Here is a 60,948-nt window from a genome sequence, read left to right on the forward strand (position 1 = left end):
TTAAAAAATATATAAATGCAATTAAATTGTATTATTTATTATTATATTAATACATTATTTTAAATGTTTTGTGTTTAAAATACTTCCTGTAATATATTAATATTTAATAATAATAATAATTATTATTATTATTCATAACATGCATTTCTTTGATAAGACTATCAAAACCATGATGAAGATCAAAAGCCTAAATGACCTTAATTTAATTACAGATATTCTATTAAGCCTGGTACATTTTGAACCTGTTTTATGGAGAACGCTTCATTTTAATTTTAGATGTTTAAAGTGCAGTTCAAGCCATGATGAAAGTTGAAAAAATATGCATAAAATGATTTCAGTCTTTCCATAAATGCAACTACATTTTATTATTCATTATTATATTATATTATATTAATTTTATTCATAATTTTAAATATTTTAAATACTTCCCGTATAATAATAATATTATAATGTATAATACTAATACTACTACTAATAATAATAAATATTATTTATTGCATGCTTTTCTTTAATAGGGCACTTTAAAACAGGAGCCACAATTATCAAAATCATCAGGAAGATCAAAAGCCTGAATGGACACGATTTAATTACAGATATGCAATTAAACCAGGTAAAATATGAATCTGTTTTATGAAGAAGGCTCGATCTTTAATTTGGTGACAGAGGGGTGTGTTTCAAAACAAACACATCCGAGCACGAGAGAGAGGAAGAGGAGTAAACCCCTTATTCAGCTGCTCTGCTCACCAGTCACACCAAGGATCCCAATCAATCCTGGAAATTGGTTTGTTCCCTGACAAGGTTACGAAATGACAGGGTGGTAGAGAGAGAGAGAGAGACAGATGGGATGGGAGGAGAGAGAGAGAGAGAGTCTCCAGCAGGGATGAAGAGAGTCTGGGAATTTGTCTGAGTTTGGGATTACGCTGAACAGAACACATGTGGTCGATAAATGTGTAATAAGAAAGTGTGTAGGGGGGTTCGCTTTCCTCATTTACTGTTCCTCGGATCACTAATGCTTTCACAATTCTGTCACAGTGAAATGTGAGGCCCATTTTCCTCCCGATATTGCTGAACTCAATATATATGCTATATACAGTATGAGCCAGCATATTCTGGTTAACTCACTATCTGTGTATCTCTGTTACAGGAACATTTCACGCCTGAGTGTAAGTTTAAGGAGTGTGTATTTGAGAACTATTATGTGACATACTCCTCGATCTTGTACCGCCAAACGCAGTCGGGTCGGGCCTGGTACATTGGCATTAACCGGGACGGACAGGTCATGAAAGGAAATCGGGTCAAAAAGACCAAAGGAGCTGCTCACTTCCTGCCCAAGCTCATAGAGGGTACGTCTTTGTTTAAAATATTAAATTATTTGTCGTTTGTTGATACCATTCAAAAGTTTTAGGTCTGTAAGTACGTTTTTTTTTTTTTTCTATGCATTTATTTGATGAAAAATACAGTTAAAACATTGTAAAAATAGTGTGAAAAATGATTACAATCTAAAATAAATGTTTTCTATTTTAATCTATTTTAAAATGTATTTTATTCCTGTGATCAAAGATGAATTTTCAGCATCATTACTCCAGTCTTCAGTGTCACATGATCCTTCAGAAATCATTATAAAATGCTGATTTGCTGCTGATTTGCAAATTAAATCCAATTTTTTTTACTTTTTACTTGCCCTGCTAACATTTTGCCCACCACAAAAGTCATAAATAAATAACATTTTAATTGTTTTTAACCCATTACCTCAATAAATACGGTTGTGAAACCAAAAACTACTAGCCTAAATTTCAAATATTGTAAAAGACATGTAAACTGTCAGTTATGAAATAAGAACATATAATCAAATATGTTTATGTTAATTTAAGATATAACACACTATGTTTACAAGGATACTCACCGAGACCGGCATTTTTTTACCTTTCAAGTGCGTGAAGACGTGAAAGAGAGCTGGGCGCGTGCTTCGACTGTGTGCGCACACAAAACTTTTCACACTATTGAAATCGAGCTCTCTTTCGCGTCTTCTTGCGCTTGAATATTTAAATTGGCAAGGCTTAAAAACATATGCAAATGATAAACTTTCATATGCACGGTTGCTCCATTGCGCTTAAAGAAGATTAAGGAAAATAGTCCGAAGCCGTGGTATAGCGAGCACACTCGGGCCCTTAAGAAAGCAGCGTAGCTGAAAAAAACTAGAGGTATTTCGCATTTCGTGGAAGGAAAGTGTTATTGCATACAAAAAGGCCTTAAAAACTGCTAGATCTCTCAGTAAGAGACAGTGAGAGTTGCGTGAACTATCCCGAGGCTATCGGGCAGTCCTTATGGTTGAGCCCTGAACTAATTATGTTTTTTAATGACTGCGTCTGAAATCTCATACTCCCTTGAGTAGGTACTTATTTTGAATAAGTAATTACTGGTAATTCACAACAGCTAAAAAACATACGCTCTAGTATGAATGTTTGTAGTATGAATGTAATCTGGACGTACTAGATTTTCCATGTTGTCATTATCATGTGACCTACCAGTGTCAGTTGCGTCGCTTCACTGCCATTCACAAATCCTCTCCCGTGGCCTCATGGGACAGTAAAGTGCCCATCAAATACACACTTCAGAATCTCACCGAAGGGATAGGTCATCCGGGGACTTTTTGCCTGTGAATTCAGACATACATACATACTGTTTATCACCTACTATATAGTAGGGAACGCAAAAAGTTTCTCAGGGGAACACAAAACTTTGCATTGAAATATATGTTTTCCCTCCCATCCAATCCCATATTTTTCCATCACCATGTCCCTTAAGGGACTTGATTTGATTTGATTTGATACTGTTTATGTGCAATTTTTTTGTGCAAGTGTGATGAGTAAATGCCTGCTTACATTAGTCTACAGTAACCATTATGTTCACACACAACGCCTCTGCTCTTACTCATGATTTCTCTCAACACGAGGACAGGCGAGCTGTCAGTCAATTCCTGGAAAAACAAAGTAACTTATTTCAAAAAGTAACTCAGATATTTTGTTGTAAATGTAACAGTAATGTGTTACTTCACTTGTTACTTGAAAAAAGTAATCTGATTACTTAACTCACGTTACCTGTGGTTAAATGTTGACGGACTTTTCATTTCAGGATGAACTGTCCCTTTAAGACTCTCTCTTTTTCTCCTGTCTCTCCAGTTGCCATGTACAGGGAGCCATCGCTACATGAGGTTGCTGAGCAAAGCCCGCCTAGGAAAACAGCCAAAACCTCAGACTCGCCCGTCCATAAAAACGGCAAGAAAGAAAAAGTGCTTCCCGTCCCCACAGCATCCTAGCGGCAGGAGAAGAAACGCTTCATTTGCACGGACACACCATGATCGCCAACAGTGGCACGGGAGGTTTGGTACAAACAATGTTTTGTAGTCCCTCCACCGATCCTCAGAACTTTGACATTTCCAACAATGCATCAGGGCTCGAAAGACCCTTGCCGATAGGTCTAATGCCCACCGCACTTCCTTTTTGGTCTCTCCCGCTTCCCTAACCAAGGGAATACTGAGCAATAATAACCGTAATGGTCTGGGGTCAGAGTGTGGCAGTGCCGCTTTTGTAAGAACAGCAACACCTGAAAGAAAGGATCTTCGTCTTCCGTATTTCGAGAAGAAACACTTCCTCTTTGTGAAGCGATTCGTGCTTGACATTTAAACCCTTTCTTTTCCTTTGTTCAGGCATTTATAGATCCCCCAAATCTGTTTTCTTTTTTTCTACAGAGATCCCCCGCCATCTCTAAGCCTTGTTTGTAATCTCCTCTCCCTTCTCTACCTCTTCTGCACTTTGATTAGCTTGAGACAGAAGCCATTTTCCACTTCACAACACAGGAAAAGCCCCGCACACTCTCCCGGGGAACATTAAGGATGCAGCCACATGCACACACACACACACACACACACACACACACACACACACACACACACACACACACACACACACACACACACACACACACACACACCAAATAACTAACTAAATAAAAGTTCCCCTCCTCTTAGGATGATGATGCTCACTGGCTCCTGCGCTGATGAGTCTGTGGAGGGTGGACGTGTGTGTGTGTGTGTGTGTGTGTGTGTGTGTGTGTGTGTGTGTGTGTGTGTGTGTGTGTGTGTGTGTGTGTGTGTGTGTGTGTGTGTGTGTGTGTGTGTGTGTGTGTGTGTGAGTGTGTGCGTGAACAGTAATACAATATCATTTGTAAGATGACTCATATCAGAGGGAGTAGGGTGGCATTATTGTTTATTTTGTTATGATAAGTCGTTGTTTTCCTCATTGCAATATGCCCAGAGAGCAATATTGGTACAGCTGCACTCGCTCTCCTCCCTTCTTAGCATGTGTGTTGCTTTAGAGCAGGGTTTTTCAAAGTAGATGTGCTGACTACTGAGGCTGCAAGTTTCCCAAAGTTCATGTCCCTACATTCAGTTTTATTCTATTACATTTGCCTGAGAGCAAAGGCACTTCACCCAGCCAAATGAAACAACACAACTGCTGAAAAGCCCAATCCTGCTTTATTTTCTTCTGATAAAACCGGAGAATTGGACCCGGAGGAGCTCATAGGGAATCATTTCGGGAATCCTTGCACAAACAGAGCTGTAACGTCTGACCTCCAGTTGTTAATAATATCAGTATGTAAATGAAAATGTGTTTTGAGTGCTATTAGGGAACCTGGTGACACATTGCACTTCTTCCTTTGCAATAATAGTCCTGATTATATTTTCATGCATATCACCTACATTATAGAAATATGATTTAATAATACACGACCGTTCAAAAGTTTAGGGTTGGTAAGCTTTTTTTTTATTTATGTTTTTGAAAAAAGTCAAAGTTAATTTGATTAAATATAGAGTAAAAACAGTAATATTGTGAAATGTTATTACAATTTAAATTTTCAGCATTATTACTCCAGTCTTCAGTGTCACATGATCCTTCAGAAATCATTCTAATGTGATGATTTGCTGCCCAAGAAACATTTCTGATTATTATAAAGTTTGAAAACAGCAGTGCTGCCTCATATTTTTGAGGAAAATATGATTTTCAGGATTTTATGATGAAGAGAAAGTTTTGAAAGAATAGTTTATTTCAAATATATAAATATATATAATTTTTTTTGTGACGGAGTTGTTTACTTTTAAACGGTTGTGTATATAATGTAGCTATAATATAATTTTGGATGTAGAAAATTCCCTATTTAAATACATAATTATTAGGGTCCCTTACAGATAAACTTGCTGGTTATATCATCACTGTGGTATCAAGAGCAGAGCTTAAACAAAGTGCAAAAATCAAACTTTTCTTCTGCTGAGCTGAATAATTTCTCATAACGTGCACCTGGTGTTGAGGAAATTATGTCTGCGATAATTATAGGTTCAGTCCCCTGCAGCAATGCATTATTGGGAGAAACAAAGTTATTAAGACCGAAGTGGAAAAACTATAAAAATCTGGAATGTTTGCGAAATTCTTCAACATTTCGATCAGAATGTCAATCTTTCCCAGATTACAGTTCACAGCACCCGCAGGTCATGCACAATCCCCGTTCTAGAAGTTTGTGTTTGCGTTTAACGTCTCGAGCAGATTGGTTTTCAAATATTCTGCATCTCATTGCTTCTAGGTACACATCAATAAGACTATAAGGCATCTTGATTTTTCTTCATACTCTATAATCTGTTTGTAGTTTTGCAAGCAACATTGCTCATCTCAGACTCTAGCTTTTCCTAAAGGGAGACTTTACCGCTGGCAAAATGGGCTTTCAATAACATCCGGCTGCCTGTACAGTAGAAAGGTGCATAAAAATAAATCTGTGCTACCTGACTAGAGAAAATAGATGCTAAATAGGTAGGAAAACTTACCCATAATGCACCGGGCATGTTGCCATCCATGGCCAGTCCCACTATCTGCTGTGGAAAAGCTTACCAGAGTCGAATACTGCTTTGCTTTAGTAGGAAATACCTCTTAGCAAAACGTTTGCTGCATTCAAGTCCTCTTGGGAAGTTGGGAGTTGGGAAGTCGTGTTTACGGCAGGTGCGTTCAAGTCACTTTCGTCGGACCATCGTACCTTCTCTTAATGAACTACACAAAAATACAGCAAGGTTTTTAACTCTACTTCTAGAAAATGAAGACCAAAGAATGTGGATCAGGTGTGTCTTGCTTTTTAATGTTTTGAATTAATGTAGGAAGCCACTGTAAACTCTATCATATGGTTGTATTACAACGCTATCATATTTTGTGCAGGCACGTAGCTTATTTTCTTGTAAATAAAAAAAGCCTGACAATGTCACTGCTTGCTAAATACCTATAAATATTGTTGTATTGACAACACTGACACGCCACCAACTCGTACAGATCGTGGCTCAAAGAAAATCCTAAGCTTCCCACTGGTATTTATGACTTTGTGTTGCCCATTCAACTCGTAAATATGATCTTTCCAACATGACTTGAAAGCACCAAAATAGGTGTCGACTTGTGTTGATCGCGGGTGCAAGAGTTCAAAGAGTCAACGTTTATCAGGAGTGAGTTACTTTCGATTTCCAGTGAAGGATCCAGACCGTTGTAGGCAGTCGTGCCAGAAAATCGGATAACCTCCATGTTTGTAGTCAACATTTCAAACTATATGACTGCGAACAGTGTTCTAGGGCCAATTTTTCGGTCCAGGTAACATGTAGAACAAGTAAACATTGTTCTTTTACATATCCTACTGACACTATAACAATAAAAAGCGGATTGAAAATTGGCAAAGTTAATCTTTAAGTCTTGCATTGTCCACAGCTCATTCAGCTGCCACTGGTTCAGTAATATCTGAAGGGCTATTTACCTAAGGTTTTGCAGGTCCATGTGTTGTTGTAATCACAATCAAGGAAAAGTTGACCAAAGCACATAATTATGTAACAGCTGGATGCGACACAGAAACAAAATCCAGCAGGACAGACAGCAAAGGTTGAATAAATGACAAAGGCAATGTCGTATGAAGGCACAACTGTGCTTTGATTAGCATGGTTCATTCATTCAGTTTAATCACAATTAGACCATGAAATTGATAGTTACTTTCAAATGTCTCGCATCTCCAATCCCCACTCTTCTTTCAAACTTTGAAATGTCACGATGGGGCTTGTGCTAACTTGTAACCTGACTGAACGAAAAAGGCTCTTGTGTTTGTAAGGGCTTTCTAATCCAATGCTTGGGTACAAAAGAAGATGAAATGCCATAACTGCCACTTAAATTACCATTATAACATCTGCTTTGGGACACTTTGAGCTGATTGTGAATACAACATAATATTAGAGAAGAAAAAAAAGAACATTAGTACTTTTTTTGCTTTGATATATTTGGCGTGTGCATAAGGGCCAGATCGGGTGATTTAACAATTATTTTAATGAAACCACTCTCTGTGCACAGCTAAGTGCTTCTCTCTCAATCTCCCTGCTATTTTTCAGCCATAAACACAGAGGCCAGAAGATGAAAGCTAAGGGCTAATGCTTTTCAGAATAGCCAAGCCATTAAAACACTGTACGTGTGTACTTATAGATAGAGATGACCTTGTAAACTTCAATTTGATACATTTACTAAACTGACATTTTTGCACATCATATTTCTGTCTTTTTATGTTTCTTCTTTCTTTGAATGTCCTGGTCATGTTGTCAGTGTGTGTGTGTGTGTGTGTGTGTGTGTGTGTGTGTGTGTGTGTGTGTGTGTGTGTGTGTGTGTGTGTGTGTGTGTGTGTGTGTGTGTGTGTGTGTGTGTGTGTGTGTGTGTTGCCCATCAATGTTGTGCATATGTTTGCATTTAAGGTATTTAATTTAAGTTTAATCTATCTGTTCATTGTAATTTGCACGAGTTCCAGTCTTTCTAGAAAGATACAGGCACTTCAGCGGATGAGCATTGGGTCAGAAAGTCATTATGATGTTGGGTTATTGGTTAGGGTTAGTCTGTGTAATTGTAATCAGCTCTTAACAGATAATTAACAGACTGATCTTAATTCTACACTGATATATTAGCTAGCAACTTTCAGTGTTTATGTTACACATATTACACATTGAATTAATTACCAAGCAATAATATTAACAATCTGCAATTACAAAGCTTTTTGCAAATGATTATATTAAGTATGCATCGTTCATCAGTATTACTTAGTGCTTAATTAAATCATTTATTGTGACATGAACACTGTGATCCCCCCTTACACACACACACACACACACACACACACACACACACACACAATTAAAACGTTGTCTTCCTTTTCACTGATTGCCTTTTTCTGTGCTGCAGGATGGGGTTGATCCATATGCTCCATGTTCACTCCCTTTTATTGACTCATTGTCGATAAATGCTTTAAAAACAGATGTTATTTTTCTCTCCAGGTTATTTCAGATAGATTTATCAAATCTGACCTATTGGTTTTGTTCAGACCGACTGCAAAAAAATCAGATTTTTTCTTTTCTTTTTTGCAAAATAGCAAAAACATAAACAAATCAAAAAACAAACCACATCCATGTGGTTTGAAATCAATCAGATTTGTAATCTTCTGGAGTCATCTCTGGCTGAACAGTCAGATCGTCATTTTTGCTGTTGTTGTTGTTGTTGTTGTTAATCGGGATCCAGTATGTGTGTAACGTCATACAAAGTGCTCAAAATTATCTGGAGCTCTGTATTTAGACTCTTTTTCTCTATTTTTTTCTAACTGTCTGACATTCTCTATCTAGTACATTACAAGTAACACAAGTTATGTAATCAGATTACTTTGCCAAGTAACTAGTAAGGTAATGCATTACTTTTACATCTTTATTTACATCAAAATATCTGAGTTACTTTTTCAAATAAGTAATGCAAGTTACTTTTGTTTCCATGTATTGACTGACAGCTGTTGTTGAGAGAAATCAGGAGTAAGTGCAGAGGCGTTGTGTGTGAACATGATGGTTACTGTAGACTAATGCGAACAGGCATATATATCTCACTTGCACAAACAGATTCAGTATTCCTGAAAATGAATAAAAACAGTGAAATGCAAACTCAGAATATTACAAAAACCATCAAATAAATAACACAAATGTACTTTATGTATTTAATCTCACTTTATTAACCAATATCTTTGCTGCTGACCTTCGATGATCCAATTCAGCCACGCTAATAAGCAAAAATGACTTTAGATAAACTTTCATCAGCATCCTATTCTTCTGTGATCCAGAACAGCAGAAAGGTTTGTTTGAGCAGCGCCCTCTTCTGTACAGACGTGAATTTATTCACTTTTGGTGTGAAAAGGCCTTTATGTTAGCAAAAAAAAATTAAATTAAATTGTTATTAAAAACAAACAAGCAAGCCCAGGTGAGAAAGAGTAATGCAACAAATTACTTTCCATAAAAAGTAACTAAGTAATGTAATTAGTTGCTTTTTTAGGGAGTGATGGAATATTGTAACATTACTTTTAAAAGTAACTTTCACCATCACTGGTAGTCAGCATTTTTGACACACTTTATGCCTTAATGCATAAAATACCGCAAAATTTCCATCCCCCTTTCTAAATGACAGTGACTCGGTTGTTGTGAAGTCTCTTGGCATCATGCTGACACTTCACATCATTATATTCACTACAATATCTGAACAGACGGATCGGATCGCCTCATTTACAAAGTCATCATATTTGAAAACCAAATCAGATTTGTGTGCGGTGTGAACAAAGCCACTATCATTTGTGTGCAGTGTGTGTGCTGCTAATATACATTATTTTTATATGTGTGTTTGTGTCCATTTTTAGATAGAATCTATAAAACATCCAAGTTTGCTGTTCATGGCCTGTTTTAAAATTCATATTTTCCTCAGGTAATGTTTTAGTTGGCACTTAGTTTTGGTTGGATTTTTTTCACATATTGTTTGCAAGAATCCTTTGGGGTTTTAAAATGCAGCACATTTACTTTTCTTTCTTTTTTTTGGTTTGTTTCTCCAGAGTGATGTGGTTTGCTGTGGTTTGTGTCATATATAGCCTATATATAAAGTGTAACATATACATGTTATAATTTATTGCAGTCTGGGCTCTTAATAGACAATCAGACATGAGTTTATCATCATTACCAACAGCAGTTAAAGTGAACAACATCATTTTCCAGACATATTTGTTTGATGTGATTTTCTTCTTGCATTAAGTGGATTCTGAAGATATATTTTCAACATCAGTGGTGTGATAGATTATTTTACATAAGAGAATTGTTAAGCTGCAGAGACCCTGTATTTACTGATCGTCAGTGTCTGTAATTGCTTTGCGTGAGTGTGTGTGTTCATGTGTGCGTGACTTTGAGGAGTAGCCCCAACCCAGTATCTGCAATGCAGCAGAAAAGACAAAAACTCAACCCTCCTCCCATGTTTCGACCAAAGTCTCGTCCCCCAGGATACATCTCTTAGCCCTCACAACAGCGCTGTGCAAATGTACAACGCTTCCCCTCAGCTGAATGTCATTGCTTCCGTATGTGTGTGTGTGTGTGTGTGTGTGTGTGTGTGACCACGAGAGAGAAACTCTGCTGCATTTTAAACGCACATCTGCATTGCACACACAGCAGTGGGGTGTTAGTCTCTCAGCAGATGTGTGTTGCGAGAGTGACCTTTAGAAATCTGAGTTCTTTAGCTCCATCCCAGCTTTAGTATAATCACAAAGTTCTCCCACGGTCCCGTGGAGGTAACCTTTAGTTTAGGGTTTAACTACTGTTTGTGTGGCTGGAAAGAGATGACGTTGGACGAGTCTCCCCCGGCTCAATTTTACGTGAAATAATCTGAAAATACAGTTTTTATTTTGTCTTTTTTTGTAAAAAATTTAAAGTAGTATTATTACCTATTTTGAATGGAATATTAAGTATTTGAATGTAATTATAATTATAAAAATGTATTATTATTATTATCAGTTATTCTTTTGAACGGCCATCTCTCTTTAGACGTTTGCTGACACTTTTAAAAATATGAAACATGAACCAATGTAACAGTTTTTACTGTCTAATCTATAAAACTCAACAGAATCACTGGAACCTTGGCTTCCCCATCTCACAGGATGAAAAGCAGTTCAACTTTTATTTTTATAAAATAGGTAGGCCTATTATAACTTATTATTTTGAATTTAATATGTCATATTTTAAGAAAATCATTATAAATATTTTATTATAATTTTATAATATTACATATATATATATATATTATCAGTTATTTTTTTAAGTCCCTTCTTCGTTCCATCTGTCTGTGGTCCTAAACGTGTGACACTTTGAAACATATGAATCATGAACCAATATGTCAGTGTTTTTACTGTCTGTTTGTTCCTTCAGTTTTTGTGTCCCTGAAAACAAAAGGTCGTTGTCAGTTTTATTTGTGTTTGCTTGGTATAAATCAGTGAAACAGTGTGGATATGAGTTGTTGCCATTCAACCTTGTGATGCAAACAGTCCCATTTAAGCTCACTTCGGGAAGATCAAAAAGACAATTGGTGACCAATGGCGATGGGCCCGAACTCTTGGTCTGTGTGTTGAATGTTGATCCCTGATCTAAAGGTCAACAGAGGTCATGATCTTAAACCCTCAATGGACACTGTTTGGGATCTCCTGCAACAAAACTGACTGCTGGTTTGTTGCCGTCACCGTTGAAGCGTGTGCATATTAAAATGCCCACCTCATATCAGTTCAAGTCGGAGATGTGCTTATGGACAATGAGAGTCTGCTTTATATCGAAGGAATCCCATACATTTTGTATGTTCTGCATGGATTATCCAAGTTATTGTAAGGAAGTCTTCCAAAAGAAAGGAAAATAAACCATATTCGTTTTTCTCTTGTCTTCCAAACCAAGACAAAGCAAAGGTCTTCCAGTCAAAGCCACGATGACACTATTTTTAATTTTTATAGCTACAGAAACCAATAACCACCCGGACAGACTCAGCAGAATCGCTCGAACTTTGGCTTCGTGCAACTGGACCACTTGGACGGAAACAGCACATCTGTGGTATTTTGCAATATTGGAAGGAACAACCCAATACAGTCATGCATGTACCAATATTTACTGGACACATTAACAATTAAAATGAGAAGAAAAAAAAAAGATGAGGAGGATGATTCCTGTTTTAGTATTTAACTCACTGTTACTCTTAATACTCTATTCTGCATAAACTCTCAGCCCCGTATTTGCAATAGAATCTATATCTATTTCTATAAGTCTATGGGAGACGTATTATTAAACATTATTGAATAAAACTAATATATTTGTATGATTGTAAAACCAAAGTGTCGTTTGTTTTATTCTCTGCTTGTGAGTGTGTAAACGCTCTGTGACAACAGCCATTCAGATGAACGTATAATTCAATGCCCTCGTTTAAAGCAAAGCGTATTAATTGGCGCTCAGGTAAGTGCCAGCGTTCGTCATCTCAATAGAATTATACAGGCGAGTCAGCATTAGTTATGGGTTGTTAAGTTGACTTCTATAATGATTAAATTGGCAGAGGACCAAACAGTGAATATGGTGGGACGACGCCATTACGGCTGGACGGGAAGTGAGGATGAACGGGAGTCGGGTGGCATGTGTTCCAAGAGTCTTTCGCTTCGTTCCCATGCAAAAAGCAGGCTTTCCAAAAAGAGCTGTTTCCATCTTTTATCCGGCTAACTGCGGAGGAAAAACTTCAGCAATCCCCTGACCTCTGATTTCAAAAGGCCCATCAAAGTGTCAAAACTCGAGAGCAGCGGAATAAATCTCATCCTTTAATCTAATTGGTGGGATAAAGCGGCATAATTCTTTTTAACAACTCTGATGAATTACATAAAAGTACTGCACATTAATGCTACACCCCGCCTTGCGCCAAAAGCACCCCAGAACTGAATAAATATGCTGGCGTGGATTCAAACACATCAGTTTTCCTTATTTAAAGAGCACGTTTGGGGGAAGACTCATGACTACCTTAAGTAGGGTAGGTTACATGAGTGCTCTGCCTCTTTGTAAGGCAGGAAATAGTTTGAAATGATCATGATTTTTAATGTCACACACATAGAGTTAAACCATTCATGTGCTCTTTCAGTCTGTGGATATGGATTTGTATTAGAAAAACAGTAGCCTATACCTTTTGTGAATTCAGGCCTACCTTTTGTCATCTTTACACTGCAAAGACTGCACAGCTTATCAACATTTTAAGTGTCTAATTTTTACACAGATGCTACATCGATGAGGCATCAATAAATGCATTTACATTTATAGAAATCTTATTTGCAGAAGTAGCTAACGCCATGCAGTTTATACGTTTCAAATAAGAAAACAAAAATGTGAAATTATGATTAAAAATAAAATAAAATAAGTAACAAAAATAAGTTCTCTGAAATACTATTTTGTTAGCTGACGTTTGGTCTGGGCGCGTGCGCTCATGGTCCGTGAGTGCGCGCATACGGCCGCGCGCCTGTAACCCGAGCACAGTAACAGCGGTCTTGACTTGTGCTGGGAAAAACACGTATGGACCCTCACGTTGACTTTCTATGAAGATATCCCTGTGGTTTCATTTGGTGAATCGCCATGAAGGCCCAGGACTGGTTTATTGTCTCCTGCTGCCTCTGTGGCCTGAGCGCAATGGCAGGTAAGTTGAGTTGAAGTTTCCAAACTGAATGTGTGTGTTGTGTTTTCACACGTGTAAATGCCCATTTCCCAGTAAACTTAAAAAGTAACATCATAGTAAATCGAAGTTCTGAGGTCCTAAAACACCAGAGGGGTTTGAAAAATATCATTAAAACGTTACTTTTTTTTGGTTTGGTTCCGTTTTCCACATCATTTTAGTCATTTCTAACATTAACCTACATGTTTTTTTTAACTAACTAAATTCTCACAACGTCTACGTTTCCAATTATGAGATAAAGCCTGTAATTTGACCTGTTCTCGTTAATTGTACAGTTTAATCCGAATTATCTTAATGGTTATTTAACACATCATTTTATGTACATATGTCATGGTTTGGTCAAAGAGTACAGTATACCATAATATATAAATAAACAGACGTCTTACTACTGTATGACAGAGGCTGCCAAATTAATATAACACCAAGTGTGAAAAGGTCAACTGCAGTATCACGTCAGTCATTTGTCAGGAATGCAATATGTCTGCAGTCTATAGCGAACCATAATAGCATTATACTGTACAATTATTACGCCTTTAACAATTCTACTTTCAGAATTGGCACAAAACCTTGTGGTGGTCTCATATGTTCATTTGATAACACATCGCATAGAAATTACATAAGTGTATTTCTTGTATGTCTGTAGCAATAATATATACTCTATACAGTATTTTTCATCCAGAAACACCCTAAGGGTGATTTGACCTCGCATTGTTTCCTATTGGGTTGACTGGTCATTAAGATCCATAAATTGATGTTTTTGTGCTTAAACCAAATGTTAACAATGGCATGTCACAATAATTGTGTGTTTTGAAACAATGCTTGTGTGAAAGAAAACGTATACAACAGAAAGCATGAGAGTCAGGTAGGAGAATTTACAACTTGTGAAAATAGTACCAAAGTGATTAAAATAAAAGGGACATTTGTTCAAGATTACCAGTTTTATGAATACCCCTGGGAAAACTGTAAATTAACCTCGAGTCAGACTTTCACCAGGAACTCTTTAAATTAAAAGTTGATTTAAAGGTGTTTCGGAGAGGTTAATTGTGGTAATTATTGTAGGGAAGCTTTCAATGGGACTGCTGGGCAGCAGATGGCATATTCTCTGCAAGGCCTCATTTATTTCACAATATAAACGCTCGCACAAGAAAAGAAAAAAAGATTTCTCATTTCCATGCAGTTTCAGTACAGCGTTGGGGTTTCTTTTCTCAATAAAAGCCACTTGAAGTTATTACTCGCAGAGAAAGTCCGTCAGAATCATGTGAATGTGTGTGCATATGCTCCGAGCAGCAGCCGCTGGTAATGAAGGTGACGCGCGTCGTTTGTTACTGTCAGTTCGTGTTCTGGGGGGGCTCGAGCTGGCGACACTTGATGAATGTGGCGCCCCTAGAAGGCCCGCTTATAAATGCGCCCAACCTTCGAAAGCTGAGGGAAAAAAACAGCAGACATGATGCATATAAACCTCAGAGATGGCCGGGGCGCTGGAGTAAACAGTCACCCTCAAAACTGCGAAAACCCAAGGCTATTCGTGAGGCTCTTATCTGTTCGCCTTTATGTTCAGAGCTCAAATCCATCCATCCGTCATTACACTCACTTTGCTTTGCTCAAAGATTAGGTTGTAAACTGCCTTATGCACAAGACATATTCTGTCTTTCAACCTGCAAGACTTTTAATACTTAAAAGATTCTTAAGATTAAAGACTTAGGCCTATACAACACCGCTTTCAACTAAAAACGGAAAACTTTTTATGCGTTTTGGCCGTTCGTTTACACGTTTTCAACTTTTGAAAACGGTTTCAAAGTGCAAGTTTTTGAAAACGGTCTAAACGATAAAAACGTGAATCTGTGAAAACGATGACGTCATGCACATGCGTATTACATGTTTAATCTATAGTGTTTCATCGCCATCTAACGGCCTGGCAGCAGAATACAGCGTTTTTTGGTCGTTTTCGCGGATCCGTGTGAATGAAGATCGTTTTTACAATGGTGTCGTCTGTACACGGAAAACAAAGGAAAACTTCTACATTTTAAGCATATAGTTGTCGTGTAAACGCACCCTCAGGCTAGGCTCAGATTGCTGGTAATTGTTGCCCAAATCCGATTTATTTGCTCATATGTGACTCCGATCTGTTTTTGTCATGACAGTGTGAACGGCAAAAACCACATTGAATCTGATCTTTTCCGTTCTGATTTGGGCCACTTCAATATGTGGTACTAAATCCGATACAGGTCAGATGTTTTGCAATGCGACCGCAATCTGAACAGTCAAATCGGGATTCAAGCGACTTTTACGTCATTATAGATCGACATTCGTCACAATTATCATGGGAGTCACTTCAGAGATTTTACATTCCCGACCTTATCAAGACAGTTGCGAAAGCTAGTCAGTGCAGGACAGTGATGTGTCTGTCAGAACTCATAAGTATTACAGTGATTGAAGACTGAAGGGTAGAAGAGAGTTGTACTGCTCTATTTACCTGAAAGACATCATCTCTCCTAGGTGCATCAGAATCAGAAGGTAAGCTGATGAAGAAACTGTTTTCTTCATACAACGTTAAAGTCCGTCCTGCAAGGAGCCCAGAGGAAAGGGTCGTCGTGAGGATAGGCATGACCCTTTCAGCATTCGTCAGCCTGGTATGAGATACACACACACATTTATGTAACTTAATGGGCACATGCCATTGTTGTTTTATATTATCATTCATTTTATTATTAACCCTGGTGGGAAAAAAACAGCTAAAACCAGCCTAAGCTGGTCTTCCAGCCTGGTCATTAGCAGACTGGTTTTAGAGGGGTTTCGGCAACTTCTTCAGATGCCTGGGAGTCCAGCTGACCAAACATTTGGACACCAGTTTGACCAGTTTAAACCAGCTGCATCTAACTTAAACCAGCTCAGACCAGCCAACCAGATTAGGCTGGTTTTAACTGAGCAGGGAAAATAAAGTGGGTCTCATCTCTCATCTTAATGGTTAGTATGACTTTTTAAAGGCTGCTTTGAAATAATGAGTGTTGTGAAAAGCACGATAGAAATTAATTTGACTAATCTTATGTTATATTGATTATTTTATTTTTATTTTTTATGTGAATTACTTGGTACTTATTGTAGTGCTTTTTTTATTGAGAAGCACTTTAATCTGAATTTCTTGAATGAAAGGTGCTATACAAATAAAGTTAATAATGATTATGATTGTCTGACTGAAAAGCTCGTCATTTTATCCAGGGTTTCTGTGGGTTTTAAAACATCTTACTGTAATTCGACCGTACACAAATTAAGACCTTAATAAGATCTTAAATCAGAGCAGAACGTCTTAAATTCATAAAGTCATGGCATGAAATGTTGCGTACATTGCAAAAAATGTGTATCTTCCTCAATATTTTTGTCCAGTTTTCCAATACAAATATCTAAACATCTTTAAATCAAGATACATGTTTGTGATGAAAATTAGGTCTTAAAATTTTTAACAAGAACAAATATCTATCAATGAGTTATGAAAACATCCCTTTGAATTATTTTTTTAAATTTTTCCTGAGCCCATTGGCAGATATTTGTGCTTGTTTTAATCATAAACTCACACATTTTGTATCTCCAGTAAATGTATCTTGATTTAAGAATCTTTAGACATTTGCACTGAAAAAGAAGACAAAAATAATTGAGGAAGATGGATTGATACAACTCCTTAGACGTTTACATTTAGAGATACATTATGTATCGTGTTCCCTTTAATTTATTCCTTAAATTTTCTTTACTTGGTCTTAAAAAGGTCTTTAAAAAGTCTTAAATGTACCTTCATAAAACCTTCAGACACCCTGTTCATCATAAGTTGTGAGTCAAAAACATTTTCACATGTATTTCTTAAAGGCACATCAGCAAAAAACAGACCGTTTAAGTCTCACAGGGTGTGGAAAAAATATGACTGGTTACGATCCTCATAAAAATGAAATCATATAATATGGCCGCTTTACAAAGCGCTATTAATTAGAGTTAGGATAAATTAGCCAAAGGAAAACCTCTCCCATTCTTTGCAGGCCCATGATAAAAGCTGGTTTGAAGCAGGTCTGATGATTGGTTCAGCTGTTCAGTGTGTGAATTTGGTATGCGAAACACAGGGATTTAATAACCCGGTCTCGGATAACAGTGCACACACAGATTTGCATTTGCACTTTCTTATCAATGTTTTGTTTTCATTACTCCGAACAGAAAGGAACATTACAGGCTTCATGAACAGTGATTTTAAGGGGAATTTTGCTCGAACAAACGAATGTGTCCAAAACAACATGTATATTGAGATATTATTCATGTATCACTCTTAATCAGCCTGGAAGCATCCTCACATTTAAGGCATTGCATGCATATTAATCATATGAAGTGTGTAAATGTCTATATGAGTGTGTGTGTGTGTGTTGACCCTTCCCCCCCACTGTCTGTGCTCTGTACTGACAGCTGACATTCCTACGCTAGTTTTAAATAGCATTCAGGACTGTGTACTGATCTAACATTGAGTCTCAAGTCTTTCCCTTGTCTGCTAATCATTTCCCATCACCCCCTTCTCCCATTGGAGCCAGTGTTCCCATTATTTGTGTTGGCTTTAAACAGTTGCAGAGAATTTGGGGATTCTTCATTATAGAAATGCTCAATGTTTTTCTTCTCAACTCCCCCATTTGTGTATCAACCGTCAAGGAAACACGCCAATTTACACGCTTTTTACAGTACAGATTGTTTCAAAGCAGCTTTACGGTGATAACAGGAAAATAATGCAAAAATAAAGTTTGTTTCTGCTGTACAGCAGATCTAGAAGAAAATACTGTCATAGTCCAGCTTAAGTAAGTTCAGTGATTCATCTCTGTTGTAAAAAAGTTATTTATTTAATTCATTTATATATATGAAGACTTCACATGCAAAAGCCTCTGAGTGCCAGCTGAAATATTCTTCTAAAATGAGCATTTTTATCAAGCTTGTGTGTATATAGAGTCAGTAATTTCACTTTAATGACAATTAACAGGTAATTTTCATTGCCATTTAAGTGAAATAACTGAACATAAACATACAAGCTTGATAAAAATGATCATTCTAGAAGAAAATTTCAGATGGCACTTTGAGACTTTTGCATCTGAAGTCTTCATATACAGCCGATCTGTAGAAAACAGTGATGTCATCGTGCAGCTCAGCTCAGTTCTCATATAATGGTGTCAATGCATCCAGATCAATAATATTGTTGAATATTAAGTGTCCATAAATAAGTGTATAGTGCTAGATGGTTTACGGTGTTTTTTACATTCACAAGAGCTCCTGCTATGGAGGTAAGGCTAGAGAAATGTCTCACATTTTTTAAATATGATTTACCTTGCCCAATATAGCATAGTGTTGAAATTGCTTTAAATTGGGATTCTTGAGTTCATTTTATAGAGCCGCCAGTTCGGGAAGCGGCGTTCCAAGATTGCTGATATTTCTTTGATACTGTTGTCATTGGTAGAGTAAAAATAAACTAAATAACTGGCCGTATTGTGTCTAAAATGTGATTTGCTCAATATTAAAAACTTGTTTATTGTACTGTTGTAAAAAAGCAACATCACACTCATACAATCACAGCCAGACACTCTAGATATTGTAAATTGTAATTGTAAAACCCAAATAAACTCTCATTTTGAAACTCTAAACACATGTGCATTCACTAATTGAATTAATTAATTAATTTTATTTGTTGTGTGTCATATTTTTTTTGTGTCCTAGAACATGAAAGATGAGGAGATGAACACTGTTGTTATTATGAACTTGGTAAGTCAGCACGATTTCTTTCAACTCCTGTGTGTCATTTTGAGAAATAACGTCTTGAAGCGCTGTTCAAATTCATAAAGCTTTATTTGCATCGAAGAAAAGTTATCCATCATCTGTCATGACAATTTAGTGGACTGAAATTACCACGTTACCTCACAAGACAAACTCTGACAATAATATCTTGGATCAATATAGCATAACTTTGAATGCAAAATGAAAGATTATGCAAATGCCGTTCATAATATGTATTGAAAAATGTGCAGAGATATTGCATTTGGTATAGTTAATGACACAAGCCAGATCATTTGATTAAATGATGAACTGGTTGTACTTATAATTTCAACGATGACCCTCATCTATCTGTACATGAACACACACACACACACACTCACACACACCTTTTGTACTCTTGCAGGAGTGGAACGATTATCGCCTCTCCTGGAACCCGAAAGATTATGGGGGATTTGATGTGTTGCGTATCCCGTCTTCAAAAGTGTGGCTTCCTGATATTGTTCTCATCAACAAGTAAGTTGTGTGTGTGTGTGTGTGTGTGTGTGTGTGTGTGATGCTTCACATATTATCTCAGAAAGCCTAGTGTCAGGCACATTATCTTAGAGAGTCTTTGTTGAGTTTCTGCAAGAACAGCAAAAATAACAAAGAAATTATCAAAGCGCTTGTGAAGCTTGTCGAGAGATGCATGCACACACACATTACTTTCTCTCTCTATCTGTTCCTTTCTCACACACTCTCGCTGTAATGCCCAGGTAGACCCTCATCACTGCTGGTGTAAATATCCTGCCTCCTTCATTCATCTCTGCTTTATAGCCAATTAAACAACACTGCTGTCCGCTATAAGCCTCTCTGGTCCAGCGTTCTCACACACACACACACACACACACACACACACACACACACACACACACACACACACACACACACACACACACACACACACACACACACACACACACACACACACAGACACAAACACACACACACACACACACACACACACACACACAAACGGCATCCCACACACTGTTCAATGAGGGAGATCTTGGAGTCCCACAGCACCATTACCGTAATAGATGGGAAGTTTTAAATGCCTGTTTTGTGTCCTATGAGGATTATACACCAGTGCCGTACGGTTTAAGGGCTCAAATGGTCAATCCATCTTAATTGTAGGTATTACTCTTACTTATTGTGATACAGTCATACAATATATCATAAAAAACATAATTGGACAGTGACATGTCAATAACTCTAAGCTGACAATGATAACTGCCTGTCGACCTCCAAAAAAAAATATAAAAAAAAATAGTACATACATTTTGTACCCTAGTCATATGATAGCTTGACTGAAATGTGAGCCATTGTAAATCTTACCTTATTCAAAGACAATAAACAACACACAAGATGAACAAGAGCCAGTGCCATTTCCCAGCGCCTGGGAGAAGGTGAGTTTTGTGTGTGTGTGTGTGTGTGTGTGTGTGTGTGTGTGTGTGTGTGTGTGTGTGTGTGTGTGTGTGTGTGTGTGTGTGTGTGTGTGTGTGTGTGTGTGTGTGTGTGTGTGTGTGTGTGTGTGTGTGTGTGTGTGTGTGTGTGTGTGTGTGTGTGTGTGTGTGTGTGTGTGTGTGTGTGTGTGTAAACCTTCCCTTTAAGTTCTCGGGTCGACTCTGAAATGTGTTTTAAAGGGATACTTCAGGATTTAGCATTCAGCTTCGTATTAGTAGAAAACCTGTAGTATTTTCGAATGACCGTGCTTTCTACCCTCATATCCCCCTGAGACGAGAGATTTATGTATTTTTTGTCTGGCAAAAATCGTCATATTGCGTCATCGGAGGATTTTTTGGCCAGAGGCTAAAGACTACAGCCAGTAGGAGGAGCTGTCCCGCATGTTTTCAGCCCGCCCATAGAAGGTGGGATTCTCACTTACAGAATGTACACATAGTTCAGACGTCTTTCTTTGGAAGCTAAGCTAGCAGGCTCTTGTTCTGTGGAGAAAGCTGAGTAGTAGGGGTTACCATCCTCTTTTTCCCCGGACATGTCCGGCCGTCGAGATCGTCCAAAATGTCCGGGATTCGGCTTTTGGTTTCTGCAGTCGCCATTCATTGTTTACATGCGCACCGTGCTTTTGTTTCAATCTAACTTAATTCATTCCGATTGGTGAATCTGAATGTAGTGTTTACATGAACGCTAAACTAGTGATTGGTTGATGTGCGTTTTAACATTGCTAAGAAAATTCCCGCTCCTCCGTGAGAGATAGCCTATGAGACCGGTGTGTCTCAGTAATGACGCCACCGGCCTCGTCCTGCTCGCCACAGTAAACATAATGAATGGCGACAGTAGAACGCAAAAGCCAAATCCCGGACATTTTGGGCGATCTCAAAATCCCGGGCAAACTCATCACGGAGACTCGCTAGTAGCCTAGCTTTGTTGTTTTCAACTGCGCTCTCTAACCGGTAGGCGTGGCTTGGGAGTGGCCTCCTAGGGCAGCGAAGCAAATGCATTCTGGGAGTTGTCTTTCATCCACATAAGCCAAAAATACATTTTCTGGCTTTACCTAGTCTAGAAAGCTCCAAATTAAAAAATAATTTCACATTTCTTCTACATAAATGACCTATTTTAAATACACATTCATCTTTCCAGAGGTGAAGTATCCCTTTAAGATTGTGTATGACTGCGGGCCAGTATCTGCACTCAGAGAAACCTCCGATGCATGCGTCACATTACAGACTACCTAAGACATAATGCAGAGATGCGTCACATTACAGACTACCTAAGACATAATGCAGAGACCACATCACTAGCTGCGTTTCCATTACAGATTTGCAAAAAACGTTTGCGATATTTTCTAAATATCGATAAAAAAAAGATTGCGAAATGACGCCGTTTTCATTAACCGATGTTATGCGACTGAAACATACGTTTTTTTACAAAAGTCATTCCAAAAATCATGGTGATGGATGTTAGTAGGTTTAAGTATATCCCAGCCGCCGCACTAGCCATTATTTTTTTAATGGTGATAGGTGTGTTGTCCAAGCATTAATGACAAGGAAAGACCCTTATACTTGTTAGCGGCACATATGAGGTGTTTCTGGATGTTTCTCCCTCAGATCTGCTTCAAGGTCTTGATTGTGACATTTCTTTGAGGTTTAGAATCCAGTATTCCTGTAATTCTTTTATCAATTTAATAAAGAACTCTGTCTCGTATTCTGTCCAAACACACAGCGTCATCTACGTCAGGTGTCTGTAAATGCGCAAAAACTGTTTCCATTGCAGTTTTGTGAAATATTTATTTTTCAAATCGCCTGAAAAACCACCTCATGCGAGCGTAAAAACTTTTTTGCGATATAGGGGAGTTTTTGGGAAATTGCCGTGTTTCCATTGGGCGTATTTTCAATTCGCAATTTCAATTTGCGCAATTTGAAGGGTAATGGAAACGCGGCTATTGATAGAAAATAAGTTGATGTGGCTACAACTGAAAGTTGAGGTCATCCGCTTGCGCTTGCGTAGTCGCATAACCTACTTTCTGGAATACCACCCGGTGTAAACAAACCCAAAGAAACTCTCATTTTGAATCTGATATTGTCAATGTGGACTTTCAGGGGAAAATAGTGGTACCATTCAAATTGCCTCAATGTGGAGGTTTAGGTTTGTAGTCGCTATGCAAGTTTATCTGTGCTTAAACTTCTGTTTGTGTGTGTTTGTGTGTGCAGTAATGACGGCGTGTTCAATGTAGCTCTACAGGTCCACGTGCAGGCCTACAGTAATGGCCGTGTGACGTGGACTCCACCTGCTCTTTTCAGGAGTTCTTGCGGAGTGAAGGTAAATTCTGCAACACAACAGACATTCTGTACTGCATAATGGACCAATAAAAACATCAAGTGCTCCATAATGTTTTAATTGTTTAAATCAGTGCTGTGAAACATTAACAGCATGGCATAACAATTCAAGATGTGCATTTAAATTATAGGTGATGGTACATTAATGTTTTCTTTTTAGCACTCATTTTTTAGTTCTTGTTCTTGATGAATTTTCAGCACATTTCAGTAAATACTGTAGTAATAAGAGTAAGTTATGGATGAGACCTTTAAATACTGTAAATGATGTGTCGAAACATAAGACGTTTAATGACGCATTAAATCACAAGTGTTTATACTCAGCACAACTGCACTATGAATATATTACAGTTGTACACTGCTGGGGTGAATTTCTTGTTTAAAAGAGTCTTATTTACCTCATATAAGTGGCAATCTCTCTCACTTTTGTACTTGTTTTGTGAACTTTTCCCCCTCCTCATTTGTATTGCTGCTTTTGTTTGGCCTCGCTCTAGTTTGGCTGCGTTTGATGATGTTCCGTCTGGTCTTTACATGTGTGAAATCAGAAAGAGAGATGATTAAAGGAAGATGTTCGTCAGCCAGACGCGCACACACACACTAACATGCACAAATCACATTCTCCATCTGCAGGTGACATACTTTCCTTTTGACTGGCAAAATTGCACCATGGTTTTCCAATCTTATACGTATGATTCCTCCGAAGTGGATCTGCAGCCTGGCCTTGATAAGAATGGAAATGAAATCCGAGAGATAGTCTTGGACACAGGCTTCAGCGGTAATGGCGCACTAACACTGTCACAATGCACAACAACCTTTTAAACATTCAGACAAAGATTTTTCAAGCCAATGTGAAAGATTGTCTTGAACCCATCTAGTTTTATACCTTATTTCAGCCTTTGAAGTGAAATGTCATTTTAACTTTTTATTTTATTTTATATACTTTTAAAGAGGACCTATTATGCCCTGTTACAAACTCTTGATTTAGTTTTTGGGCGATGCTTGAATGTTCAGAAAACACATTATTTTCCCCATATTCTCCATTGTTGCAGCTCCTCTCTTCCCAGTCTGTCAGTAACACTTTGTTTAGTTCCTGTCTCTATGAAGCCCCTCCTTCTGAAAAGCGCAGTGTGCTCTGATTGGTCAGCTATACCAGTGTATTGTGATTGGTCAACCGCTTCCAGCATGTTCGGAAATGTCCCGCCTCCTATCATAACCATGAGTTTCAGCCCAAAAAATATGGATGTAGTGTCCGTGATGTCATCCATAGGTTTCTGAAGAGTTGGGCGGAGCCGGCCGTCGCCATCTTGGATGAACGAAAATGGGCAAAGAGGCGGATTAGCTGAGGTGACATGACGGCTAACAGACAGCAGACAAACGGCTAGTAGTCACAGCAGCGGCAATCCACCTGTCACTCAAGTGGCCACGCCCTTAATTATGCAGAACTTTAGGGCTTAAAGGGCTAGTTCTCCAAAAAATGAAAATTAGCCCATGTTTTACTCACCCTGAAGCCATCCTAGGATAATATGACATTCTTCTTTCAGACGAATACAATCGGAGTTGTATTAAAAATTGTCCTGGCTCTTCCAAGCTTGATAATGGGAGTAAATGGCTGTCTATTTTTGGAAGTCCATCAAAGCACATCTATTCATGATTAAAGTGCTCCACGTGTCTCCGGGAGTTAATAAAGGCCTTCTGAAGTGTAGCTCATAAAATAACTAGCTTAGTAAGTTCAAGTGTTACTCTTTTGGCGTAAATCGATGCGTACGACCATCTGCCGGAAGCTTGTTATTTTAGTCAATAAAGTTTTAAATATGGATATTTTTCTTACACGAACACATCGCTTCACTTCAGAAGACCTTTACGAACCCCCGTAGAGCTGTGGAGCTCTTTAATCATGAATAGATGCACTTTGATGGACTTCCAAAGACAGAAAGCCATTCACTCCCATTATCAAGCTTGGAAGAGCCAGGACAGTTTTTAATATAACTCCGATTGTATTAGTCTGAAAGAAGAATGCCATATACACCTAGGATGGCTTCAGGGTGAGTAAATCATGGGCTAATTTTCATTTTTGGGTGAACTATCCCTTTAATATTTTTAAACAGATGCGTTATAAAAAAATTCACCCCCCTCACAGTTGTCATGAAGGGCAAAATTAGCTATAAAGACCAAAACCACTTTTTGTACCAGGCTGTAAACATATTTTTTTCTGCTGTAAAGTTGGGCATTTTAACATGGGGGGTCTATGGGATTGACTCTTTTGCAGCCGGTCGATGCATTGCAGTTTAAGTCTCTTCCGTGTTGGATTCAAGAGAGAGACAGGCAGGTTTCCGCTTGGTTTCAACACACTACTAACTAACTCAACCAGGCCTCATCCCTTTATTCTGCGTATGCCTTGGGTGGGAATTATTTAAATGAGGAATATTGTGACGTGTTTGTTCCTGGAAGAAAACTCAAGACTTCAGGGAGTTCAGAAACAGTGACACTGATATAGAGAAGAACTGCCTTTGCTTTGCAACTTTGCAAACCATTTTCCTGCTTAAACAGCAACATTACACACTAAAAAAAGTTGAACATGTTAAGTAGTATAATAGGTCCTCTTTAATGGGATGTTTTAATACACTTAATACTTGAAACATTTTATATTTAAAAAAAAAAAATCACCTAATGACTGGTTGATTGCACTCAAAATGGCAATGTTGTATAATGTCATTGTATTGTTTGAACACTACACCTACACACAGAGACAAACACCATTTTGTTTTTCTCATCATCATATCTTCTGTCATCCCAGAGAGTGGAGAATGGCACATTCGTCATAAGGTTTCTCAGAAGAATATGCGAGAGGACCTGTATGAGGACATCACCTTCTACCTGATCATCGAGAGGAAGCCCATGTATTACGTGTTTAATATCGTCCTGCCCTGTATCCTCATCACCATCATTGCCATCTTTAACTTCTACTTACCACCTGATGCCGGTAAAGAGTCTTTGCTCTGTTTTTTTAAATTGTTTTTTTATTTCGCTGCATTCCAAAGTTCAAGTTTGGTGAACTCTGAGCTGCGAATTCGCATCACGTGGAGACGAGTGACCTGTAGAAGAACAATATGTCTCGGTGTGACCCCTTGGCGGAATTATTAGAATAATATTTTTTGCAGTTAAGTCGAGTAGATTGTATATTTTTTTACATTTTGAGTGTATTACTATTTGTTATATGTTGAATTCATGTTTATAAAAACGACGCTTCAGAGCGGGACGCCATGTCACGACCGTTGTAGTGTCGCATGCTCAAAGTCTAGTGTGACCGCGGATTTAGACTGGTTGAAGACTAGGCGTCCACTAGTCCAGTCTTGAGATGACAAGAAGTTGAATCACATACTCTGCTGTTGTAAAGAGCAAACCTGCACAATCGGGCTGTTGTTAAAATGCGGGTGGAAAAACTCAGATGGTTGTCCAACACAACCACCAATATAAATAACTTTTTATTAGAGTGAGGTGTTATTGACCTTGAACTAATGAATGTCCAATTATTGCCCATTATAAATAGATCTTTTACCTGCATGGATAAGCTCCTGCTACAACAAGATCAATCTTTCAGTTCTACCAGTTAAGAGTGTAACACATAATGAAGGGATCATTAGTACAAGCTTATTGCGCTGCTTTTACAGTCTGGTCTATTAATTCCATTATATAGTACAATTAACCGAATCACAAAAAAGCACATTAAGACTCTGTATAAGTATGTCTTTTGTATGCACGAGTAGATCAAGAGGAGCTCTCTTTTCTTTTCAGGGGAGAAGATGGGTCTTTCAATCAACGTACTGCTGACTTTAACTGTCTTCCTGCTTCTGCTGGCCAACAAGGTCCCAGAAACATCTCTGGGTGTTCCCCTTATCGTCAACTACCTGATGTTCACCATGATCCTGGTCACCTGCTCCGTCATCCTCAGTGTTGTGGTGCTCAACCTTCACCATCGTTCCCCCAACACACACCAAATGCCTCTCTGGGTGCGCAAGGTCAGTACAGGAGACCTCCAGTCAAAGTGTCAGAGAAGGTCTCAGGCCCTGTTTACTCCTGGTATTAAGATGCGTTTTGGTTGACCGGATCACAAGTGGACGACGATAAATACAGGTGTAAACAGGGTCTAAAACTTTTTGAGCTTGTCCACCTTCGGCTACTTCCAGAGGTAGATGAAAACGCATTAAACCGGATTGCTTTCGTAGTGTAAACGCTCATGTGATCGAATGTGTTGAAACAGCCACAAAAGACCGTCTTCTCTCCGTCTACTGACCTCATGAGTAACATTATGGGAAGAGCTCTAGACAGACGGGATTTAAACTTTGTTGACTGAAGACCCAAGTTTGGTTTGAAGATGAAAAACGTACCAAGCACAATGTTCTCTCACCATTCCTGATTTCTAACACACACTCACAGCGTTCGGCTGGTCTTGCGGCTGTCAGATCAGAAACTAAAGCTGATGCTCTCTGTGTGTTTTTCCCTTGTCTCCGGACGTGTTCAAATGTAAATTACACACGCTTATTTTGTCCTTTAGATCAAAAGATCTGAAAAGGTATTTGAACAAACTAGAATTTTGATCAATGAAGTTATAGTTAAAGGTACACAATGTAACTTTTGTCCCTTTAGCGGTTAAAAAAACAAAACTGCATGCATTTTGCAGAGGAACATTGTTGTTGTGCTTCATCTCTGTGTGACTGTGCGGATGAATATGATTATACTGCTCATAAAACATTCACTATAGTTTTAAGAGATATAACCAGATTAGATCTGGATCCAAGGATCTCAAGCTGACTAGCTGAAGTCGTTACTGTATCTTTACCCGTTAATACACACGGCACTTCCTTGACAGCGCTACAACAACCATAATGAAATGGGCTTTATGCACAGCTGCACTACTTCCTGAACTTCAGCCAGCTCTTTGTTTCCTGTCTGCCATTCTTGGACAAACTGATTAATCCAGGTGTGCCTGACCTCAGTAACAATAATCAGACACACCTGGATTAATCAGTTTGTCCAAGAATGGCAGACAGGAAACAAAGAGCTGGCTGAAGTTCAGGAAGTAGTGCAGCTGTGCATAAAGCCCATTGAGCCTTCACAATAGATAATGCTTTATAATTAACTCTGTTAGAGAGCTATACATGACAATTTATATATTCAATAAAATACTTTACTCATATGTTGAGTAATAGAAACCCCATCATCTCTGCGTTGCTTTTACAACATTTCAAATCCTTCAGTTCTCTCCATCTCCGAAAAGCCAAGCCAATGTTGATTCTTGTTTTATTACGAGCTCTCGTTCTCTTTTCTCCTGCAGACTCTCCTCTGTTCGGCGCTTGTTTAAAACGAGTGATTCTTGGAGGATGGAGATTTAACTGCTCAATGTCAACCTTTCTCACTCGTTGTGAAACTAACCTCTGTCACTCTCACACCAGACACGCGTCAAAGTAGCCGGAGAAACTTCTCTATATTTACGGATGTGACGAGACACACATGCGCCAGTGATGGATGTACACAATTTCCCGCACAAACCATCCAGACATGTCTAAAGTATAAACACTTATAATAGGCATACCATTGTGAATCAGGGTAAGACAAAAACACATTTTGGGAGAAGGATTGATGATGACTCATTATTTACATTTTGTTAATTTTGAACAAAAAAAAGTTCCTTAGTGTATCTTTAAAGTCTTTCTTGGACCAGAAATGTTTTTACATTTTTGGTTGAGAATAAGTAAAACATTAGCAAAACACAAAATCAGCCCGCTTTTGTAATGAGATGCACACCCTTTTGTGAAACTTTTGTGGAGTCAGCGGCTTTCAACAAATTGAGGGCTACATTGTTAAAATGACAGATGCAGAAAACATTTCCATTTAGCATTTTCTTTTATTCCCTGACACTCCAAAACAGCCCTGTCGGCCAATTACAAACTTATGAAAAAAGGATAAAAATGTTAAATAGACAAAAATAGATAAAGGCTAAAAATAGGAAATTCAGTTTAGCGAACAGACTGTGCAGCAAAATAAAAGCATCTTTTCAAAAATCTGCCTATTATGTTAGACTATTAACCTTTATTGATGGCTGTAAGCTCGACATTATTTAAAATTATTAGAGTCACGGCTTCTCCATCACACCACAGCGACCCTTTTACACCTTCTATTCACACCCGTCTCAAGCACAACCCTACATGTATTTCTAAAGATTATTTATTGCAGCATTTCTTTATTCAGATTCAGTTCAGTTTTGCAGGACATTCACTCGTAACAGCAAGGCCATGTGAAAATAGACACGTGATGCAAGGCTGAAAGATGATGTGCTGGGCGAATGCAGTCTGTCTCTTTCTTTTAGATCCTTTGTGAAGTCATGCAGAGGAAGCGAGGACTCAGCCATCTCTACACAACTCAACACTCAGTTTTAAGAAGCACTGTAGTGCTTTTAATTAAAGGGATAGTTCACCCAAAAATTCAAATTAGCCCATGATTTACTCACCCTGAAGCCATCCTAGGTGTATATGATATTCTTCTTTAAAAAAAGGTTATTTAAAAAAAAATGTCCTGGCTCTTCCAAGCGTTATAATGGGTGTCAATGGGTATATATTTTTTGGAAGTCCATCAAAGCGCATCAATCCGTGATATAAGTGCTCAAAACGGCTCTGATGGGGTTCATAAAGGCCTTCTGATGGAAGAAAAATGTCCATATTTAAAACTTTATCGACTAAAATAACTAGCTTCCGGCAGACGGCCGTACGCAAGTCTTTTTCACTTCCATTTCATGCAGACTTTAATTTTCAAACCCTAAATTTTCATTGCTGCCTGACATCTATAATAAAAAATAAAAAAAATTAATTATAAAAATCGTGTGGACTTGCATTGAAGGAGGGGCCTTTAAGTTTGCATTAGCAATCTCCCTCCACTCACACTTTCTTCAGAACACGTAAATGTGTTTCTGCTATTTTTGAAAGTCTTTATATGTCCGAATTAGAAGAACCTGAGGTTTAATGGGCCTGTTTTTACTGCATTTCTTCTAGATCTTCATCCACATGTTGCCTCCATACCTGGGGATGCTGCGACCCAAAGTAGAAACCCCTCTGTTTCTCGAGAAACCTTCCAAAAAGGAGAACATCCAAGCCATCAGCAGAGTGGCAGATGAGTACTTCATCCGCAAGCCCAATAACACCAACTTCCTCTTCCCCAAACCCCACAGGTGAGCCTCTGGTGTTATCAGAAGGTCTCAGGTCATTAGGGTTATGGGTCAGACGGGTCAGTGAGAATGGAAGGGAGAAGATAGCTGGTTTTAGGGGTGAATGGATAGGCTGCTTTCTTGAGATAAGTGTCACCACTTGAGCACAGGTGGAGAGTATATTATGTATGCAGTAATGAATCTATATAAGGATTCATTATGATTATTTTGGGGCACCTTTAAAGACCTAAGACACATTGAAAATCTGGGACTCAAACATCTAAACCAAACAAAGAAGTTTGAAAGTGAAAATGAACTATTTTAATATCTGCACTATATCTTGGTCACTACCCAGTTAACAAGGAACGTTCTCAGAACATTCTGGCAAGATTCTCTCAAAGTTATGAGCGAACATTATTCTAGTAACTTTTTTAACAAAAGTTATCTGGTTTTTAATAATGTTCTCAACTTTCGCACAAAAACATTATTTATGCATCGCTCATGGAACGTTTTTTTCCTTTAGTTGAATGTTCTTCTATATATTTTTTTTTTTTTTTTTTAATGTTATACTTGTTACAGTACTTTATAATGTTCTCTAAAAATTCTTAAATGTTCCATTTTCTGTTTGCTAAATTAGTAACTGGAATGTTCCCTTAACATTCGCATGACCAAGAAAAAACTGGATGTTCAGAGAACATTGAAAAATAATGTTTTTATAACTTAATGTGAACGTTAGCAAAACATTCTTAGAACATGTCTTTGTTAGCTTGGGAATCACATAACTAAATTTGTAACATTGATCATGTGACTCTTTTATACAGACGGTCAGATGTTCTTGTTTCCTTGGAGTTCATGCAAAAAATGTAGCCTGTTTAATTATAAAAATGCTAAATAGAGGCATTTTCACTAGTGGTCTCAGAGAGTGTGTTGTGTGTGTGTGAGTGTGTGTGTGTGAGAGAGAGAGTGAGTGAGCATGGCTGAACACTTTAGGGTTTGATTAATCCTTTACTCTCTCTCACACACTTTAAATCATCTCAACCAGGGAATTTCTCTGTGTGTATCTGGAGTGTATGTGTATGTGGGGGGTGTGAAAAAAGGGAAGAAATCATCACTAAAATAATAACGATCAGCACAAATGGGCTCTTGACACATTAGACCTGGCCGGCATCAGGCTCAAGAGAGGAGGGAGGAGAAATCGAGACAGGACAGAGTGTGAGAGAGTAAAGATGAGGAAGAGAAATTCGATGAGGCAATGGTATCTTGCTTTTTAATTGGTTTTATAGCGTGTTTTGGCAGCATTGCCACCATGGTTTAGTCAAATTAGTCTTTCCTGATTAGTCATCTGTGTCTGTCGACGTACAGAGTGAGGAGGGAGGATGAAAGAAGAACAAATCTCCAAGACTGGCAGAGGATGCCTTTGACCTTTTCTTTCATTAATTTAATACTCTGCTAGTCTTGTGCAGCCACTAGCCAGACTTTTGATTATTGCCATCCGACTTAATCAGGTCAAGATATGTAAAACGTTTGCTGCAAGCATGGGACCACAGTTTTTTTTTTTTTTATGTGAGATTTTTAATGTTTTTTTGCTCACCAAGGCTGAATTTATTTGATAAAAATACAGTAAAATCAGAAATATTGTGAAATATTATTACAACTTAAAATAACTGATTTCTATTTTCAAATATTTTCAAATGTAATTTATTCCTGTGATGAAAAGCTGAATTCTCAGTCTTCAGTGTCACATGATCCTTCAGAAATCAGTCTAATATGATGATTTGCTGCTCGAGAAACATTTCTTATCATTATGAATGTTGGAAACAGTTGTGCTGCTTTAATATTTAATAGAACAGAATGAATTGAAATCGAAATCTTAGACATATTATCTTTACTGTCACTTTTGATCAATTGAATGCATCCTTGTTGAATAAAAGATGTAATTTCTTTCAAAAATAAAAATCGTACTGACCCCAAACTTTTAAATGGTAGTGTAAATCTGAACTCCATCATTCCACAATATTAAACTGGCACGATATTGCTGTCAAATAATGCTGCTGTACATCAGTTATACTGATGACATCAGAGACATTTGTGGAAAATTCATTTTAGACTTCGTTCAGAACTTCTGTTTTTTCCTAAATGAAATATACTAATTATTTCACTGAAAGATTCAGTGCTATGAACCTTGCAAACTTTGAAAAATCCAGTGATTTAGTTCTTCCTCGCTCATTTTAACCTTCTGGTGATGTTCTTCCCCGAATAACTGATGAAATATTGTGCTCACTGACTCCAGAAAGTTGTGCATAAGCCAGTAAATCAGATTGAGGCTTGCCATTCTGGTTATGCTGATTGTAGCTAATGCTTTTGATTTAGAGGAAAAAAATTTTTTTTTTTACAATCTTAACAATATGCTGTATTTTTTTATTTTATGTTTTATCATCTGCCGTGAGCTTTCCTGTAGCTCAAAAAGTAGAGCGTTGGCACTTGCAATGCCAAGGTCATGGGTTCGATTCCCAGGGAAAGCAAGAACTGATAAGAATGTAAAAAATGTGTACCTTGAAATGCAATGCATTTGCACGGAATAAGCGAAGCCTGTGATTTTACTCGAATTTACTGACTTATCTCCCGGATATGATGTCAATAGGCTATTGCTTGGAAATGTCTTGTCGTTATAGGTCTAGCTGTATGATATATCATAAACAGAAGAATGTCCCTTACCCGCATGCTGCTATACATGCCATCCATCGCCATCTAATCATGGTTTTCAGCTTTCTCTTTCTGCAAATTGTATAGTTGTATGGTGTAGCCTATAGCGATTAGCCTGGGAAAACCCAGACAACTTCCGGCAAATTTAGATTTGCTCTGCAAGTAGTCTGGCAAAGAGCTCATTCAAGCCCATTTCTAATCCGTCGAAATCGCGGCACCAATCAGAAACGTTGGGGCGGGCTTTACACGATGACGATCGCTCTGATTGGTTTTAGGTCTATCCAATTGCGCCCAGAGGCATTTGAGCGATGTCCGTTGGTGAAGCGCACCAACTTTTAAATGCATTATTGTATTCAAATTGCAAACACATGAGGACAGTCTGAACGTGCTTCTACATTTCTCTCCGAAACGGTAGGAAATTAAATTAGATTTAATAGAGGATTTTAACTGTGACAAGATGATTGACAGGGCAGTTTACGTGACAGGATGCACGCGACCGATCCGTCCGATAAAGATGACGAAGTAGTATGTCCCAAAGCTTGCCTACTTTTTTGCTACATATTCAAAAGTAAATACCTTTTCTTCACAAAAAGAGTACATACTTTTATGGCGTAGTGTAACTTAGGCGAATTGGGACGCAGCATATGGCTTTACACGATGACGATCGCTCTGATTGGTTTTAGGTCTATCCAATTGCGCCCAGAGGCATTTGAGCGACGTCGGTTGGTGACGCCCCTTTGGAAATGAGTTATTAATGAAGCTTTGCCAGACCATAACTCAGTTACTACTGAGAATGGTCTGGTTTTAACCAGGCTATATAGCGATATGACCCAGCACCCAAAATACTATCAAAACACTCCAACGCAGCCTCCATTCTTCACCAAAGATGGATAAAAAAGCGCACAGGAAACAAAAACCTTGAAAAAATTATCGATTCGCACGGGATTATCACAGGACCTCTGTGTTCAGGGAAATATGGTAGGTCATTTGTGGGGAATTTTTACTTTACAAATTACAGACATGGCCGATTCGCACGGGATTAAGATCACAGACAACCTCCGCAATTATTACAAATTACAAGAGGTCACCAGGTAATGCTTATCCAGTGCGAATAGGGCTTAAGTCGCATTGGATAAAACGCATAAATGTAAATGTGATCATGTTAATGCTGTTCCAGGCTCTTAATGAAGGTACATGCTAGATGTTAAACACACTCCTCTGCTGGGTTAAAGCTTTCCTCTGCTCTCTTCTCCCGATCTGCTGGTCTCTCCGCCCGGCATTGACGTATGTCTCAGTCTAATGGGGTTCCTCTCGGGTCACTGAAGCTCACTGGGGAACCACAGACTACCTGCAATGAGCTCCTGTTCCAGCACCTGAATACACAAACACAGACGAGAGCGGTGAGGAATGAAGAGTCACACTGACCCCTTGTGGTGGGATGGGGAGGTGAATATCTGGAAAATTGATGAGGAGCAGTGGGAGAGAAAGAAAGAGAGGGGATTCATAATGAAACAGATGTTAGTGAACAGATTCTCAAAAGAGGAATGCAACACATCAGCGGTGATAAGCATTTCATCAGCACATTGGAAGGATTTCATGGGTGGGTGGTTACACCATCAGCATAAAACAGATTTGGGGAGAAAAAGTGACTGACTGAATGATTGAGTGAGGGTTTTAAATGAAAGAATAAGTATGACAGTAAGTGAATGAGTGATTAAATGAATGAGTTAAAGGGATAGTTCACCAAAAAAAAAGAAAATTCTGTCATTAATTACTTGTCGTTCCAAATCCGTAAGACTTTCGTTCATCGTCGGAACACAAATGAAGATCTTTTTTGATGAAATCTGAAATCTCTCCGATCCCTCTAATAACAGCTACGCAACTGACACTTTGACTCTTCCAAAAGTTCATAAAGAGATGGTTAAACTAATCCATATGAATTGAGCAGTTTAGTCCAAATTTTCTGAAGAGACACGATCACTTTATATGAAGTTTTTATACGTTAGTCAGTCAGTCCTCATTGGTACGGGTCACCTTGATGGGAGTTTTGAGAAACTGCCTCTTTTTCTGCTGTGGGATTATGTGGACACACACACACACACACACACACACACACACACACACACACACACACACACACACACACACACACACACACACACAGCAGGAATGGTGCACAGCAATGCATTCTTAGGCTTTAAACCCTTTTCTCAAGGACAAAGTAATCAGATCCACTGTGGATTTAGACTTGCTGCCTGAGGTTTCACTCTGTGTTCATAAATTCCTGATACAAATTTACTGAGGTCAACCATTCAACTTCAGAAAATAAGAAGATATTTAAAGGAATAGTCCACGCAGAAAAAATGGAAATCATTTGGTCATTCCAAACTGGTGTTACTTAAATGTTAGTAACCAAACAGTTTCAGTTCCCATTGACTTCCATTATATGGATAACAAAATATAGTCTATTGGGCTATCCCTTTCAGTTCAAGCATGTTTTACCACAAACAATAAAGTTATATTTTATATTACATGCATTTCGCAGATGCTTTTATCCAAACGCTACTTGCATTGCATTCAAAGTATATATTTTAACAGTTCATGCATTTACTGGGACTGAAACCCATGATCTTGGTGTCACTAGTGGCATATGAATATGGTTCATATGTAACCGAACATTTCTGGTATGTTTGTACAAACATTTGAAGGTAACTATCACTACCCTGAAGTAGAAGTGTGTATTTACAGTAAGTATGTTCAACAGGACCTTGTGCTTGCATTCTCATCAGTGTGTACATGTTTATATGCATGTTTCTGGGCAGTTCACACATAAAGTAATGCCAAGCCTGCCCCGAATTGAATAAATCAGTGTTGCAGTCAGTGTTGTGGAAAGTTACTTTTAAAAGTAATGTTACAATATTGCGGCACTTTCTAAAAAAGTAACTAATTACATTATTTAGGAACTTTTTATGTGTTGCGTTACTTTCTTGCTTGTTTTGTAATAACAAAAAAAAGTTATATTTTTGGCCTTTTCACACCAAAAGTGAATAAATGAATAAATTCACATCTTTACAGAAGAGGGCGCTGCTCAAACAAACCTTTCAGCTGTTCTGGATCACAAAAGAAGAAAGTTCAACACTTTTACTTCAGCAATAAAACAAATAAACACAAATTGGATGTTTATCTAAAGTCATTTTAGCTTAGTGGTTTGGCTGAATTGGATCATCGAAGGTCAGCAGCAAAGACATTGGTTAATAAAGTGAGATTAAATTAAATTAAATGCATTATTGCAGGTTTGTGTAATCTGAGTTTGCATTTCACTGTTTTTGTACATTTTAAGGAATACTGAATCTGTTTAGTGCAAGTGAGATGAGTAAATGCTCACATTCAGTCTAGAACTACAACAACCATCTCATGTTCACACACAACACCTCTGCACTTACATTGTACTCACGATTTCTCTCAACATGGAGACAGAAAAGCTGTCAGTCAACACATTTGCGTAACTTTTTTGAAAAAGTAACTTTGATGTAAATTTAAAAGTAATGCATTACTTTACTAGCCTGGAAATCCAGACCTAAATCTGAAAGATTAATGGTCTGGCATCGACTAATGAAAAATGGCCAGCTCGAGGGGCGGCATCAAGCATGCATTTGAAAATCTCACTGCACGCAATTGGATAACACTACAACCAATCACAACAAGCCCCATACGCTTAGCTACCAGCGGAGCTAACTGGTAGATTAGACTCTTGCCGTATCCGGTCGGCAAAACAGCAAAAACGCCCTTATTGCAAAGGAAGGATTCGAGCGCCGTCTTCTGTTCCTCTTTTAGATAAAAAGCCAAGTCTAACTCATTCATTGTAGCGGCCAAAGCCGTTTCAAACAACTGGTGTTCATCCATAGCCATCTTGCAATGTTTACTAATGACTTCGACGTCACAGCGCTGTCGTAATCCCTTTAGCTCGCCTCTGGCCCGCCTATATCAGATAACCCGATGTGATTGGTGCAGCTCGGATACAAGGGCATATTTAATGAGCATCATTACTCGACGCCAGAGTAACTCGCTGAGCAAATTCAACTTGTGCTCTCGTGAGAATTCTGGATTTCCAGGGTATTACTTTACTAGTTCCTTGAAAAAAGAAATCTTTTCGTAACATGTGCTACTTGTAATGCTAATCCCCAACACTGTTTGCGGTGTACAGTGACATTGCTCCTGTGTTGCAGGTTCCAGCCTGATGGTCAATGCACTGACCTGAGGAAGTTCATTGACGGGCCGAGTCATTTCCTCAGTCTTCCTCCAGAGCTCAAGGCAGCCGTGGAGGCCATCACTTACATCGCAGAGCAACTGCAGGCCGAGAAAGACTACGAGGCTGTAAGTCATTTACAATCATAACCAGAACCATAGGTTTACTTTTCCTGCTTCAGAGCTCTCGAAATCTTTACCTTCCCTTCGTTCTCACTGTTTTCCATCTCATTTTTCTCCCCTTCTCTACTTTCTCTCTTCTTTTCCTCTTTCTGTCCATCTCTCAGTTAAAGGAGGACTGGCAGTATGTTGCCATGGTGGTTGATCGACTCTTTCTCTGGATCTTTGTGGTTTTTACCACCGTTGGGACGCTGGCCATTTTCACTTATGCCAGCTTCAATACCACTCCCACTGACCCCTTCCCCTAAATCTGTCGTTCTCTCACGCCTTGAACCTCATAAACATCGGCATGTGATGTGTTAGACACCGTTCAGTGCATAGTTATGGTCTTTTACTGTTACAAAAAGCGCACAGCAACTCATTCACAGAATATTTCCATTAAGACAATGGATGGATGCGTCTAAACAGCTTTATTATTGCTGAGTTCAGTAGGATTTTATACAATTAGGTCTTAGCATTGATAATCAGAAATGTTTCTTGAGCAGCAAATCATCATATTATAATGATTTCTGAAGGATCATGTGACACTGAAGACTGTAGTGATGCTGAAAATGTATTCTTTGATCACAGGAATAAATAATGTTTTTAAATATATTCAAAATAGAAAACATTAAGTGTAATAATATTTCTCAATATTACTGTTTCTCAAACTTTATTGTATTTTTAATCAAATAAATGATACTGCTTTTTACAAAATAAAAGTGGTCACTGCGGCGGCATCCTATCAAATGGTACTAATATGCACAATTTAGATACTGATATGTATACTTTATAGGAACTATTATGTATTTTTAAGACAATAATATGCACCCTTTAGGGGTAAATATGGTACAAAGGGTTACCTTTAGAAAGGGTGCCGCCCCAGTGATGGCTTTTATACCTTTTTTTTTTTCTGAGAATGTAGTCTACATGCATCTATGCATGGTGTGCAAGACATTTTTTGATACCCTAGTGTGATGTGTGCTCTTAAGTGTGTGAAGGCTGTTCTAGTCATGATGTTTTTAAAGAACATTTTTATGTGATGAATAAAGAGCAAAGGTGATCAGGAAAGCTGCTCTTTTTTTTCTTTTTTTTTAAAGAATACAAAAACTGTTTCTTGCACCGTGTGTGTGTGTGTGTGTGTGTGTGTGTGTGTGTGTGTGTGTGTGTGTGTGTGTGTGTGTGTGTGTGTGTGTGTGTGTGTGTGTGTGTGTGTGTGTGTGTGTGTGTAGCTCAGGTAAACCCTATGTTATGGAGACAAAATGTCTCCACAAAGATGGCAATATCTGAAATCCCTGTCCTTGTGGGGACATTTTTTGGTCCCCATGATGAAAACAGCTTATAAATCACACTAAGTGATGTTTTTATAAATAAAAAAAATAGAGTATATATATAGTGTGTGTGTGTGTAGTTTGTGTTCTTGGGTAGGCATGAACAATACAGTAGGTTCTACACTACCTATCAAGTCAACCCCTGAATATTGAATTCATTTCTTTTCATTTTAAATAACCAGCTAATATTCATTAAGAATACAGACAAACTTTTTTATTACTGTACTTGTCTAGATTATCAATATGTTGGTAAAATGTTTTTATATATTTTTTTTCAACAAATGTAATGTTTTAAGCTATTATTTTTGTTTTTCTGCATTTTTGCGGTAAAATTAACTTTAAAGAAGATCTACATTTCTCAATGTCATTCATGGAGGTAACATGGAAAATGTGTGGTTTTAGTGGAGGATTTCTGTCACCTGGTGGAAAACAAACATGTTTAACATGAAAATGACATGAAATTACCACTATAACCAGTAGATGGCAGCAGAGGACCACTCATTAGCTCATTTGCCATTTCCACTCCCTTTCATAGCTCTTTTCGCGCGTGTTGCTTTTGGATTTATTATAAAATGAATATTATAATAAATGTTAGCAATTTTATTGCACTGAAGTATGAAGTTTAGCAAGAGTATATGAAATAAATGTAATGAATACATGAATAGCCTAAATATATATGCCCAGATTTAAAGTGGATTGGAAATGGTCTTTAATTGCTCCCACATCATATTATGTAAACTACATTTATGACAATGAACTATACAGATGCAGATATCATAACAATCTATCAATAAATGCAGACACGTTGTTCTCTGCTTTTGACGCTGGCACTGGATAGAAGAACACACTGAATAATGCAGACTAGAATACGTGGATGAGACGAAGCCCTCCTAAAATGAGCCGAGTGACACCCCTGGAGTAGATACAGGGAAAGTTTTGTTTTTTTCATAAATCTTCTGGCATAAAGCCAGATCTTTCACTGCCCGCACTAACTCTGTGCAGATTTGGGTTTAAGGATGTTTTGAATGAAATATTTTCAGAGGAGATTGTTTGTGCGGCTTGTTTTGCACTTGTCTGAGTTTAATTTACAGCCTGTTTGGCTTACAACAGTTGTCTAAAGCATGTTGACTGTGGTCTAAATCAATAAACAGCCGTTGCTGCAATGATTGTTATCACTAAAATGTGACAGTCATAAGTTGCACGGGTATATTTGTGGCAACAGCCAACAATACATTATATGGGTCAAAATTATTGATTTTTCTTTTATGCCAAAAATCATTAGGATATTAAGTAAAGATCATGTTCCATGAAGATATTTAGTAAATTTCCTACTGAAAATAGATTATGAGCATTGAGAATAGCTGGATGGCTGAAAAGTCTGCCCTTGCTCTATTAAAATAATTGATTCTTTTTGTTTAAGACTTTGTCTATTTTTTCAGAGTGCGAACCATCTACAGTCTCTTCAATATTTCATTGGTTTTCACGCACCTGGACTTATAACTAGCCTTCATCTGAGCGCAACAATATTTCCTTGTCTACTGTAAATATATAAAACATTTATTTTTGTGAGTGAATGCAGCACAATCGCCAACATAAATGGACAACTTTAGAGGCGATTTTCTCAATGTTTAGATAGTTTTCTGTGATGGGTAGGTTTAGGGATAGGGTTAGTGTAAGGAGATAGAATATACAGTTTGTACAGTATAAAAACCATTAAGTCTATGGAGAGTCCCCACAAAGATAGTGAACCAGACGTGTGTGTGTGTGTGTGTGTGTGTGTGTGTGTGTGTGTGTGTGTGTGTGTGTGTGTGTGTGTGTGTGTGTGTGTGTGTGTGTGTGTGTGTGTGTGTGTGTGTGTGTGTGTGTGTGTGTGACCCTGTGCCCTCCAAAACTGAACTGAACCCCATTCACTTCCATTGTAAGTGTGTTACTGCATTTTTTACACATACAGTATTTACATATTTCAATTAATAGTAAAATTCCATCAAATTGAACTGAATAATCCTTAAATATTATTCAAATTAAGAATGGATCTTAATAGAACATTTTGTATAAATCTTAAACTTTTTTTTAAATGTATGAATATGAATCACAAACTAAATGGTCCATTCCCTTCTTCCATTAAGATTTATACAACATTTTGCATTAAGTTGTGTCATAAAATATGAATAATATGTAAGGATTAATCAATTCAATTTGATGAAATTTATACTATTAATTGAAATGTATTAATCTAAAATTACCCTCAAAAGGGTTATTCTTTTTGACATGTTCAACTTTCTTTAGTGTGTAATGTTGCTGTTTGAGAATGAAAAAGGCCTGCAAAGTTACGATGCACAAAGTCCCTCCAGCGGGAGTTCTCTATATCAGTGTCACTGAACTCCCTGAAACGCCTCCATTGTAGTCTTGAGTTTTCTTCCAGGAACGAACACATCACAATATTCCTCATTTAAATAATTCCCGCCCAAGGCATACGCAGAATAAAGGGATGAGGCCTGGTTGAGTTAAGCCCTATTCGCACTGGATTAGTATTATCTGGTGACCTCTAGTCATTCGTAATAATTGCGGAGGTTGTCTGAGATCTTAATCCCGTGCGAATCGGCCATGTCTGTGATTTGTAAAGTAAAAATTCCCCCGCAAATGACCGACCATATTTCGCCGAACACTGAGGTCCTATGATAATATTAGTCCCGCGCGAATCGGCATTTAGTTAGTAGTGTTGAAACTGGCGATTATGGTAAGAGGCGGGACATTTCCCAAACACACTCGAATCGCTTGACCAATCACAACACACTGGTACATCCGACCAATCAGAGCACACTGCGCTTTTCAGAAGGAGGGGCTTCATAGAGACAAGAACTAAACAGAGCGTTACTGACAGACTGGGAAGAGAGGAGCTGCAACAATGGAGAATATAGGAAAAAATACGATGTTTTTAAACATTTAAGCATGAAAACCTCTTCTATTAGAGCCCAAAAACAAAATCAAGACTTTGTAAAAGGGCATAAAATGGCATCTTGTAAACTTTAATTAACTTGTAAAAATGGCAAAAGGTACTTACTAGAGTTAGTGTATAATTACATATTGGGCTATATTGAGAACAAGTGTGAAAGGGAAGTCCCCACCAAGAATGCGAGCAGTGTAACAGTACATGTGTGTGTATGAGAGTATGTTCAATTATGTCCTATCTCACCCTACGGAAAGGAACAGTCGTGCCCACCTCTTCCCTTTGTTCTCCCACAAAAATATCCCCTCTGCCACACACACACACACACACACACACACACAATCAACAGGTGCCTGATCAGGGCTGCCACAGATTCCAAACACATTCTTTTCTCCCTCCCATAATTCTTTGGCCTCCCAACCAATCACGGATACTGCATTTCACAAGTCAGGTTGCAGGGAGGAGAAAAATGATCAGGTGACCATGTCAGGGGTTTGTCAGAAAGGTTCGGCCCTGCAGCCGGCATCGAAATGACCAGAATCACATCGGGCTGTCGGTTAGTGAGAGCACAGAGACTGTGGAGCGGGATATGTGAGTTTGAGCGAGTTTGTTGAGGTGTGTTTGTACGTGGAGGCAGTGGTGAAGGGACCAAACTCTGGATATACAGCTTGTGCTTAAAATGAAGACTCTGCTTTGGGTCCTGTGGAGCTGCTGGCTTCTGACTCTCACAGGTAACACAGATCGGGGAGTTGTGTGTCCTTTTGTTATGGGAAAAGAGCATTTGTGTTGAAACAATTACACGACCCTTTAAAGGTTTGGGGTCCATGAGTTTATTTAAAAAATTTTTTGAAAGAAGTCTCTTTTCCTCACCAGGGCTGCATTTATTAAATACAGTAAAAACAGTAAAATTTTGAAATAATATTACAGTTTAAAATAACTGTGTTCTATTTTAATATATTTACATTTTTAATTTATTCATGTGATCAAAGCTGTATTTTCAGCATCATTACTCCAGTCTTCAGTGTCACATGATCCTTCAGAAATCATTCTAATATGATGATTTGCTGCTCGAGAAACATTTCTGATTATTATCAATGTTGATTTTTTTTTTGGGGGGGGGGGATTCTTTGATGGATAAAGAGGTCAAAACAACAGCATTTATTTGAAATGTAAATGTATTTGCTTTCTCTTTTGATCAATGGAACACTTTCTAGCTGAATAAATTACTTTCAAAAACATTAACAGACTTTAAACAGTATAAAATTACAGAATGTATGTATATGTACTGTGTGTATATATGTGTGTGTGTGTTTATAACAGTGCATTCTTCTTAATATTTGTTATTAAAAAGTATGTATGATAATACATTTTATATACTTACAACATATGTGTGTACACCTGAATATTTTTTTTTTATATAATTGTTGTTGTTATATTTGTAAACGATCGATCGATCGATTGATTGATTTAATATTATTAATAATGATCTCGTAATTTGAACCACTTTAAGACCTGACGCACAGATCCATTAGACTGTTACACGTGTGTTTTCTTTCTCATTCATGTATATTAAAATGTATTATTAAATATTTAAAAAATGATACATTATTTTTGCATTGCAGTGCCAGTAGGTGGTCGAGTTTATCAGAATTGACGTCATTGAGGATAGTAACAGGTGTATATGTCACCATTGTGTGTCAGTTATGTGCTTTGATGTACTGTGACTTCTACTGCACATTTGACCTTGTAATAAGAAGACAAAGCAAGCGGCGCTGAGGCCAGTGGCTCTCTGCATGCTGAAGTGGGTCGGCACACTCTTAGAAAACCCTTTTATGACTGAAGAGAGTTCAGTGCTGGGGTTATTTTGATTAAGAAACATGGAGAGGAGAGGAAAGGAGTTAATTACATGCTAAAATAAAACAAGCCTGTGTTTGTGTGTGTCCAGGGGCGTCTGAGGCTGAACGGAGGCTACTGGAGGATTTGTTCCAGGATTACAACCTGAAGGTGCGACCGGCACGGACCTGGAATGAGCGAGTGATGGTCCGAGTGGGAATGACTTTAGTACAGCTCATCAGCTTGGTATGACACACATAACACACACACACACACACACACACACATCTGATCCTCTCTTTATTCATTCTTTTTTTCCCAAAGCATTTATCTCTCTCTCTCTCTCTCTCTCTCTGTCATCGCTCACACAGTTTGTGTTCGGTGATTTTGCTGCCTCTGACCCACTGGTTCAGAAACATTTCCCTGACATTAGAGGAACATTAGCGCTCCGGCTTTCCAGTCATGCATGCAGCATTAGCTTTCATATGGAGGACTGACAGCATGACACACTCGACACACACTAATGTCTCTATCTCTCCTCTCTCGCAGAATGAGAAGAATGAAGAGATGACAACAAACGTGTTCATGAATATGGTGAGTGGCAGAGCGTTTATCTCATCCCTTCTAACCGCTGGTTATTTTACGGCTAAATTGACTTGTCACTTTTTATATCTGCAAGTAATTCCTGGATTTAAATTCCCTTTTTTTTAAACTGTCTCATGTGCTTTCTTCTGTTGTAGAGCAAATAAGTGTGCTCGTGGTGCTCGGTATAATGATGCTGTGTGTGTGTGTGTGTGTGTGTGTGTGTGTGTGTGTGTGTGTGTGTGTGTGTGTGTGTGTGTGTGTGTGTGTGTGTGTGTGTGTGTGTGTGTGTGTGTGTGTGTGTGTGTGTGTGTGTGTGTGTGTGTGTGTGTGTGTGTGTGTGAAAGAGAGAGAGAGAGAGAGAGAGAGAGAGAATGTTTGCTTAGCTAAAAGGATAAGGTTTGGGGATAAATTTGTTCCCAAATTATCTGTCAAAATTTAAGGGACAAGGGAATATCCTCATGTATAAATGAGATATCCTCATTGGACATACCATTAAACTTAATATACACTACCGTTCAAAAGTTTGGAGTCAGTAAGATTTGAGAAAAACGAACCGAAATTAATATTCAGCAAGGATGCATTAAGTCAAAAGTTACAGTAACTTTTACATTGTTTTAAAATAAATATATTTCAAATAAATGCTGTTCGTTTGAACTTTCAGTGCTTATGGTTGTATCACGGTTTTCACAACAACTGTTTTCAACATTGATGATAATCATAAATGTTTCTTGAGCAGCAAATCATCATATTAGAATGATTTCTGAAGGATCATGTGACTCTGAAGACTGGAGTAATGATGCTGAAAATACAGCTTTGATCACAGGAATAAATTACATTTTATTATATATTATCTCACAGGAAAACAGCCCTTTTAAATTGTAATAATATTTCACAATATTACAGTTTTTCCTGTATTTTTGGTCAAATAAATGCAGCCTTAATGAGAATAAGAGACTTTTGAATGGTAGTGTGCATACAGTATATAAGCAGTTTGCATGAATGCATCTCTCTCTGTTTTCCAGGAATGGATCGACTACAGGTTATCCTGGAATCCTGAGGACTACGACAGTATTGACGTTGTGCGAATTCCTCCCATAAAAGTGTGGCGTCCAGACATCTACCTAATCAACAAGTGAGAACATCCTCATATAATGCCACACTGACAACATTTATAACAGGACACCAGCCACAATTTATTTCTTTGTTAATATGAATGGAAAAAACAAATCTACCAACAAAATACATCTATATTCAAGATACACTGTTTAGATATTTATACTTGACAAGAATACATTTTTGCAGTGCAATCTAATAATTGTTTAGGAAACTTGCTAAATCTTAAGAAGCCACATTTAAATAGGTATTTGGTTTAAATGACACTAAAGCATCTAAACTGCTGAGGGCACATGGACTGTGCGATGTTCTCCCTGTGTTTAACAGTAATGATGGTCAGTTTGACGTGGCTCTGTATGTGAACGTGCTGGTGAGGAGTGATGGGACCGTCTCCTGGTATCCGCCCGCCATCTATCGCAGCTCCTGCTCCATAGAGGTACATGTAAACGTCTTAGTGTTCACACATTAGAGGAATGTTCTGGGATCAGTTCCATTGAATGAACGAATGTCATACGTTTTTGACAGAATCAAAGAAACTATTGTTAGTTAAGTTGTTTAGAAACTTGTACTGAACCTTGAACATTGACTGTTGGCATATCACGGATTGAAATGGCTAAAGCTAGGGTGTGCAGTTTCAGAGGCTAGTAATAGCAAGCTAGCTTTGAAAGCAGAAGATCCCAGCCTAAGGAAGCTTGTTTCCGCCACAGAATTAAAAAGTCGCAAATTTATATCACGCGATTCTAACTTTAGATCTAGCAATTGCATGTAATAAAGTTAGAATTGCGAGATATAAACATAAAAATTCAGTCTTTTTTTCCTTAGAATTGGACTTTATTCCATTCTGGCTTTATAACTCGCAATTGTGACTTTATATCACGCAATTCTGAATAGCGAGATGTAAACTCGCAGTTGTGAGAAAAAAAGTCAGAAGTGTGGCAGAACCTGTCGCCCTCTGGAAACCGGACATACGTGTTTTGACACTTTAAATGACCTCATGTCTCAAAACATTACAATAATATTGAACGTAAACAACTTACAGAGCTCTAATTGTAACACCTGACTCCTACAGATTCCTTTCGGCGTTGATAGTGTTGCCATTGAAAGGTATAAATCTGGGTAGAATCTCTTTTAACTACGATAGTTATGGCGTGAACGCAGTATAAGCTCGTTGTTTTGGCTCAGGAGGAACTGTAAAAGGTTTCTGCTGTTTGTTTGTGGCGCTCAGTGACTGACGTCTGTCTACAGCTCTGGATAGCCTCATAAAACACTCTGATGTCTGTGAGAGCAGGTGCGCAGAGGTATAGAAATAAATATGTTGACATCCTATCTATCCTCATTCCGAATGCAATGATTGGACGAAAATGTTTTGGACCTGAGACTTCCACAGAAGATATATGTACAGTTTTTAATATTTAGACCACTTCTACTATTGAATGCTTTCAGGATGTGAAAAGAGTTTCGACCAGTATAACAAAACATTGCCCTACTGTAGCTTTAATTGTTATTATTGTATTGTACTCGCTCGTTCATTTCACAGTAGTTTAAAGTTGTGCTCTATAGGTTGCATACTTTCCATTCGACTGGCAGAACTGCACAATGGTGTTTCGTTCCTACACGTATGACTCCTCAGAAGTGGACCTTCAGTACGGTCTAGATGAAGATGGCAACGAGCTCCATGAGATAGTTATTGATGAGAATGCCTTCACTGGTTAGTGTACTTCCTCTTAAATGTGACAACTTCCTGTCCAACAGCATAAATGACGCAAGAATGTCAGTGTTCAGTAAATATGTTCATTTATAATAATAGTTTACGGTTGCCAAGCAATGTAGCAACTCTGCACATGGCACACTCTCTCCTTCCTTCTATCTCTTTCTCTCTCACTAGTCCTCTCTCTTCCCTAAGAGAACGGCGAGTGGCAGATTTGTCACAAGCCCAGCAGGAAGATCGTCCAGGAGGACCTGTATGAAGACATCACCTTCTACCTGATCATCGAGAGGAAGCCTCTGTTCTACATCATCAACATCATCGTGCCCTGCATCCTCACCAGTGTGCTGGCCATATTTGTCTTCTACCTGCCACCTGGCGCAGGTGCCCATCTCTAATTAGAAAATCAATACGATGACTGTTTTATGTTTTATGAAGCACGCTGACTATTTAAAAAACACTACCATTCAAAAGTTGGACCGTTTTATTTAATGTTTTCTCACCAAAGCTGCAATGTAATTTATTCCTGAGATCAAAGCTGAATTTTCAGCATCATTACTCCAGTCTTCAGTGTCACATGATCCTTCAGAAATCATATTAATACGATGATTTGATCCTCAAGAAACATTTCATCAATGTTAAAAATAGTTGTGCTGCTTCATATTTTTCTGAAAACTGTTGATACTTTTCTTTTAAGGATTCTTTGATGAATAGAAAGTTCAAGTGAATGGCAGTTATTTGAAGTATAATTATTTTGGAGCATTATAAATGTCTTTACTAATTATAAAAGTATTGATGTCTTTAAAAAAAAAAAAACTTACCCCAAGCCTTTGAATGGTAGTTTTTTACAAGACTCAAAAAGTATAAGGTGTATACAAAATGTGGATGACAAAAAATATATATTTTCCAGTGTTATTTTAGTTTTATTATAATTGTATTAATATTTTGAATTACCTTTTATTTTTATATTTTTAGTTTCCATGTTGATTTTGGTTTAATTTTTTTGTAATTTCATTTATTTGTATTTTTATTTCAGTTTCAGTTTTAGATTTATTTTTAGCTTTTATTTATTTCTGGTTGATAATTTTAGTTTATTGCCAAGGCAACATTTCTCATTTTTGTTTAGTTTTTCATCTAATGTTTACTTTATTTCACCTTTATTTCAACTAACAGAAATGTTTTTTATAATTTTAGTTAACAGAAAAACCCCTTTTTGTCTTGTGTCTGCCTAATTTTTAAATTTGCCTCCATGCATTAAATAATATTTTGTGCGTTTCCCTATACCAGAGGTCTTCATTCCTGCTCCTGGAGAGCCACTGTCCTGCAGAGTTTAGTTCCAACCTGCTTCAGCACACCTGCCTTTGAATACTCAAGCGATTCTGAAGAGCTTGATGAGCTGATTCAGGTGTGTTTGATTAGGGTTGGAACTAAACTTTGCAGGACAGTGGCTCTCCAGGAGCAGGATTGAAGACCTCAGCCCTATACAGAGGCTTAATGGCCTAAGATATGCCCGTATATACAGTATAAGACGTGATTTCTGGCCTCTCCCTCAGGTGAGAAGATGACTCTATCCATCTCAGTCCTCATTGCTCTCACTGTTTTCATGCTGTTGTTGGCTGACAAAGTCCCAGAAACATCACTTGGCATTCCTATCATCGTGAAATACGTGATGTTCACCATGATCCTGGTGACGTTCTCAGTCATCCTAAGCGTGGTGGTCCTGAACCTCCACCACAGGACTCCCAGCACACACCACATGCCCGTATGGGTGCGAAAGGTGACGCATCTTGATTTAAAGAGCAGCTTCTTTACATTATTCCATCCAGTTACTTAAAACTGAAAGCATATCCTGTCATCTAACATTCTGCAGGTGTTCATCAACTTGCTGCCTCGTTACTTGGGTGTGCTCAGGCCCCAAACTGAGGAACCGGTGGAGGACGAGACAAAAGAAAATGTCCCACTGGGTTGTTTGGACCAAGGCCTCAGACCTGGAGGTGAATATTTCATCCGAAAGATCAATCCAGAGCTGGTAATGCCATGGAGAGGAAGGTCAGTGTTCAACATTTTAGTTCAAACCAGGCTGGTTTTGCAGACAGAAAATAAGCTGCTTCTGTATGTAACAATCTGTTACAATCTACAATCTAAAACTTTTGAAGTCCCCCAGTAGTCAATGATTTTATCGCTTTAAACTCATATTTGAAGTTTTTTCATTGAAAAAAACAGTCTTCATGCCTTAAAATAGCTTGAATGTAACTCTACACCCTTGCCTCATTTAGTTCTATGAATATGCAAATGAGCCCCGCCTCCACTCACTCACTCAGCTCAGAGATCCAATCGTTGACGATCACATGTTGACCTGATTGGTTACAAGGTAGTTTGTGACGTCAGAAACACCAGCGATTTCAAACCGTGTGTTTGAGACTGTCTTAGTTTCACTGCAGTTTTAAAGAGAAAATACTCAGCAATGGTGTCGACTTATGAATTTACACATGATTTGTCTTAAAGCATATTAATCAGGTTGTGACAGGTTGTCCCCAGAATATTTTGTTGTATGAATATCTGAACATGCAAAATATCAAAGGAAAAACAGAGCTTCTGCTTTTAAACAACAACGAAAAAAGTTTTATTCTAGCTTCATGCATTCTTTTTTTATCAACACTTGAATGTGGGTAAGTTTCATTAAAAACAAACAGCAACATTTTGAACAAAAGTTGATCAAATCGAGTTTTGCTTTTTCAAAGATTACAATGTGCATTAGCAATGCTTTTATCTCTTGTTTCTGCTCCTTTTTGCCTGTGTTTTGATCTGGAGATTCAGTACTCTTTCAGAAGATGCCTAATAGCGTCCCCTACCGTATAACAGTGAAAACTCGGAAAGCCGGAAAATTCCGTCAATGGCGGGGAAAGAGTTAAATGTGGAATACAGGTCATTGGAGGAATGTTACTCATGAGGCATAAAGCAGTGGGAAAAGATCTTATAGCTTGAATGTTTAAATCTCCGCCAGCAGCTTGTGAGTGAAGCCGGTCTCCCACTTACCATCTCGAAAATGTCAGAAATATTAGCTGTTGTTAAGACTGTTTAAGACTGGACGAGAGACAATCAATGAAACAAGTGCCTCTGATATCTGATTGCCTCTCACGTATTGCACTGGATCAATTTGGAAGGCAAACAACTTCACAGCCACAACAAGAACAGAAGCACAGCAGGAACATAAACCAACATTGTGGAAATTATCTGCATCTTGCTCTAGCATTTGCAATGTGTCTTTGCGCTTGCTATGCAATTTCATTACCAAATGATGAGAGAATTTAACTTTTTTACTTTTGACTTGTATAACTTGTCATAGACATTTTAGAGCATGAAAGTGATCCTATAATTGGCCCTTTTTAACTGAACTAAAATATGGAAATTATGCATTAGTATTTATAAAATACTACTGACAGACCGTATAATGTGTGCTTTAACTACACACGTTGCCATATGAACTACCGGTCAGTAACTTCTCTAATCTAAGTGTCACACTTACTTGAAAGCTGATATTGACAAAAAAATGATATCTCGATATTTTGCTGAGTGTGTTTGTGTTTGTACCTTGTCAGGTTTAGGTCTGCCATTAACAGCTGACTCCTAAAGTTTTTGATATTCTTCATATTCTGTGCTGCTGTGGTTAGTTCGCAACAGTGACAGAAATAAAAAAATTCAAATAAGTTTAAATCGTTTTTGACCTTTTATCTGCATTTTTACCTTTATAAGGGCCATTTTTCTTACCTAATTAAATGTTGCCTCTATATAATTTATTATGCGGCGGAAAGTCACTGTTAATGAGCGAATCGAGTCATTAATTAAACCGATTTGTTGAAACGGCTGATCATTCCAGGAACAAAGCATTTGACTTTCTTATTGAGTCAGTCATTGAATCATTCACTCAACTGATTTGTTCAAATGGAGCTATTTTTGTCGGTGAAATAGGGCAAAACTATTGTGCCTAAAATGTAAGTCACTTAATATCAACTGCTTGTTTATTTAACTGTTGTATAAAATCAATATCGCAATATCGATATTTTGGGGGGAGGGGGAATGGCACTCTTTGTGTGATTGCTTAACTATATGATAAATATAGCCTAAAAGACTACTCGATACACATTTTTATGGAGTAAAAGGCTACATCATGCAGTGTATGCACTGTCTTGGGTGTTTGTGTTTGGTGTTTGCAAAGTGAGTGTCATACTCGATAATATCTGATTGCACATCGTTAAAACAACAATTACGATAGTATCATAGACTATATATACCCATTGCACACTCTTGTTAGACACAGTTCATGTTCACAGTGCATGAACACTCACTTACACAAAAACACACTTAGATGCCAAATCAATAACAAGAGTATAATGTGCTTGTGCCATAATCTGCTGGTTTTTAAGCAACTCATAAACGCGGATCAGGGCGGACGGATGATGAAAGTCTCTGGTCTGGCTGTTCGTCCCCTCAATACAAGGGCATTTGATCTCAGTCCAGTTAAGCCCAGTCACCCCTCTAGAGTCGCCAGAACCTAAGCTCTTGTTGAGCTGAGGCATTAGAGTGAAATGCACACAAGAACAGCAGGGGAGGCCGAGGGTCGAGGATGCACATAAATGGATGAATGGGAGGATAGACAGATGGATGGGTTTTCTCTGTAAACGTGTAGAGCGTGCAGAAGAGAAAGGGTCTCCATCTGTCTGTAATAGACATAACAAACTGTCTATTCCCCTCCTCATCTGTTTGAGAAAGGCTCGTCTCGCTGTTATAATGTGGTGCCCTCTCTTTAGCCAGTCTAACAGGTGGTCTCTGCTACAGCTTTATTATCGTGCTAAGCTCACACGTCCTTCAAGAAATGCCGCCGGTCTTGAGGGCTACCGGATTAGAAAAGTGATTTCAAGGAAAGTTAATTGTTTTTTTGTTTTTTGGGGGGTTTGGGTTTATTTGTTCATAAGTGACAGTCCATTGTTTTTAGCGGGTGGTACTGGTTATCCAAAATTTGGAGCAACCCAAAGGCCTAAATTACCCAAATTTCTTGCTATGTCGTTTTGCCACTAGCGATTTAAAGGGGTGGTATAATGCCCTTTACACAAGATGTAAAATAAATATCTGATGTCCCCAGAGTGTGTATGTGAAGTTTTATCTCAAAATACGCCACAGATATTTTTATATAGCATTTTAAAGTTGTCACTTTTTGAGGGTGAGCAAAAATGCACCATTTTTGTGTCGGTCCCTTTAAATGCAAATGAGCTGCTGCTCCCGGCACAGGGGGCAGAGCTTCAACAGCTTGTGTCCTTTTACCTCACACAGACATGCACTTGAAATTTCAAAAACGTTTAGCCTTTTATGTTCAAACCGTCAGACAATGATGGAGAGACTCAAGAAGACGTGACAACATGTAGAAGCAACAGGACATTTCTGTATGGTTAGTTGATGAATTTATGTAGCTTATGTGTAGTTATCTTCTAGTCATTGATTAGCATATTCTGTCATGATAATCTATAAATCTGGGGGCGGGGTTTATGTACATTTTAGGGTTAGTGATGTCACTAACTCGGGAGGAATGTCGTGTAGTTCCTACCAGGCGTTTGTTGTCCTTAAAAAGTGATTTCTTTTTAAAACAAAGAAAATATCCCCCTTTGCTTTGAACGTTGGGCATCGTAACTTTGCAGATGTTGTTTATGCTCAAACAGCAACATTACACACTTTTAGGAGGTTAACTGCTTTTGAAAATGTTGATTTGTATTGTGATATTTTGCAAGCAGAGTTGCAAATGTATTTCTCATTGCTTCCTGTTAAAAACAAATGGGTAGTTGACAAATGGCCAAGAAAAAGTACTTTTTTTGGAAAACATAACTTTTTAAGAAAAAATTGATATTTTAATGGAGTATGAAAACTGCAGTTTCAGAAAATAGTATTGGTCACTCATTTTGTCAATGGCTTCACATATTTTTTTTTTCACGTTTTCACTCAACAGTACTGTAAATGTGTCCTATGGTGTGACATTTAAAAAGTACTAAGAAATTTAATTAAATAACATAAAAAAATACTTGAGACAGAATTGTTCCCATTATTAAAACATTATTTGCTTAAAGTGATATTTATTTTACATGAAAGTACTAATTAAAATCATTTTCACCATGAATAGATGAACTTGATAAACTTTTCCCTACGAATGTCAATAAAACTTTTTCGCCAACCTTACAAAACTGTTTGAAATTGTACCTATCTAAGAGGAGATATTATTGTAACTCCCCTAATGCCAAACTTGACTCTTTTTTAAAAAGATATTTTAAAGGGGTCATATAATGCCATTTTTGTACAAGCTAATATGATTCTTTAGGGTCTAAATTAAAAGTTTGTAATATACTTTAATTAAAAATTCTCATTAGTATTGTAAGAAAACACTAATTTTACCTGGTCAAAAACAGCTCTGTTTTCAGCACGCCGTTTAAGTGCATGTGTCTTTAAATGATAATGAGCTTTGCTCACCCCGCCCCTCTGTTCTGTGCGTACACCGTTTGTAACACAATAACCACGCGTTGTTCATTATAAACGTGGGATTATGAATTATATTGAGAACGTCGTACATAGAAAACATGCTGTAATGTACCCTGAGTGTAAACCTTAGATGCATTCATCATGAAGCCTGCAGCAAGGTTTGCAAATTTCGCAAAGATTAATATAAATACTAATATAAAGGTTAATAAAACATTACACTCACATCTTCTGGAGGTTCAGCAGTAACACGTTGGTACCGATCCGTTTTTTCTCGTTTGTAAAGCTGTCTGGTGTGAAATGATTCGCGTAAACATGAAAGCATGGACGATCGTGGGGAATCCCCGTGAGGGAATCCCCGCGTCAATCCTTTGGGCATATTGCTTCAAAAACAAAACTCAGCCACTGCATCTATAACGGCTCAGATTTAGGAACATCCAAATGACTGCTGTGTTCCTTATTACATCTAAGAACAGAACACCACAATCGTGTAGACGCCATTCTACTCCAGCATATCAACAATGGCGGACTACTATGACGACGGCTGTCACAGCTTGCTCAGGGCGGGTCTTGTGTTGAAGCACGGCTGTCAATCACAATCGCGGGAGGGGCGTACGATCTTATGACGTCACAATATCGAACGGCTTGATTTCATAGATGGTCAAACATATAAGGAGATTAAAACAAAACCACTGGATGGATTTTAATCATGATAGGATGGTTGTGTACAGGCACTGCCAACAGACATTTCAGTGCAATCAACTTGTAAAAGTGCATGTACCATTATATGACCCCTTTAAAATAAGTATATTTTTCTGTTGTTTTATGTTTGTCACACCATAGGACAAAACGTCACACCATAGGACAAAGAGTCAGAATATATAGTGTTTATTGTAACAATTATAAAGGAGGACATTTGTTTTTTATTTTTCAACAATATAAACTGTGCAAAACATAGCACACCATAAGTAACTTTGATACTTATAGATCTATCAATAATGTAGTCTCCAAAAAACGGCAATAAACATTCAACTGTAAGTCATTATTGAATTTAAAATCATCAAAACTGGTAAAAAAAAAAAAAAAAGAAAACTATGTTAACAAACTTTATCTATTTGTTTTAATAGCTTATTAAGGAGGTCTTGTCCTATTGTGTGACATCTGTGTCCTATGGTGTGACAGGCCAAAGTGTCACACCAAAGGACATTTCCTGTCACATTTCCTTTCACACCAAAGGACTTTTTTTTTCCTGTGACAAACTTTATGAAATTCCTACACTTTTAGAAATGTATGAATAGGAAAAGTGATGGCCACTTAGTGAAATAGACACTTGCACAATTATGCCAGGAGTGTTCATTAAGATTTTTAAACATTATTTTCTTTATTTATAAAAGTTAATATTTATGAAATAATTTTGTCTACCGTCACACCATAGGACGATTTTTTGAGATGTTGTAAAAAAAATAAAAAAATAACGTGGGTATTAAAACAACAAATTCATGTAAAACAAGAAAATGTTTAACCATTTACAGTATTCTAAATGATGAAAATGTGAAATAAATTATTTTTTTATCTTCTGTGACGGTGAAAAAGCCACGTCACGTCAACTACCCAAATATACAGGGTGGGCCATTTATATGGATACACCGTGGTGGCATGGGAGTGGTTGGTGATATTGAGGTCCTGTTTGTGGCACATTAGTATTTGTCATGGTCACCACCCATCTTGAGGAGTTTGCCCCCTCACATGTACTGGTGTGCCACAAACGGGACTTTGGTGTCACCAGCCATTCCCATGTTGTTGCGGTGTATCCATATAAATGTCCCACCCTGTACTTTATGTATTTAATCTCACTTTATTAACAATGTCTTTGCTGTTGACTTTCGATGATCCAATTCAACCATACTAAAAAGCATGAGTAAATAAAACGTTTTTTGGGGAGTTTTCTCCTCCTGAGTCCTTAAAAGTGTTATTTTAGTGTTATTTATTCACTATTATAGTAGGCCTACTTGTTCATATTTTGAATTGGCATATATTTATATTTTCAGTTCTCCTTTCGCTCTTCAAGCCTATGGTAGCCTGCCTTCTAATAATCCACATCCTTGAAAGGCTTATAGTTCATCATAATATCGTAATATACACTCACCTAAAGGATTATTAGGAACACCTGTTCAATTTCTCATTAATGCAATTATCTAATCAACCAATCACATGGCAGTTGCTTCAATGCATTTAGGGGTGTGGTCCTGGTCAAGACAATCTCCTGAACTCCAAACTGAATGTCAGAATGGGAAAGAAAGGTGATTTAAGCAATTTTGAGCGTGGCATGGTTGTTGGTGCCAGACGGGCCGGTCTGAGTATTTCACAATCTGCTCAGTTACTGGGATTTTCACGCACAACCATTTCTAGGGTTTACAAAGAATGGTGTAAAAAGGGAAAAACATCCAGTATGCGGCAGTCCTGTGGGTGAAAATGCCTTGTTGATGCTAGAGGTCAGAGGAGAATGGGCCGACTAATTCAAGCTGATAGAAGAGCAACTTTGACTGAAATAACCACTCGTTACAACCGAGGTATGCAGCAAAGCATTTGTGAAGCCACAACACGCACAACACGCACAACCTTGAGGCGGATGGGCTACAACAGCAGAAGACCCCACCGGGTACCACTCATCTCCACTACAAATAGGAAAAAGAGGCTACAATTTGCACGAGCTCACCAAAATTGGACAGTTGAAGACTGGAAAAATGTTGCCTGGTCTGATGAGTCTCGATTTCTGTTGAGACATTCAGATGGTAGAGTCAGAATTTGGCGTAAACAGAATGAGAACATGGATCCATCATGCCTTGTTACCACTGTGCAGGCTGGTGGTGGTGGTGTAATGGTGTGGGGGATGTTTTCTTGGCACACTTTAGGCCCCTTAGTGCCAATTGGGCATCGTTTAAATGCCACGGCCTACCTGAGCATTGTTTCTGACCATGTCCATCCCTTTATGACCACCATGTACCCATCCTCTGATGGCTACTTCCAGCAAGATAATGCACCATGTCACAAAGCTTGAATCATTTCAAATTGGTTTCTTGAACATGACAATGAGCTCACTGTACTAAAATGGCCCCCACAGTCACCAGATCTCAACCCAATAGAGCATCTTTGGGATGTGGTGGAACGGGAGCTTCGTGCCCTGGATGTGCATCCCACAAATCTCCATCAACTGCAAGTTGCTATCCTATCAATATGGGCCAACATTTCTAAAGAATGCTTTCAGCACCTTGTTGAATCAATGCCACGTAGAATTAAGGCAGTTCTGAAGGCGAAAGGGGGTCAAACACAGTATTAGTATGGTGTTCCTAATAATCCTTTAGGTGAGTGTACATCATATAGATAATTCACCCGCTGTATTGCTAAATCTACCCGATTTTTAATATCACCTGAAAAATATACTGGGATAACCTGTCTTCTCTTGAGACTTCCCTGCTTCAGAGTGATCATAGTTAATGATATGCTAAAGTTCACCCACACGTTGATCTGATTGGTTACAAGGTAGTTTCAAACCAAATCGTCCAGCGATTTCAAACCGTGTTTTTGAGAGTGTCTTTGGTTCACTGCAGTTTTAATGAGAAAATACTCAGCAATGGTGTTGATTTATGAATTTGCACATGGTTTGACTTGAAGCAAATTAAAAACACCACATATAAACAACATTTAAAAGCTTGATTTTCAGCACAGGGGGACTTTAATAGTTTCTGGTAATCAAGGTGGTACTTGTGTCCGTGTTCATTTAACTGTCTGAAGAAACAGATGGAAGAGTTCTCAGTGCAACAGTGGAGTGGAATTTGAATCTGTGTTGAATTTATGTGAAATGTTTGTTTGTGTAAAGGTCTGTGTATGTAATCATGTCAGGACGTGTCTTTGTATAATTAGGTGTAGGGCTGCACGATATTGAAGAAAAATGCGATATGCGATAACTCATTAAATAATGCGATATTCGATATGCGATACGATAATGCTTAAAAAAGTGTGTAAAGTAAACTTAAATCATCTTTAAAATATATTTATAATTATATAACCAACATACGTGTTTCACATTCTTTTTGTGACACGAAAACATCCCTACAACTTCTGAAAGTGAACATCAGTGTTTTACTGTAGCATAAGAAGTGTTATTTTAACATCAGTGTAAACCACAGGGTTTAGGGGTTCAGGTTATTATACATTAGGTTTTGCGATATTTCGATATATTGTGCAGCCTTACTTAGCACTAGTGTGCTTACAGCAAAAGCACGTACACCACATATACAGTGTGTGGAAACAAACACTTGTATGAGTTCCTGTCTATACCAGTGTGCATCTCATTGACCGTGCATGTCATGTGCCGGACTTGTGGTGCTCTCTCTATAATCCCTGTTGGAAAAAACTCACCCTTGAAAGAATGGGAATGTGAGAGAGGAGAGGTCAGTCCCAGACACAGCACAGCTCTCATTCATTCTGCACTGTATGACAGACTCATTCCCACTATAGCACAGAGCAACACAATCCTGAGCTCTGCAATGCTCTCGCGCTACTGTACAACACGCCATGCAGAACGCTATATTAGTGATGCACACTAAGCACTATTTCTCATTCTTAGTCATTTATTACCATAAAATATTAAATTTAGTGCATGACTTGTCCTGCAGATGATTCCTTAAATTAACAGCAAACTGAAATCTTAGTGCAAGCTTAAGAATTATAAGCAATATAACAATCACAATATTTCTCGTTTAAATAATTCCCACCCAAGGCATACGCAGAATAAAGGGGGCGTGGCCTGGTTGAGTTAGTTAGTAGTGTGTTGAAACTCGCGGTTATGGTAAGGGGCGTGGCATTTCACAAACACGCTCGAAGCAGTTGACCAATCACAACACGCTGCTCTAGCCGACCAATCAGAGCACACTGTGCTTTTCAGAAGGAGGGGCTTCATAGAGACAGGAACTAAACAGAGCATTACTGACAGACTGGGAAGAGAGGAGCTGCAACAATGGAGAATATAGGAAACATTTGTTGAACATTCAACCATAAACACCCAAAACAAAATCAAGACTGTAAAAGGGCATAATAAGGCAATTGTGTGCAGTAAAACACAATTTATACGCACCTTTTAAAGTCCCCCTGTGGTGAAAATCCAGCTTTTACATATATGTTTATATGTCTTTGTGTTTTTTTAAATACGATTTAAGACAAACCATGTGCAAATTCATAAGTCGACATCATTGCTGAGTATTTTCTTCTTAAAACTGCAGTGAACCAAAGACAGTCTCAAAAACACAGTTTGAAATCGCTGGTGTTTCTGACGTCACAAACTACCTTGTAACCAATCAGATCAACGTGTGATCGTCAACGAGTGGATCTCTGAGCTGAGTGAGTGAGTGGAGGTGGGGCTCATTTGCATATTCATAGAACCGCGTATACTAAATGAGGCAAGGGTGTCGAGTTACATTCAAGATATTTTAAGGCATGAAGTTTAAATTTCTTGTTTTGGTGACCAAAGATGAGTTTTAATAGATAAAAATATTGACTACAAGGAGACTTTAATGATAATTGTCAAATATTTTAACAATCCACTTACAGTAATTTGTGTTGTGTTAATACACTTGTGAACTTTTGTTTAGGGTTAATTATTCTTTATGTGTGTGTGTGTGTGTGTTTTAGTCATAATGAGAGCACTGTGAAGTTGCAGAGGTTCTCAAACAGTGACAACTATTGTCTGATTCTGCCCCCGAATCTCAAATCTGCAATCGCTGCCATCAATTACATGTCTGAACAATTGAAGAAACAGGATGTGGATGATACTGTAAGTCTATAAACACACACACACACACACACACACACACACACACACACACACACACACACACCTTCCATCTCTCTTTTCCACACATACTCACAGAAACACAAAGAAACCTTTATCTGAGGCTCATCCTCTTGGTCTGTCCCTGATCCTCATGATTATTCATAAACTGCCAGCACATCCTGGTGTGTCAGAGAGATAAACATGTCCCGTTGTGTGTGTAGATGACAGATGACTGGCAGTACATCGCTGTGGTTTTGGATCGGCTCTTCTTCTGGCTCTTTGTCATCATCACTTCACTGGGAACACTGGCCATGTTTCTGGATGCCAGTTTCAACTACACTCCTGACCAGCCTTTTCCATGAGAACATCCCTGATTATTACACAGCAGACACACTGAACACACAACACAGGGACTCAAGGGGGCGCCAGAGAATCCTCTCTCTCTCTCTCTCTCTCTCTCTCTCTCTCTCTCTCTCTCTCTCTCTCTCTCTCTCTCTCTCTCTCTCTGTCTGTCTTTATTTCTTCCTTCCTTTCTTTCTTTCTTTCTTTCTTTCTTTCTTTCTTTCTTTCTTCCTTCCTCCCTTTCTTTCTTTCCTTCCTTCCTTCCTTCTGTCCATCTTTTCCTTCCGTTTCTTACCGTCCATCCAGCTTTTCCTTCGTTCCGTGTTCCGTCTGTCCATCTTTCCTTCTTTCCTCCCTTTCCTTTTTCTTTCCTTTCTTCTTTCCTTCCTTCTTTTCTTTCCTTCCGTTTCTTTCCATCCATCCAGCTTTTCCTTCCGTCTGTCTATCCTTCCTTCTTTCCTCCCTTTCCTTTCTTTCTTTTTCTTTCTTCCTTTCCTTCTGTTTCTTTCCGTCCATCCTTTGTTTCCTTCCATTTCATTCCATCCATCTGTCCTTTCCTTCCGTCTGTCATTTCTTTCTTTCTAACTTCATTTCCTTCCGGTTCTTTCCAACTTCCTTTCCTTCCGGTTCTTTCCATCCATCTGTCCTTTTCTTTTTTCTTCCTTCCTTCCTTCCTTTCTGTCCTTCCATCCTTCCTTTTCCTCCTTTCCACCTTTCTTTCTTTCTTTCTTTCTTTCTTTCTTTCTTTCTTTCTTTCTTTCTTTCTTTCTTTCTTTCTTTCTTTCTTTCTTTCTTTCTTTCTTCCTAAATTAATGTTTCCATTTGTTAGTAATATATACATATACTGTATATATATATATAAATATATATATAAATATAAATGTTTCCATGACAATATATTTTGTTAATGTCAAATTATTTCAATTCATCCACGACGCTTATAATCAATAATTTTGTGCTCTTGTTACATTCATGTATTTAGGTCATTATATTTAATATACCTTTAAGAATAACTTTTTTTTTATTTTATTTTTTTTTATTCATGGCGTAGTCTGAACAACCTATTTTCTTTTCTTTCTTTTTTTTCTTGATCCAGTGTTCATAAAACAGAGAGAGCATGTAAATTGTCTTTTTTTATTTCATTGGTTGTTGTCATTTATTTGTTTGTTCAAGAATCCTAATAAAATGCATCACATTAAGCAGCA

General features: G+C 38.0%; 3 protein-coding genes and 1 long non-coding RNA gene across 5 annotated transcripts in view; 3 read left to right on the forward strand and 1 right to left on the reverse strand.

Moving 5' to 3' along the window:
• fgf11a (fibroblast growth factor 11a) overlaps positions 1–3,962 on the forward strand; it is an 80,132-nt gene extending 76,170 nt beyond the window's left edge. For both annotated transcript variants that reach the window (XM_082159970.1, XM_082159971.1), the window contains exons 4-5: positions 1,145–1,343; positions 3,180–3,962. In XM_082159970.1, the coding sequence (XP_082016096.1) occupies positions 1,145–1,343; positions 3,180–3,316 (336 nt within the window). In that variant the 3' untranslated portion in view covers positions 3,317–3,962. The remainder of the gene's footprint in view (positions 1–1,144; positions 1,344–3,179) is intronic.
• Positions 3,963–4,080: 118 nt separating this feature from the next.
• Positions 4,081–12,240, reverse strand: LOC309490861. Its single transcript, XR_014202856.1, has 2 exons — positions 9,208–12,240; positions 4,081–9,160 (listed from the first exon to the last, which is right to left on the reverse strand). It is a non-coding gene; the product is annotated as an uncharacterized lncRNA (long non-coding RNA).
• A 1,173-nt stretch (positions 12,241–13,413) lies between these two features.
• On the forward strand, positions 13,414–38,612 carry chrnb1 (cholinergic receptor, nicotinic, beta 1 (muscle)). Its single transcript, XM_082159876.1, has 11 exons — positions 13,414–13,592; positions 16,125–16,258; positions 19,353–19,397; positions 19,813–19,922; positions 23,117–23,225; positions 23,870–24,014; positions 26,034–26,219; positions 27,032–27,255; positions 30,283–30,458; positions 37,364–37,511; positions 37,670–38,612. Exons 1-11 carry the CDS (start codon positions 13,532–13,534, stop codon positions 37,808–37,810), a joined length of 1,479 nt encoding a protein of 492 aa, XP_082016002.1. The 5' UTR covers positions 13,414–13,531; the 3' UTR covers positions 37,811–38,612.
• Positions 38,613–41,990: 3,378 nt separating this feature from the next.
• On the forward strand, positions 41,991–60,500 carry chrnb1l (cholinergic receptor, nicotinic, beta 1 (muscle) like). Its single transcript, XM_082159879.1, has 11 exons — positions 41,991–42,550; positions 43,765–43,898; positions 44,202–44,246; positions 45,260–45,369; positions 45,678–45,786; positions 46,911–47,058; positions 47,254–47,439; positions 48,609–48,832; positions 48,926–49,104; positions 59,260–59,401; positions 59,623–60,500. The coding sequence occupies exons 1-11, from the start codon at positions 42,499–42,501 to the stop codon at positions 59,761–59,763; spliced, it is 1,470 nt and encodes a 489-aa protein (XP_082016005.1). The 5' UTR covers positions 41,991–42,498; the 3' UTR covers positions 59,764–60,500.
• The last annotated feature ends 448 nt before the right edge of the window (positions 60,501–60,948 follow it).

The sequence above is a fragment of the Leuciscus leuciscus genome, assembly GCF_965113295.1.
Source record: "Leuciscus leuciscus genome assembly, chromosome: 2".
NCBI classification, from domain to species: Eukaryota; Metazoa; Chordata; class Actinopteri; order Cypriniformes; family Leuciscidae; genus Leuciscus; species Leuciscus leuciscus.

Excerpts from the sequence above, each read along its gene's own strand:
- chrnb1 (XM_082159876.1), top strand. The coding sequence starts at position 13,532 with ATGAAGGCCCAGGACTGGTTTATTGTCTCCTGCTGCCTCTGTGGCCTG. Across the intron at positions 13,593-16,124 it reads TGGCCTGAGCGCAATGGCAG|GTGCATCAGAATCAGAAGGT; the intron begins GTAAGTTGAGTT and ends CATCTCTCCTAG. Across the intron at positions 23,226-23,869 it reads GGAGTTCTTGCGGAGTGAAG|GTGACATACTTTCCTTTTGA; the intron begins GTAAATTCTGCA and ends CTCCATCTGCAG.
- chrnb1l (XM_082159879.1), top strand. The coding sequence starts at position 42,499 with ATGAAGACTCTGCTTTGGGTCCTGTGGAGCTGCTGGCTTCTGACTCTC. Across the intron at positions 44,247-45,259 it reads CAAACGTGTTCATGAATATG|GAATGGATCGACTACAGGTT; the intron begins GTGAGTGGCAGA and ends TCTGTTTTCCAG. Across the intron at positions 49,105-59,259 it reads GTAATGCCATGGAGAGGAAG|TCATAATGAGAGCACTGTGA; the intron begins GTCAGTGTTCAA and ends TGTGTGTTTTAG.